The 67,348-nt window shown below is 41.0% G+C and overlaps 4 protein-coding genes across 18 annotated transcripts; 2 read left to right on the top strand and 2 right to left on the bottom strand.

The window, feature by feature from the left end:
* Nucleotides 1–7,115: 7,115 nt before the first annotated feature.
* Nucleotides 7,116–38,843, bottom strand: LOC141943025 (glycerol-3-phosphate acyltransferase 3-like). 14 transcript variants are annotated; one of them, XM_074867462.1, is made up of 16 exons: nt 38,801–38,843; nt 38,395–38,527; nt 35,826–35,965; nt 34,710–34,886; nt 20,444–20,516; nt 18,657–18,927; nt 17,416–17,490; nt 16,607–16,696; nt 15,601–15,694; nt 15,202–15,317; nt 13,886–14,008; nt 13,741–13,796; nt 13,302–13,387; nt 12,404–12,532; nt 11,114–11,193; nt 9,809–10,675 (listed from the first exon to the last, which is right to left on the bottom strand). In XM_074867462.1, the coding sequence occupies exons 6-16, from the start codon at nt 18,899–18,901 to the stop codon at nt 10,561–10,563; spliced, it is 1,209 nt and encodes a 402-aa protein (XP_074723563.1). In that variant the 5' UTR covers nt 18,902–18,927; nt 20,444–20,516; nt 34,710–34,886; nt 35,826–35,965; nt 38,395–38,527; nt 38,801–38,843; the 3' UTR covers nt 9,809–10,560. The 14 variants fall into 14 exon arrangements, with proteins under 14 accessions (XP_074723555.1, XP_074723563.1, XP_074723562.1 ...); XM_074867461.1 differs by lacking the exons at nt 38,395–38,527; nt 38,801–38,843 and adding an exon at nt 36,168–36,681; XM_074867463.1 differs by lacking the exons at nt 38,395–38,527; nt 38,801–38,843 and adding an exon at nt 36,297–36,681.
* Nucleotides 36,582–43,601, top strand: ABRAXAS1 (abraxas 1, BRCA1 A complex subunit). Its single transcript, XM_074867467.1, has 9 exons — nt 36,582–36,690; nt 37,395–37,485; nt 38,813–38,849; nt 39,708–39,774; nt 40,430–40,623; nt 41,299–41,418; nt 41,721–41,805; nt 42,225–42,333; nt 42,481–43,601. The coding sequence occupies exons 1-9, from the start codon at nt 36,604–36,606 to the stop codon at nt 42,906–42,908; spliced, it is 1,218 nt and encodes a 405-aa protein (XP_074723568.1). The 5' UTR covers nt 36,582–36,603; the 3' UTR covers nt 42,909–43,601.
* On the bottom strand, nt 38,801–45,979 carry MRPS18C (mitochondrial ribosomal protein S18C). Of its 2 annotated transcripts, none has more exons than XM_074867471.1 (6): nt 45,906–45,979; nt 45,737–45,798; nt 44,678–44,761; nt 44,179–44,236; nt 43,791–43,850; nt 38,801–38,857 (listed from the first exon to the last, which is right to left on the bottom strand). In XM_074867471.1, exons 1-6 carry the CDS (start codon nt 45,955–45,957, stop codon nt 38,835–38,837), a joined length of 339 nt encoding a protein of 112 aa, XP_074723572.1. In that variant the 5' UTR covers nt 45,958–45,979; the 3' UTR covers nt 38,801–38,834. The 2 variants fall into 2 exon arrangements, with proteins under 2 accessions (XP_074723572.1, XP_074723571.1); XM_074867470.1 differs by lacking the exon at nt 38,801–38,857 and adding an exon at nt 43,602–43,710.
* A 173-nt stretch (nt 45,980–46,152) lies between these two features.
* HELQ (helicase, POLQ like) lies at nt 46,153–62,481 on the top strand. The gene is made up of 18 exons (XM_074867438.1): nt 46,153–46,452; nt 46,846–47,578; nt 47,926–48,104; nt 48,705–48,905; nt 49,930–50,002; nt 50,486–50,583; nt 51,173–51,271; nt 51,998–52,143; nt 52,910–53,149; nt 54,052–54,193; nt 54,494–54,598; nt 55,122–55,341; nt 56,134–56,291; nt 57,179–57,277; nt 57,562–57,735; nt 58,298–58,411; nt 60,525–60,659; nt 62,294–62,481. The coding sequence occupies exons 1-18, from the start codon at nt 46,300–46,302 to the stop codon at nt 62,378–62,380; spliced, it is 3,156 nt and encodes a 1,051-aa protein (XP_074723539.1). The 5' UTR covers nt 46,153–46,299; the 3' UTR covers nt 62,381–62,481.
* Nucleotides 62,482–67,348: the final 4,867 nt, after the last annotated feature.

Raw genomic sequence — 67,348 nt, 5'->3', positions numbered from 1 at the left:
CCCATCAAAGAATAGCTGGCTGTTAACTGCAAAAACTGTTGACTTATTTTAAAAAAAGAAACAAACAGTTTGCTCTCTTTGCCAAGTGGCTTTGTCTTTCAAAAAGTTGTAGCTGTTACAAACCACTGATTGCCTATCTACTGATAAATTTGTTTCAGATTAATTCCATCATTACATTTCCTGTTTGCTCTGTAGCCTGTGAGAACATACAATTTCTCTGCCTCACATTTACCTGTGAGCCTGTTTTCCCGAGAGGAGGACCTTTTCCTTTCAAGTACTAGGACCATATTTTCAGCATGGGTAAGAGCATGATTCCACCGAAGCCATAGAAAGAGTACTAGTTTTAACAGTTTTCACTTTTTGAAGGCCTATTTTGTGTACAAAGGCTACATGTAGTCATGCTTTCTAGTGGACTATTTTCCAGTAAAAAGTGCAAACCGTGAGAAAGAAACATTCCCTGAGAATATATGAGAGTTGGTAAACTTGGAAGAAAATGTTTTCATATATCCTTATTTTTCAATTTATTTCACAAAGTGCAGTGCATACACAAAAGCTTCGGTTGAAATTATATGCTTAAAGTTTATCTAAACCAGGTGCTCCAAACGGATCCAAAAAGTTTTGGTTTGTTTTTTAACTTTGTGAGAAGTTATCAAGATTTTGATTTTTTTTTATAAGCACTAGTAATAATGTATTTTTATGTCAGTATTAAGAATACATTTACATTTATTGCCTCATTAAGCACAGCTAGGTAATGTAATGTATGATTTTAACAGGGGGGTGGATTGAATCAAAGACTGAGAAGAAGTACGTGTACAATTCTCATCACTATTACCACGCTGCTTTTCTTAATGACTTACTTTTACATTCCTTTGGCTATACTTGCTTTATCCTGCTTAATTACCACAACCCGTCAGGTTTTGGCAGTGTGGAGCATGGCTGCAAACTTGGTTTCCAGGATGAGGGAAATCTTGTTGAACTGGCTCAGAAAGAGAGCCTGGATGGTGTCACCTCATGTGGCAGTCACTCTCCTACTTTACTAAGTTATTGCACACATTATTGGCTTCTGGTAGGTCAGATCTAATAAAAAGTAGCTTTTCATTTGTATCCTGTCACTGGAGCTGGGCAGCTTCAGAATATCAAACAGTTTCATCTCATGTAAATATCCGTATTTTATTGGAAATAAATAGGGTCAGGGTAGTTATCCTAGTACTCCCTTTTATCTTCTGCTGTTGCGGAATGGCAGGTAGCCAGCAAAGCACTCGGGGGAATTCTGCACTCTCTCATCTGTCTTCTGGCTGCAGGCAGGTCATGCTTTCTCTCCACCACTGTATTTGCTACAACTCATTGTAAAAATTGATGCCCTTTATACAAGGAGTCAGATGTTTTCAGCTTCACTTTGTACCCGAGAACCTAAGTGGAATTTTACCTTCTGCTGTCAGGGACCTCCAATTCTTATTGCAGTGGAAATAAATACAAGTAGCCTGGCTTCTATGTACCCTTTCAGCCCAGCAGCATGCACTGACAGAGCTGCAGCCTTGTGCATTGTCTCCAGCAAGAATGAGAGCTCATAAGCACCATGTGCTTCAAACTCAGTGCCCAGGAGCGCCCCACCTTAAAATTTAACTTCAATAATTTAGAAATTTAGGTTTCTAGGAGTTCAGCAATCCAGCTACTATTAACCCCTGAGCTTACTTTCATTCTCCTTACAACAAGTGGGAAACTGTGAACACCCAAGACAGACATTAACAGAAGCAAGCAGGGACAGGGAAGGGATCTTACCCCTGGACTCGGCACTGGTGGGGCACCTCAATGACTGGGTTCAGTTTTGGGCCTCTCACTCCACAAAGGCCATTGAATGACTCGAGCATGTCCAGAGAAGGGCAACGGAGCTGGTGCAGGGTCTGGAGCACAGGTCTGATGGGGAGCGGCTGATGGAACTGGGGGGGTTTAGTGTGGAGAAGAGGAGGCTGAGGGGAGACCTCATCGCCCTCTACAACTCCCTGAAAGGAGGGTGCAGAGAGGGGGGATGAGTCTCTTGACCCAAGGAACAAGCGCCAGGACAAGAGGGAATGGCCTCAAGCTGCGCCAGGGCAGGGTTAGACTGGCTCTTAGGAAGTATTTCTTTGCAGAAGGGGTTGTTGGGTGTTGGAATGGGCTGCCCAGGGCAGGGGGGGAGTCCCCATCCCTGGAGGGGTTGAAGAGTCGGGTTGATCCAGCGCTGAGGGATCTTGGTGGAGTTGAGAACAGTCAGTGTGAGGTTAATGGTTGGACTGGAAGATCTTCAAGGGCTTTTCCAACTGAGATGGTTCTGTGATTCCAGCTAGAACAGCTCACGGGAAACACTCTGCAGCAGATACGACTGCAAGTCACAGAAACTGCACACATATCCCATGCATCCTTGAGTGTCTCCGAGGTCCCTGTGCTGAGGTGACTCTGTTAGAATCTGAGTCTTTAATGCTGGAGGGGGAAGAGGGAGGAGAGGGAGCTTCTCTAATACAATGGTCATATGAATAAATCCCAGGGGCAAATGTTCCCAGGTGTTCAGCATCCAGCACTTCTCATTTGGGGACTGTAAGCGCAGACTCTGTGCTCATTTGGCGTCCCACCTACAGCAGAATTTTATCACTTGGAGAGCAACAACTGAGGCTCCCCATTAGTCTTGGAAATAGGACCCTGAGACCTTTCTAGCAAGCACATTTTTCAGTGAGATGTCTCAGATCCTTGCAGTTGCTAAATATGCTGTCCTTTATACAACAAAATATTTAAGTGCATACGTAAAGCTTGGTTCTGTAGCAGTAGAGGAGCATCAGAAATCAATTCAGCAATGGGCTTCCCTTCGTGACCATAAAAGCATCTGCGCTCAGCTGAGCAAACCACCTAGAAACCTTCACCACTGTGTTAACCTGGAAGGGGTTTTGTGATCATCTGAGCGGTTCTGCGCATCGAGCTCAGGAGGAGATGCAGACACCATCCCCAGAGCAAAAATGCTCCAGACAACCCAGCAGACATGTGAAAATCTGCAGCATCAATGCAGGGAGCACGCAACGAGTACGGCGTCTCCTTTTACTGTCCACCGTGGCTTGAGGGCTGGAGGCCTGACTTTCTGTGGCACTTGGAGAGGAGAAACAGTGAGGAAAAAATATATATGTTGTACTGCAGAACTTTGCAATCTCTTTAATCACTTAACCTTCCAATATAACAAAATTACCACTTAAAATGATACTGTACTTCTCCGTTCATGCCAGTATTTTAAGGAAGGACAAAACGTGCTGATGTCCAGTAAATTAACTTACCATCTTTTTTTTCTTAAGTGTTATTAAGGCTCGTACTCCCCAAAAGACCATTAATAAGGTTGTAGTCCTCCTCATGGCGGTGTCAGACAGGCATACAGCGCTGCCATCTCCTGGTTCCACAGCAGGAGCGACTCGTCCCCTTGGCACACGGAGCCACTCTGCGGTGCGATGTACGCGCTTGATGCGCCCACCACATCCCCGCGGGAGGGGGGGGCATACAGAGAAGAGCTTAAAAGCTCAAATGTGGAAGACAGCATCTGGGTAGAAATCAGCCTCAGCTCAAATCTAACATAAATGTATTTTTTATATACATACCTCTCCTTATAATCCCTTGTAGGTGTATTTTATAAAATGACATTAACAAGTCAGAGCAGTTATTTGCAGTATACCACACAGTTTATTTTATTAAACATGTGTACATACTTACATCTTATGTAAAGTTATAAATAATACGAGCCAAAGAGACTGCCCATAGGCATATGTGATGAGCATTTTTTAAAAATCTATTATGCAATTGGTAAACACAGTATTTAACGTACAAACGAGTGCTTATGACGTGGTTACAAAATAAGCTGTTTAACAGATGTCTGTATAAAATTAAAAGGTAGTATTTAATAGCTATCCGATATAAAAAGAAGAAATATACCTAAGTCACCTATTTCTTAGATGTCCGATACGCAAGGATGTAGTATTTTCCCCAATATCCCTCTATTTATTATCCACCACATAGATTATTAAATGTGTTTCACCACATGCATCTTCCGTCTAGTCAAATAAATACCAAGGGATATCAACTGATGTCAATAATCTGCAATTGCACACAAATCACGACTACTGATCAGTAAAGCAATTATCATATTAAAAGAGTTCAACAGGGCTCAACATACTGTAAAATTAGAAATCAGTCAATAGCACAGCCATTATATAGAACATCATTGATTGGATGTACTAAACACTAGCCTTGATGACAATTGATCACGGTGAACCCTGCTCACAAAGGAGTCTGGTACTCTAATTGAGGAGCCATCATTAAATAGAATAATAAATAGAGGAGGAGGGGAGAGGAGAAATGGCTCCAGAGCTAAGGCCCTTCCTGTCTGTACAACAACAAAAAAATAAAATCAAAGAGCCACAAAGGCCTCTGTCTCTACCATATGTCCACTAACTTCTAGGCCTACTTTTCCAAAACCAACTGTGAACCCATCTCAGGTCATCTCCACAGTCTGTGCCACAGCTGGGAAACATGCTCAGAAGAGCCTAAGCGATGGGTATTTCTCCTCAGCGCAAACATTTCCAAAAGCAAATCCTGCAAAGAGGCTGGAAAATCCAGAGGTCCCAACCATAAGGCATCTGTGACCTATCTCCACTGGCCTCAAACTGCAGACATAGTCAAAATACATTCCTTAAAGTGTCTTGAAACTAAAAAAAAAAGCACTAGGTGGAGACCTGCCCGGCCTGTTTGCTTCGCTTTCATCCAGGGCAGGCTGCACAAGAAAGAGTTTGAGCAGAGCGCCAGGTCGTCAAATTCAGCACTAGCGGCTCGCTGGTCTCACTACGGCTCAAGGAAACGCATGCCGGTAGAAAACAAGTTCAGAATATCTCCCTTATTGTTCTGAAAACATGGTTTTTCTGAAAGTCCCCAGTCCCAGATCAGGAGCAAAGAGTTTCAAGGTACTGAAGAAACTCATCACAGCAAATGCAAGGGTCACTCTGTCTTCAGGAACACCCCAGGCTTGCTGCCCCTACTGAATTTTAAAATACACATGAAAGCTCAGGGGTTAGATGCATACTTGATTTGGAAGTAATTAAAAGGACAGAAGTATTTCTGATTTTGGTTTGTCACAGGGAAGAGACAGCCTGAAGAAACCCCACAGGCTGCTGAAACTTAGGACAAGCTTTGCTGGTGAGTACACCATGACCGATAATCAGATCCAGTGTTTGGGGTATGTAGCATTATTTCGATGTTTTCATGGTTTCCTGGAATCGTAGGAGAAATAACTGGATCGTTCACCGGAATTGAGGGTAAACTCTGCATTAAATGCAGCGTTGAGAAGGCTGTGCACGGGGGAGCTTGCTACCACTGATGAGATGCCACTAGATGGCAACTTTTGCACGTTTCTTATAATACATGGCTGTGCAATTACTGAAACACCTTAAAACAACAGCGAGGCTGGAAAAAGGTGTCTCCCAACAACATAGAGCTGGTCAGCAGAAGTCAGAGAGGGAAAAGCATTTCCGATGTTCCCAAAGATAAGACACAGCTGTAGAAAAAGACATCTGGAGTCAAGAGAATAAATGACAGTCTGTCTTAACGTGCAGGTACGTTACAGTGAAAGGTTGTTAGATGTTTTAGCAAACTCCGATTCACTTCTCACACAGTACAAGAGATCACTAAGTTGCTTATCACTACGTCTTCTAATAATCTGTAATGTTTCTGTTTTTATAATTAACTCACGTTTCTCATGTCCATGCCATGCTCCCAGATGACGGGCACTCGGGCATCCCTTTATAGACACACAAAGTGTATATATTCCCCTACACACAGAGAAAGAGATATGTATATTTTTATATACAGAAAGAGACCTTGAAACTTTTGGTCCCATTTTCTATTTGAGTCACAGAAGTTCTTGGAGGCCCAGGAAATTTAGAGAACCCGTCTGAAAAACTGCCTCAAATATATTAATGCAGTGATGGTCATTCACACAGAGACTCACCTTGCGCTGCTTTCATGCTGCAGAGTTACAAGCTGTTTCAGGTTACTTTACCCTTTTAGCAGAGCAGCACAATATACTTTAAACATGAATAGTGGTAATATCCAGATAACCTCCTCATAGTCCAGAGATGAAAACCCAGAAATGAGAGCCAGACAGTGAAGTTATTTCAGTTCGCACGTTTAGTTTAAAGGAGTCAAAACTTAAATCATCTTTACAAATTCTACTCCCAGCCAAGGAAAACTTGGATAATAGCAATGTGACCACCCAGAAAGCTGCTTTCAGAGGAGTCATTCTCAAGCTCCGGGTTTGGAAGCCTGCCTGAGGAAGGAAAGGCACATTAGACACGGTGACCCAGCCTTTATGGGGTTGTAAGAGTCGCCCTTACTTATCCAAGGCTTTGGGACTCTCAACACAGGGGACACAGCTCCAGCCTCCAGCCCAGCGCAGAAGCAGGACAGTGCCCAAGTGGCTTAAGATCCCAGACAACCCACACTGTGCACAAAGACTCCACGCTGCACCTTGGACACGCCGCACGAGTTTTATTAAGGATCTAAAGGTGGAATTTATTAAATATATCTGGTTTTTCATCCACACAGCTGATCAGTGGTGTCTTCAAGAGTTAGTGTAAGCAGCTATTTTGACTCTGTCCCCAACTGGCACAGGGAGAGGGCCTGGTTTTATTCACTTATTCCAACATACGTTTAGTTTCAACTCATGGCCCACTGTCTTAGGCAGAATTTCACCAGACTGTGGGTATCTCTAGGCCGGTTTTATTAACAACTCAGAGTTGGGCCATCACCTCAGGGAGTGGCCGTGGCTAACAAAAAACGCCTTCTAGATATATGATTCTACATAACATTATGCAATACAAAAGTCTTTGATGTTTTGCCACGAACTCTTAGCTTTTAGTTCTTCATCAATTTCAGAAGTCCATTATATTCCACAGCTTCAGCTGATTCTCATCATTCTGTTCCAATTCTTGCTTCAGTTTCTGGTCATCATCTTCCTTCCACTAGTTTTCATCTCGCACAATTCTGAGAAAGACTTCAAGATGTTCTGTTAAAAGCTTAGGTAGAGCAAGCAGTTTCTATGTCCTAAATTCTCTTAATCTAGCAAAACCCCTTTGTTTAGTCAATTCATCATCCTTTTTTAAAACTGTCTCTCTAGGATTAGCTTGATGGGGTTTTAAACCAGCCTTGGGCTGGGACTATACAAGGACCAGGCTAAGAACACTTCTCAGGCCTATGGAGCAGCATTCTGGTTACCTTGGTAGTATCACAAGATAGCTCAGTCCTGAACACATTTCACTAGGCCTTAAAATCTGTTTCAAATATACCAGAGGTTGTATTTAAAATTCTTCTACAAAGTTCCAGATGGATGCACCTACAACCTTTCTGGTTTGTTCCAGTTTCATCAACACAACACGTTAGTGCCACAGCAACAGTTCGCATCACTTAGATGTTCCGTACGTAGGTATTAGCCAGCAGCACCAAGTTACAAAGCAAGGCCATGTTTTACAGTGTAGGTCTTCTCCACGCTGATGAGCTGTATCAGAAAGCCCCCATATTTGATTTGGAGAAGAGGCCACCCAGCCAGTTGAAAGTGCTAGGCACATTGGGTAAGGAGCTGAAGGGCAAACACAGTAAGTGGTGAACAGTAGAGGAAGTTTGTGCTCTTGAGGAAGACAGAGCTGCAGGCCTCTCCAAGATTATCATCTTTGTGTAGCTTGCACAGCTATCAAATTAAAAAAAAAACAAAACAAAACATATTGCTTACACTGACACATTTTTTTAAAGGGTTATTTGGGGTGGGAACTGAAATATTAGTTCTCTTCCATCTAAGCCTACCAGTGGGCACAAGACCATGCTATGTGTGATCCTGCAAAAGTACAGAATAAAAAAGGACCTCAAAGTTTAGAAGCCTGGTTCCTGCAAGACCAGTGGAAGATAAGCAAAGAGGAAGAGTAACGCAAACCTGAGTTCTTTGATTGTGAAAATTAAGCTGCAGTTTAGCAGCTTCCCACTGACATCATGACGTGTTCTTTTTAGTTACCCTGCCCTCCTGTTGGAGGAAGACAACACACCTGTGGTGTCCTTTTGGAAAACAATCCATTCCTCCACAAGCTCAGCACTCTAAGGGCAGTGTACAATTTCAGCTAAAAGCAATTGCCACGCCACTGCTGATAAATGCAAATGAAACACAGAATATCGAGAGAAAGGAAAGGGGGAGGTGGAAGGCAGGTAAAGCAAGCACCACCAAAACCCAGAAACATTCCTTCAAAACAGGGCAAGACAAAATAGAGATTCTTGAGAAAATAGAATTCTTGAGAACAATCAGTGTGAGGTTAATGGTTGGACTAGATGATCTTCAAGGTCTTTTCCAACCCAGATGATTCTGTGATAGCCTCTATTTTAAGTCAGGTTGGCACTTTTACCTGCAGCTAACAAAACACACCTCACTCTCATCATTGACAAATTCGTGGGTTGGGCTTTTGCTTTAAATTTCTCTGTTCTGTAGGTAAGCACCTACTTCACAGAGTTTTTGACTTATTTTGTCAAGACAGCCAAAAAATGGCAGATAAAGCATAGACAACTCCACTGTTCCTCCCACAGCTCAACAGGTGACACAAAATACTCGTACATTCAGAGGTTTCCACTATACTTCTACAAGACTTGGAGTCACAGCCATATGAGGATGGTGCACCCAAGAGCTCTTCTCCTTTTGGTGAGCTGGGGGAATGCTGCAGGATTGGAAAAAAGGCACGTCATCTCCTGATGTCTTACAGAAGCAGAGCCCAAATGAGAACATTTTGGTTCCAACAGTTATCTCCCCATCTTTTCCTGTCTCTGGCCCCTCTTTTTGCCTGTTCTGTCGCCCGTTTTACCTCTGAGCAGGAAGGCAGCACACAGTAGCATGGAAGGATGCTGCCCACACTCGTCTTAACCCCTTGAAGTCTCTTAGCAACTCTCAGACAGTAGTCACAGAGAAGGAAAAACTCCCAATTTGAAACTCTGGCATGCTGAAGAGATTTAAGTTATCAAGAGAGTCTGTCACATTTTTTCATATTTTTGTACCGAGAAATTAGATCAACAGCTTCAACAGAGATGGCAGCACAGCTTACTACAGTCAGGAGCAAGCAGGCCTCTTTCATAACAGGAGACCCTGAAGCCCTTTTCTTCTGTAGACATCTTGCTAGCCCCCTCCCTACCTGGGTGGCTAACAGGTCTGTAAAAGGGTAGTGTCTCCTGCTGCTTACCTGACACCAAAGTTTGGACTGACCGATCCACCAAGAGAATTCACATACCTGTAGCAACTACACCCAGGGGTTTTACGCCAGGCCACGGAATAGGAGAGCTCAGTTCTGTAGTAATTCTGTGCTACGCAGCCTCAGGGCGCTTCTCACTGCTGAATATTAATTTTCTACACTCTGCAGGGCTGGGCAGCGTTAGATCTGCGCACGTGTCTTTCTGCGGGTGTATTTCTGCTCACCACGAGAGGTTCTCCATCTCTGCTGAGACCTCAGCCAACGTAAATCTTACTAACTGTCCTTACTAACTCATCTGTCTTAAAGCAACTTAGGCCAAATAACACCCGTTCACGCATGTTTCATTAGTGACATTCAGATCATTAAAGAAGCCAGATTCTTCCACATCGGAGTTACTTAACAGCAAATATTTTACCCCAAAAAATACTGTGACAGAAATATTTCTCTCTACTGAGAGCAAATCAGTAGCCTTCACATCAAGTGGCAACACAAGCAGGTGGCTATCCAGAAGTAATTACAACAGAGGATAACAGACATCACATCACAGGTTTTCTTTAATTTGTGTAACGCATACAAACAGACACAGAAAGGGATACAGCAAAATCAGAAGACACAATATAATTTAAAAATATATTTTTCTACCACATTGTCTTTGTGACTAACTTATCCCAGCACCACAAACCCAGGCATAGGGGATGCGCTGCCCTGGACACTGTTCTGCTGTTGTCAGTGGGACCTTGGAAAACTTTCTACCATCCCGTCTCGTGACACGGAGGGGAAAGTCAGTGACTGCTTCTGGCCTCCAACACTTCCTCTCCAACTTGCAATTTGGAAAACATATTTTGGTGAACTGCTTCATGTCTTCTGCCATCAGGAGATCCATCTCTACAGCAACACAGTGACTGTGGCTCACAGGAAAACTAGTCCAAGTCATTGATAGAGGCTGGGAGTACAGAGGTGATTTATTACGAGTTAAGAAGTTGCGATTTAAGTCTTCAGGGTAACTCAAAGATTTGAAGAAAACCAGTGTTTCACTGAACTTAAGTAACTTGATTGCAAATTCCTCTCACTCAACATCGGAGAGAATTTTACTAGTCTATTGTAAGTTTTCTTATTTATAAAATGATATCCTTATTTAATACAAAATACTGTCTCTTTATGATCTCCCTGCTCTGTCATATGCAAAATATCTTACAGGGACAGAAGGAAAACTTGTCAGTTTTCATATAATAAATAGCCCATTTTCTGGTGGGGAAGTCACAGAGAAATGAGATAAAATAAATACCATTTAATAAACATTTCCATTTCCCACAGATCCATTTTCTATTACTATCTGGCAATATTTTTTCTGTTGCTCTTCCTTGAAAGACTCTTTGACCTTTTTCCTTTTCAGTCCCCCATCCCTGAAAGATACAGAAAAGAAACAGCCTCAATTCATGGTCAAAGCAGAAAAACGTTACAATATTTAGACCCTGTAGTCAAAACAGCATTCACTCTAAATGTGGGCTTTTGCAACACGATGCTAAATTATCTGTACTGCCAAGACTACCACACAACAGAAACAATGCCTTTCCTTTAATCCTGCATTTAGCAGGCAAATAATTTATTTTCACCAGATCCACCTGTCAGCTACGTTTCTCTGGTTTTATACTATATTTATTCTAGTGGAACTGTTCAAAGGATAAAGTAGTATTTTCTGACTCAAGAGTCAGTAAGGGTGATGGACTACAGCCCAAGCAAAGCAAAACTAGAAGAAGTTTTAAAAGATTCCAGGCTAACATTTCAGAAGACAGAACACCTAAATATGCTTTAAACCCAACTTCAGAGGTGTTGCTTCTTACCAAGGAAGCACAGACATTCCTCCCCGAGCAGCAATGACAGCCTTGACTCTGTTGGCAAAGTGAACGGCATCTTCTTCTTCCTGAGATTAAAATAAAAAAATAATTATTTGCTTTGCAGCTTACACATTTTCTCCATGCCTCACTTAAAGAGATCCTTTTTGTCAGACAGCAGGCACCCAGGGATGAGCCTCTTGACCCAAGGAACAAGCGCCAGGACAAGAGGGAATGGCCTCAAGCTGCGCCAGGGCAGGGTTAGACTGGCTCTTAGGGAGTATTTCTTCGCAGAAGGGGTTGTTGGGCGTTGGAATGGGCTGCCCAGGGCAGGGGGGGGAGTCCTCATCCCTGGAGGGGTTGAAGAGTCGGGTTGACCCAGCGCTGAGGGATCTGGTGGAGTTGAGAACGGTCAGTGTGAGGTTCGTGGTTAAACTGCAGGATCTTCAAGGACTTTTCTAACCGAGATGATTCTATTCTGTGATTCACAGGAGTCTGTTTGCATGAACTGCCAGGGACTGAAGATACAGCAGCTTCCCTGCCAAGACTAGGGCTGAGCAGAGACCAGGGTGGGCAGTACCAAACGGGGGCAGTGCTGCAGCAAAGGCCTTGACCGCTCTGTCAGCCTCAGGTTGGTATCTGGGAGCTGTGGGCTGAGAGATTGCGCCAAGTTGTGGGGTAAAGCTGCTGGGCAAAGGGTTAGCTGGATACTCTCCAAAAGGATTAGCTGGATATTATTCTGCAAAAGGATTAGCTGGATATTATTCTGCAAAAGGATTAGCTGGATATTATTCTGCAGGGCTGAGAAACAAGGAGGTGGGAGGAAGCTGTGCAGGTGGAGGTAGAGGGGGGACACAAAAGGCAAAAGCACCCCAGTATGGAGTGAAGAGAAGGTCTCAATCTATAGATCACTCCCGGAGTAAAAAAAGGGAGGTCTGTGCCAGGCTGAGAGGCAGGACTCCTGCAGCATAAAAGCATATTTTAACATCTCTTCTAGTCTCTGGGTGCAGAAGAAAGCAAGGCAGCTGCACACAAGTAAAGAAGCTGTTTAGAAGCAATAGGGAGCACAGTGCAGAAATGCCTGAATCTCTGCAAGAGTAGTTTTATTGGAAGATAACTAACCCACATAAATCCATGCCCACTCAATTTTAAGACTACAGTGTTGTGTTCTGGCCTTTGTCCATTCAGTTGTCAATAAAGATTCACAAACATAATGCCAACATACCGTGCAGGGTAGCGCAGACTTCTTCCCAGACAACATTTTATGAGCATTTTCAAAACATACGAAAGGATAAGTACCTCTTTGACCATTGGTGGCAGGTACCACACGTTACAGACAATAGCCCAGCTGGTCATCAAATTAAAAATGTAGGTCATCATGGAATACTTTGTGCTGTTCCAGAACGCATCTCCAAAGCGGGGGTCATACTGGAAGACAAGAGGAATAAGCAAAAGGGCGTGACCTGCTACCTTAGTTTAAATCACATAAGCTGCTCTTTTTTGGCCATGAAGACACAGTTCTTAAGTCAGCGGCAAATCTAATCACACCTCCTAAAAGCAGCAGAAAATTCAGAGTAAAGCTCCACATTTCAACGTTTATTACAAGTTTATTAACCTTTACAAACAACCCCAGACTGTGACAGAGGCATTGAAGCGCATCTCAACTCTAACCAGATAGATCTACTCAAATGGTAAAGATTTGTCACCTACAGATATGCTGACTACAGTGGTTTCCTTGAAAACGCTCACACCAGTTTTAACTATTTCTGTAAGATCAGGCAACATTATAGTTCCAGAAAAAGTAACTAACATATCTAGAGCCAGGGTGACTTGGGTAAAGCTCCTCAGAAAGCCTTGGAAGCACCAAGAAGAGTGCCTTTATCCCCAGAGCACGTAAGAGCCAGGAGCCCTAGGACTGAAAGAGCGGGCAGAATTGAACGCGCAGCACAGCAACTGCCAACTGTGCTTTTCAGGTCGCCCCTAATCAGCTGTAAAGACAATCAGTGAAAGATTTCCCATATTGCACTGAACTGTGAGGCATCGTGCACCATGAAAAACTGCATTTTCTCAGGGCTTATTCAGTACCTTATTCGCACAGAACAAGCCCCTTTTTAATGTTTACACATGAACAGCTTCTCTGGCATGAGAAGGTTCTGCAAATAATCCTTCCCCGTTTGGAAAACTACAGATACATTACCTTGATTGCTACCGGGTGGATGGTCCCTCCTACCTCAAAGCTTCCCTTCTTAAACATCATTACTGATGTGTTGTTTATGCAGGTACCTGGCCAGAATTAAAACAGATGAAGAGTTTAATCCACTCTAAGAAAAGTATCAGCAAACGAATCCTAAACTGTCTTAAGGAGACTTAAGTTGTTAAAGCAGAAAGTAAGCTTTAGTTCTGAAAGATAATTCCAGAGCCTGTTTGCTCTTCCATTATGCTATACACTGAAGCAAACAGACTGTCATAAAACTGACTGTTATAAAATATTAGAATCTGACTTTTAATATCTCACAAGAGTTAATTAATTCTACAGACTAAAACCAAACACCTCACTTGTAAAGACTGGGTATAATAAACCGCACTCGGTGGCAAGAAGTAAGAAGAGCAATAAAATCAATACGGTTGTTTCCTACCTTCCGGAAAAATTAAAATGGGTAATTTGGCCTTATCTGCAATGTGTTCTCTAATTCTGTGGAGACAAAATAAAATTTCAGTGTATACTTCATTTTCATAGAAGACTCATGTTTGTATTTGGCCAAGAATCTAAACATCCATTACCTCTTACATAGGACAAGAAAAGCCCTTTGCCAGACAGTAGCCTCAGCTGGGATGTACGCTAGTTTCAGGCCTTTATCTTGGATGTTATGTCTTGCTCGTTGCAAAAGTAGGTTTTCTACAAAACTGTATACAGTTTTATTTCACCATTTTAACCCAATTAACACAAAGCCAGAGAATGGTGGTACTTGAAGAATGTAGAAATTGCTTTCCATTTATCTTTGACTGGTTCCAGCTATGAACACAGTCAGACTTCTCTTCTGACTGAAGTATATTCCATATTTCAACTTTTCATGCCTCCTAGGTTCATAACATTAGTTCTATATGTACCTAATGATTCTCCATCTCTTAAGAGATAGGCTGCTATTTTTAAGTGATGCAGCAAATGTAGTAAAACAAATGTATTTACCACTAAGCAGATTACTGACACAAAAAAATCTGTTTTCTGAGACACCTGACTTTTCCTATGACTCAAGAGCATGCAGTTCCTCTCCAGTCTGCATTAAAGAAAACCAAAACATCGGATATCAAAAAAAAAAAAAAAAAAAAAAAAAAAAAGGAGAGAATGATCCAGTGTGGGGGGACCTTCTCCATTTTTCTAGTGACAAACACATAGACACTTAATTTAGCTGCATTGCACCCTATTTCATGAAGGCTTAGGACGACTAAGAACAGTCTCTGTAAACACCTGAGAATATCAGAACTGCTGTACTGAGTCAATCCTGTCCACATCCTTCAAGTGCAACATGCTGTCTCTGCCAGGAATCAATACTGCAGGCCTGGGGAGCAATATTTAATTAAGCAAACATATTATGACACTTCTCCAGGATGCTCTTCCAGCAGCTAGGTTGTACCTTGGTAATTATTAACTTTTTTAAAATTATTTGCTAGGATCAGCCTCCCTTTATCCTGTACTCACAGCAGATATAACCAGCTCTGATGCTCGGAGCTGATGAAAGACGTACCAGGGCAAGGCACGATCTGGGGAGTGCATGTGCTGACAGAACTCCGATTTCTGTCCTGATAGCCCCAGTCATCAGCCTGGAAACCGAATGAACAGGCTCCTGCCTGTGGCAGGTGGGACAGCTGGGGCAATGTGGAAATCCCCAGAGGTTACAGGGCAAACGATCAAAGGCTGGGTAGAGGATTGCTACACTCTGCACCTTCCCCGAGATGGAGCCGTTCCAGACCTCACACTGGTGACAACCTACAGCTGCCCACCAAAGAGAGATGCAGGCTGAGAACAGTCTCAGCTCACACTCGAGCCTCACAATTACTAGACCTGATGGGACAATTAAGCAAACACCTCACTACCTTACTTTTTCCTCACCAGATGACGGTCTTTCATTTCTGAGCGATCAAACAAAACATGCCGAGAGGTTTGCATGCAAGATTTTTGAATAAGCCCCAGAAACCCTCCGTGTGCCTGGCCAACCTGCAAGCCCAAAAGAAACTGGTTATTATGCAAACACACACAGACTTAAGTGATAAAATTCTGAACACAGATAAATGTTTCTAAGCTTGGTGACAAATGATAACCAATCCTCTTGGTCAACAGTGTGCACACACCTGCCTGTGTCTATTATTTTGCAGTCCTGAATGCCAGTTTGAATGCTATCAAATCCCACGCTTTCTACCAGTAAGTTTATCCTCTTACCCAACACTACATCTACAGGCATTTCAACATTACCAATATTTACCGACTCTCTTTTTCATACCAAAGAATAGCATCCATCAGTGGCCAGGATTAGAACGTCTAGTGGAGACGTGTGGTTGGCTACACAGATGCCTCCTTCCTGGGGTCTGTTTTCCCTGCAGTGACAACCATAAAAGTAATTACTTAATGTTTATTCTCTGGAGTACAGGCCTCATCAGGTGACCCACCCAGTGAGCATACATCCACAGCTGAGACTCTCAGTGACAATAGCATTTAAGGCACACAGCTCAGCAACAGATCAACAGAAAGTAAAACACAAAATGTTTTAAAATATTAATATTACTATGATATACATTAAAACTTCTGGCAGTACATTACAGAAGATAATTCATCTTTCCTCATACTTTCAAGAGTCCCTTCACATTCCAGTAGTTTTGGCATTTCACCAAAACCAGTTTCCTTTTAGCTGAGGATACAAGACTGGGGTATGCACTGTAGCTGTGTACATTACCACTCACAGAGGTACATATCAAAGGCTACTCGGACACACTAAAACTCTAAAAGCAAAGACACTAGAGCATGATTTTCCTTCTTTTCTAAAGCACAAACAAAAAGATACTTCAGAAGCCTCCATTATGTAAATCTCCACCACTAAGCAAGATATGACAAAAACTTACTGAGATACCATCCATAACTTACTTTAGGAGAGATAGTGAAGAATTAGTTACCAAACTGGCTAATAGAACAGTCAAACATTTTATGGCAATGTTCTTGCGTGCGATTATAACACATTCACAACAAACATTGAGAAAAATATCTGAGTGTATATTTAATCAAGAGCACAGTACTACTCCACCTTCGCATACCCTGCCAGTACCCAACAGAAAACGCAGCAGGGCATGCAAGCATCCTGATGGGGTCTGGATGATCCAAACCACTCTTGGATCAAACTGTGCCATCACGGTATCTGCGCAGTGACAAAATAAGAATCCCGCTCGGAAACTTGAGACATTGAGTCCTGCGAGAAATGAATACCAAAACGACGGGAGCAGGGCGGCACCGCTCACCTGTTATGGAAACGGATGAGACCACTCACGCATCGGACACCTAATCTGGCACATATCATCTGAACCTGGTTGCTCAGCCAGCATTTCACCCTAAAAGAAATGAAGCCATACATACATTGCCAGTTATAGGTAGTCACTCATAGAACAACGTAATATAAACTCTCCAAGTTATTCCCAATAGCTGTTATTACAGAGATCATATTAAGAAGGTTCAGTTGCACTAACAATGCCATACAGGAGGAGCTTATTGGGTATCAAAGGTATTCTCGGGCCATTCTTCTACTGTAATCTATTCTAAACCCACCAGATTCAAAGCAGAGAAGATAACAATCAGGGGTTTTTTTTATAGATTTTTGTCTGGAAGCAACTGCTATTGACTTATTCATTAATTAAATATAAAAATATTTAGCTGGTGAGTCACATTTGAAGTTTGTTGCCTTTCCCCCCCACCTCCCCCCCCCCCCCCCCGCACTGACAGGGCATAACTATCTCACAGTATTAATATGGAATTGCTCAGGACGGATTATTTACTTGCCCTGTTTGGACTCAAGCAGAGCATACTCTTTATTTCCCACTCTAAGACACGCTTCCATCAGTATCTATCCGGCTTACATTGCATGTCCACTTTCAGATGCCATTACCTTACTCTCTCTCATAGTGCTCTGAGTTTACAATAGAGAAAAAAAAAAATCCCTCCATGATAGTTCACATTAATCCTCCAGACCCAAGCAGATTTATATTCCACCACACTAATTCAAATTCTTAAAGAAATAAAAAAGAAATTAAAAAAGCCCTCAGCAAACACCCACCTGCCATTTGGAAACTGTCCTACTACTGTAGTGGCCAAGACCAGCAAGAGGATGCTGAAAACAGCCAAGCAGATACTACAAAGTAAAATAATCTTAATTAAATCCTAAAACTCAAAACTGGAAGAGCAAGCAAGAAAATCCTTTATTTAACCCTTTGATCGATTTCACAATGTTTCCCTCCACCACTAAGTGTCCAACTAGCAATACAAACCAGTGAAGGCCAACAGGATAATACGAGCATGTTTTCGCCCAATTAACCCTGCCCTGAGTACAAAACCTTGTGCTCCTGGAGCCTATCCTCCAAAAAGCACCATGCCTCAACCTGAAGCTATCACATGGTAAAGAAGCCCCCGTGTTCAAAGAGGATGGCGAGTAGTGCTAGTGTTCTTTAATACAGGTGAGATTTCTCAGTGCCAGAAAGGACCCATTATTTCATTTTTAAAAACCTATCCCAAGATTTCAGTATGTATTTCCACCCCAAGCAGTAAGCTACTATATAATCATGAAAATTAAACATCATTGGTTACTAACGGCTGAGCAAAACCAATATTGAAACCATTTCTGCATAAACATTGTCTTTTTAAGCTGCATATCTAAGTTTACAAACAGGCATACATGCTCTGCTATGTGACTGACTGGTACGAAATCCCTCTACACACTGCAGCTATGTTTTGAATGTACTGTCCTACCATCAGAGGAATAAGAAGTGTTAAAAGCTCCTGCCCTTTACAAGATCACATGAATATTTGTAACTCTTTGGTCAGCATGATAAAAGGCTGGTTTTGCTTAAAAGAGAAGTTAAAAAGTCTAAAAATTAAATACCTCCCAAGTGGATGTCTCTTTTTTTTGCATCCAGCCCTGTGCTCCCAGAACACCAGCTCTGCTTCAAAGCCCAAGTGTTCAGCACACAGTCTCCCTGTCTCTTACTCAGACAGGTAGAGCCTGATCCTTTCAGTTGAAATAGTTGTTACTTTACATAACAAAAAGATCTCCAGATAGTTTTTATAAAGTTTTGTTGAATTTTCAAAACAAATTAATTACTAATAAAACATATGGAACATGAGAAATGTACATCTTCAGCACTTTTTTTTTGTTTCGGGGATATCTGAGTTTCAATGGTATCTTGGAAAACAAAGTCATGCCAGGTTCTCCTTTCTGCAGTAGTCAATAGCAGATTATTTCACATCTTTTTCACAAAAGATATATGAAAAACAGATCCCAGCAAATTACATCTGGCTCACCGAAAAGGCATCAGGAGACAGTATCGAATTAGGATCCCAGCGACCCACACAAGGCTCAGTTGCCAGCTGACATGGTGCAAGTTGGCATTGGTTCTGCTGAGGAGATTCCAGGACACCAGCTCCTCAGAGGAGAACCGTCGGGTGACTTCATCTTCTGCAACAGCCTCACATCCCCTTTTGGAGAAGTACATAACATCAGCAAGGTTGAAGCATCCTTGGTGCCGGCCAGCAATCTCCTCTTCCATGGAGGTTTCCTCTCTCTGGATGATCCCTGCATGAAGAAATGAGTCTTCCTTCCACAGAGTGGAATGGACAATATGGATTCCAAAAAAGAGTAAAATACACGTACTTTTTAGAAATAGCTGTCCTCCTACTCATTTAAGTACTGGCTTTTAGTTCCACAAGTTACTTCTCTAATCCTGTAACATATAACACCACTAAATTGTTGAAGAAAGGAAAAAAGTATTCAGAGCAAATAAAACCTTGAGCACAACACCTCCTTCAATGTCATTTACCAAACAACATATGTACACACACCTAGAAATGTCAAAAGCCAAGACTGCAAACCCCTCCTGGTGCCTTGACTCAAATTCAGGCAGTGTTTGTATAGTTGTTGTTCTCGCTGCTGTTGATTAGTTTTACTTTTTTCCCAGCTGTAACAAACACCTTCCTCTGGTATTTTTTTTCAGAGCCTTCTCTCTTCCCTGATCCCTTCTCCTTTAAGAGTCACTTCACCACCAAGAAACTTCAAAGTGTCTAGAATTTTCCCCTGAGATATACATAGTGCAACACAGAAGCACTGCGCAGGAAGAATGACAACACATTCATGCTCCATATCTATAAAATCACACCTCATAGGATGGCACTTCAGCAAGTTGCTGAGGTCACTCTTGAGACCAGATTCTTATCTGGCTGGTGACAGTGACTAAAATTGTATTGATTCATAACACCAGCTAACACTTGACTTTGTCTGCCTTTTTTGGGGTGGTGTGGGGAGGGGGGTATTGGATGATATTCAATATGCAATATTCAAAATACATTTGTCTTAATCAACATACTACCCCCCAATCAGAATAACAAAACTTTCCTCCAGCCGCACTTCAGTCAGATCGTCAACGTTCAGGAAACGCTCAGACCTGAAATTCATTAGCTGACAAACCAAACAGTCTACCTGACTAATGACTAAAAATAGCACTACAAATAACAGGATTATTGTGAGAACTTAACCCAGTCCCCTTCAGTCAAAGAAGAAAGGAAAAACAGTTGGGAAGAGAAAAAAAAAAAATACTCTCTCACATTTTATTCCCATGCCTAGAGAAGAATGTAAATTCTAACTGTGGGATGGTATAGCTCCTTTACTTGAGAAATCTTGGCTTTTTGCATGCGAGGAGTTACAAGAAGTGAGAGAGAATCCACACAGAGCAACGTCAAGGGCAAAGACTACTCGTTCCTCCTAACCTTGTAAAGAGAGCTGATGGAGTTGGAAATACTCATGAAAACAGGGACAGCTTCCCAAATGGTATCAGCAATGTCTTTCTCTACTCACACTATGTCTAACACCACTCAATCATTCACAGGTTATCTGCTTATAACCTACTTAAGGTCCCTTTTGTAGGTTTGTAACTTCAGCAGTTATTTGCCCATCAAACTCCATTTTGGCCATTCCAGTTTTCTTGCTTATCAGATGTAACTTATGTTTCTGTTCACTCTTTTCTAGATAAGATGTTGAAAGAGTTGCCTTTTTACAAGATGGATAGTGCTGTGTCGCCTTCATTCAGAAATCTTACCAGTGGAGATTAAATTTTCAAGTGCCAGCGCCTTCTGCTTTTTTACTCCCTCCTCAGTCTGCAGGGTGGCCCACTGTTCCCAAAACAAGAAAAGTAGATGTTGATGGTTTTCATTTCGTTATTTCCAGGCATTCTGTAATCACCTAGGTGAACTGTCTGAGCCTCTCTCCTTGAAGCCAGGTCTTAGATTTTTCATTTTTCAAACTCAGCCTGAAGGCTGTCCTGCATGCCTCCCATTTCCTTTGTCACATAGATTACCTTTTGCCATTGTCAGGAAAAATAGTTTGGATCAAACTTCTTTTCAGGACACAGAAAGTTGCTTTGTTTTTGTTTGGGTTTTAAAAAACAAACAAACAAGCCCCCAAACCCCCACTGAGCTACCTAAGAGACTCTATGAGGTCCATAGGTCCAAAACTGTCTTCCCCAGTGAGCTTCAGGCAACAGAATGATCCAAAATACTATCATTGACATTAGAGACATATTGGAAAAGATAGATCTAAAATGGATTTTAAAGAACAAAAGAGATTACATCAGCTTTAGGGCATTGATGCAGTTTTTGTTAAAAGATGACAGAGGAGGGACTATTTTGTATACATAGTATTTTGGAACTTGTAGTTTCGGTAATGAGCTTTCACCCTTCCTTGTCTTTACCTTTTTGAGCTAAACCAAGTTTATGCTACTGTGCACAGGGAAGAGAAAATTCCTCCATTAGCAAAAGCAAATATACCAATACACCTAATTTTTGACATTTTCATGGTTTGGAATGTTTTCATCACACATATGTTGACATATAAATAGTAGTTCTCACGAGGACTAGGTCTTCCCATATTTACGTCAAGATATTTGCCCTAAAAAAAGGACACACAATGCTTGTGTGTAGGCTCTGCTCATTATTAAGGAATCAATGACTCGCACAACTTATATCCTCACCTGCTATTAAGGCTTCCTACCTACAACAGATAAGTATACATCCTTCTGCTTCAGGATAAGCTCTTGCAGAACAGTTTATTTCCCTCGTACTGACACACGCAGCCACGTAAGTCACCTCAAAGCTTGATCTCAAATAGTCTTCACCACATTTACAACGTGTTGCATGTGCCAACAACATCAACTAGCTTTTTGCCATCCTTAAGTTTTGCACGTTCTCTACCAGCTCCCTTTGTAGCTTTGGAAGTTTAAGTCAATAACAAAAAAGGGACACTTTATCACAGCATAATTAGGATATTTTAGTTACCCTTAGTTGACTTTTTTTACCAGCCAGAGGAGAGAGAGAGAAAAAGAAGGGGAAAGAGAGAGAGAGAGAAAAAGAAGGGGAAAGAGAGAGAGAGAGAAAAAGAAGGGGAAAGAGAGAGAGAGAGAAAAAGAAGGGGAAAGAGAGAGAGAGAGAAAAAGAAGGGGAAAGAGAGAGAGAGAGAAAAAGAAGGGGAAAGAGAGAGAGAGAGAAAAAGAAGGGGAAAGAGAGAGAGAGAGAAAAAGAAGGGGAAAGAGAGAGAGAGAGAAAAAGAAGGGGAAAGAGAGAGAGAGAGAAAAAGAAGGGGAAAGAGAGAGAGAGAGAAAAAGAAGGGGAAAGAGAGAGAGAGAGAAAAAGAAGGGGAAAGAGAGAGAGAGAGAAAAAGAAGGGGAAAGAGAGAGAGAGAGAAAAAGAAGGGGAAAGAGAGAGAGAGAGAAAAAGAAGGGGAAAGAGAGAGAGAGAGAAAAAGAAGGGGAAAGAGAGAGAGAGAGAAAAAGAAGGGGAAAGAGAGAGAGAGAGAAAAAGAAGGGGAAAGAGAGAGAGAGAGAAAAAGAAGGGGAAAGAGAGAGAGAGAGAAAAAGAAGGGGAAAGAGAGAGAGAGAGAAAAAGAAGGGGAAAGAGAGAGAGAGAGAAAAAGAAGGGGAAAGAGAGAGAGAAAAAGAAGGGGAAAGAGAGAGAGAAAAAGAAGGGGAAAGAGAGAGAAAGGAAGCAGAATGGGTAATGATGTGATATTTTAACCTCCATGCAAACCATCTGTTATAACACCATGGAAAAAATATACAGATCTTCACCTAGTCTGTACTTTCCAGCTATTCCCTAGGAAAGGTAAACTGGTACATCATCTGTCTCAATCTTTTGCAACACATGGAGAATCATTCAGAAGTGGGGAGCCAGGGGGTGTCATGAAAACGGCAGCCCACACACTGAGAAATGAAAGAATATATGGCACAGGAACAAGAATGTTGCAAAAGAGAGTAAAGGCAGACATGTTGCAAACTTAATCTCTTTATACTGTACTGCTGGTCTTCACCCCTTCCCCAATATCCTTTACGATAGTTGTATGGCATAAGGGAGGAAAAAAATAAAAGTCACCTAGCTTGGCAAATAAAGGGTTTTGCCTTGCTCTCTGCTTTATTGTCTACCATCCTTATCTTGCCCATCACGGTCCTCCTACATGAACAGGCACCTGCAAGTTGGCAAGCACTGCCAGAAATGAGCTTGCTCATACTGTCTTAAAAGATTAAATCATCCTCCTCAAGGAGGCTGGCTTTTGAATCCCAGGTAGAAAAAGGGTGATCATCACAAGCTGACTCACAAAAATATGTTAACTCATTAAATGAGCAAAACAAGTCAAAACCAAACAAAAATTTGTAAAGTTGACTAGTGAAGTATAAAGTCCTGCCAGGCTATTGCGTAGTGCCTCATGGCACAGCGGGACAAAAGTGGCAGCCTGTAATTAGTGTCAGCCAAGGCTACAAAGGCAGAAGACAAGGCAGGAAGAGCTTTCAACAGGTGGATGGTTACACAGAGCTTGTTAGCTTGGAAAAGAGCTGGCTGGGACAGCATGTGACAGGGGTCTACAGAGTCTGGACTGGCACAGAGCAGGTGCATAACAAACAGTTATCCATTTTCTCTTCTAATACAAGGAACGGGGAGCATCATATGCAAATGTTGGGCAGAGTGTATGAGCAAGAGAAAGATAATATATTTCCACAAAACACAGTTCAGTTGTGGAGTTCATTGTCCAGGACATATCACCAGAGATCAACTGAAATGGCAGCAGTTACATAAAAACATGGATGAAAATCATCACAGGACACAAAACACTCCTAACCCTTGAATCAGCATGGGAGGCTGAAGCAACAAGCAGCTGGGAGGGTATTCCTGGCAAAAAGCTCTGAGGCTTTTCATTAAGCAACTGAGTTGACACCTGTCAAATCCAGGCTATCTGTCTGGGTCAAACTCTGGACTGACCCAGCACAGCAGTTTCTATGTTGTTCTGCATTCGGCAGCATCTGTATGTTTAATTTGTTTTTAAAATATGAAATAAGGCTTTGTGATTGCCTTTGTTTTGCACAGTATTGAGACAGAGCTGTCATGCTGGTCTTTGTTGCAAAACAGTAATGAAAGGATGTTTTAAATACCTTACAAAAACACAGATGTTGCAACTAACACAGAATTTAAGTGTTAAATGAAGCAACTTCATTCCTAAACCTGCTGACCGAATGAGAACTTGGGCACTGTGCTTTCCTCCCTCCCATTTCTGAAATGAGGAGGACACAAGGAGTCCAAACATCCAGTGGGTGATCCCATCTGGAATACTGAAGACTCGACAACTTAACTCCAACAGCCCATTTCTTTGAGGCTTCCTATAGTTACATTCTGAGCAAAATAAGGGTGCCTAACACTTCATTATATTAATTACTTTCTTCATAGTACATGACATGAAAAGCTACACAATATGGAATGTTAATTTAAAAAAAAAACTCACTTCTTTCGGTTTTTCCTCTTTTTCCTTTTAAGTACAGCTTGGTGTGTTGTTTGGTACTCCATTTTTCTGTACTGTGTAATAATTTGGTTTTGCCTCTCCATCTACGTTCCCATATTTTACTACCTCTTCTCCCATGCTCTCACAAAAGCTTTTTCTAATCACTTATTACACTGGTTTTTTTCAGTGCTCTTCTTGACTTTGTTCTCATGTGTGACAAAGGCCTTGGAGCAATTACTCCATTTAAAGTCTTCCGAAATAAAGAGAAAGTCAGTAGGTTTTTAGTACAAGCTAAAATCACCATCTAAGATCAAGCACTTATTACCTTTTCATCCAACAGACCTTTCCAACCTCATTTCCCCTTTCACGTCCCAGAGGAGAACCCAGAACAAATGATCTGCATAGCATATTGCATGTCTGAGAGGATGTGCAAGCAGTGACTGTCCACAATTGGACAGTGAAAAGCACTCACAAACCTCCCGACTCCTCTAGTGAGGGCAGATGAAATAGGTCGAGAAGGGCCCCAAGCATCTGTTTGGGATAAAAGCACAAGTATCATTTCTTTGGTTTCTGATGCAGTGGCTAGCTCAGGATAACCACGTATCTGAAAGCACAGCAGTGAGCTTCATCCGCTACCTCAAGTGTCTGCAACACCTGCCCACGCTCCAGTGGGAGTTTACAGTGTATTAGCTACCTCAACGTACAAGTGAGCTGTCAATTCAAAGAATATCCACAATTATTAGCTGACTGGTGTCTTTCTTACACGTATTTCTCAAGAAACAATACTCTAATTTCATACAAAAGCTCAGATCTCATAAAATTCCAGAAGATTCTTGGCAAAGAGAGCTACAGCTGTTTAACATGTTTATTTGACTCTCCACAGGACTGTGAGAGCATGGTGTAGATTTTATTCTATCAAATGCATTTTATTTTGCTGCTGCAACACTAAAGGGCTGGAATAATGTCCCTAGCACAGCTTTGCTAGTATCATCATTTCCACAAAATCCTGTTACAGACAAGCAAATACAAAGCTTAGAGAAAACACATTATGTCACAAATAAAAGCTTACAAGCCTATATGAAAGAATAACCCTTAGGAAACCAAGCCAAATTCATCTTTATCATTTCCAGAAATATTTTAAGGATAAATTATGGTAATATTAGCAATTATGGGCTAACAGTTACGCAATTGAGAAATTACTGTCCTGGAGATCTTTTACTATTATACTATCCATATGTCCTCAAAAAGAAAAAATAAACCACAAGAAAACCCCCACAAAACCAAAAAAGGCACAAGAAAACCCAGTCACTCCCCAAATTTTCAAACCTTGAATCTTGCTTTTTTTGTTTGTTTTGTTTCTAAAGATCGAATATCTAGGTTCCTTGACGGAGAAGCAGCAAAGGGTACAAATTCTTTCCATACATAGATTATGTCTTGCCCCTTTGTTCCACTTTGTTCACACTGCTAAAACACTTCACTGAAGTCAGGAAATCAAAACGACTTATCACATGCACCTATTACTCATTGTTTAGTAATAGATCTGCAAACTTGGACTTTATCATAAAACACCTGGAGTCCCCAGCAAATTCAGTAAGGGCTATAGATATGGTTGCTTTGAACACACAACTTTGAAAAGAGTATCTTTTGTCTTTAAAGTCTTCAGTCTCTTATTTTTCTCAAATTGAGAAAACGTAGAGGAAAGTAAACCACATTTTCCCTCTGCCTCCCAATTTGCAGAGTCATTTAAAGCTGTAAGAAGTAAATATAAAGTGTTCTCAGGTGAGAAGTTTTCTATTAGTTTTGCCAGTCTACATAACAGACTAAATCAAATGCAACCGTCATTTTGAGAATCCAGTCAATAGTTTCACCAAAAATCCAACCTTGAGCACATCAAACAGTTGTTTGGTACTTCCAAGAGTGCCGATATTCCTGCAATACAGTCAGAGGTGTGCTAATACATGACTAAGCATCTGCTCTTCACATTTTCAGTGTAGCTACCCAGTAAGGCATCCTATTTCACCAGTCAGGCCAGCAACAGGAGCCGAGAATGGTCTTTGTGCATCACCCCATTAGCAAGACCTCAGGTAGGCAACATCACAGCTAGAAACACGTTGACACTTCACTAGGCTGTCGATGTCAAGTTGGTCATTTTTTGAACGAAGGGCACATATAAGCCTGCTTTAAAGCTAACTGTGTTCCAAGCAGCAATTTCAGCCATATTCAGGTGAATGAGCTCCAGTGCTCCCAGAAGAGGCCCAGCAATTGCATACACAAGCTTTCCCCAGCCCTACCCTTACTTCCAAAGAGCCAAGTGAGCCACAGCACAAGCAAAGGGAACCTAACATTCCCTCCATCCTATCCCCCTCCTATTTCAGGTCAAAGTAAGTAGTTATACTTTTGGCACGATGAGAAGCATTTGAACAATACTTCAAAGAAAACAGCTGAAATCAATCATAAGATGAAAACACAGGAAACCCCTTTTTTGCTCACAAGGCAGTTAAGAAGCAACTTTCAAGTAAATAACAAAACAAGCCAGCCTGAACTCCAGTACCTGGAGCTGCGCTCTTCTTATTATTAGCTGCTGTGGCAGTGGGAACTAGACACAAAGGGTTCTACCCGATCGCATAAAAATAAATTACTTTTTCTTGATAAATTAATCCTCCACATTGTGAACACAAAATTATCATGCTCATAACCTGTTATGAAAACTGTGGAAAGAAAAACATTTAACGTGCTTTCCCAGAAAGAAGTGCCTTCTTATATTAAGCACCCACTGAGTGGTTCAAATGTCCTTCAAAGCTGGGAAATGCACAGGGGAAAAAGCAACAGAAATTATTTTAGTGTCTGCCAACTGCAGCAGCAAAGCTGCCCACAAGCCTCCTCAGGTTTGTGTTTGATATGAGCGCGCCCGATGAAATCAATGCCACATACAAGTGCCACGAGCCTCTTACTCAGGGCACCAGTAAGAATTTAATTAGCATACCACTGGCTGATTAAAAAAAAAAAAAAAAAAATCACATCTAAAAGCCCATGTTACACATAGCCACTGCAGGCAATCATTTCCCATGGACATCAGTACGTGAAAAAACAAGCAACCCCTACAGTTTGCAGTCATGTCCACTATGCTACATTATGTTCATACAGCTGAAGACAATCCCTGCCCAAGAACTCTTAATCAGTACTAAAATAAAAAATAATAAAGAGACGGGAGAATTGCAAGACAGAAATAAGACAGAATTGACAAGGTAAGGTGGTCATGATATTAACTGCATCACATTGTTACAGACATGTTCTACTGCACAAACAGGTGGCTCTAGCAGCTTAATAATAGTAATAAGTTTTCTGCCACAAGAAGTATACTGATGAAAATCAGGTTTATGCCAGAAAGACAAAGTTAATCTACCGGAAAACAGAAATGCTTCGCTGTTCAATATGATGAATTTACAGCACCTACCCTTGGCCGCTGATGGATATGATAAGTCAGACTTGAAAAATTAAATGCAACTCTGGTTTATTAAAAGCCCCAGAAAACTTTTAGTGATATCAGCAGAATCAAGATCTTAACCATGATCTGTTCATCTCTAGAAAAATTACAGTTTGAGAAGGTCACATGGATTCCTCAAGTACAGCAGAACTTGTGACTGCTGGATCACCCAGATTTGTAAGTGGAAGCAGCAAACACACAGAGTCAGTATTCTTACCTAGAACAGCACTCATTAATACCATGTCATTAAAATAACCCAAATAAAACCACTGAAACTTATGTACATCTAAAAATACACATTCCTGTTACTTGCCAACTCCCATAAACCAACACATCTTTTTATTCATATTTGACTTGTCACAAGTATAGCATGAAGTATTCTAACCAGCTGGAACTAGAAACAATATAACATGGAATCTCTACTTCAACCCAAGAAAAACTCAAACTGGTACCAGATTATAACCCAGCACATAACTAAACATCATTAAAGATACCATTCAAAAAACCATCATGTAAGTTCACAACACACCCAAGTTAATGGAATTCTTCCTGCTGACTTTTATGGCATTTCTATCAAATGAACAGATTTTTATTTTTTTATTAAACATGTCCTGTAGTAAACACATACCTTTTAAACCCACTTCTCAACTTACCTCTAACATTTTTATTAGAATTTTCACATAGCAATGAGAAATCCCCAGTGACACTCTAAACACTGAAGGCAACAAAACTAACAGCACAAACAAAATCAAACAGATAAACAAAATCTTGCCATCTGTAAGGCCATAGCCTTCTCTGTTTTCTTCCATGCTTGCTCCTTCAAAATGCCAACCTGCTGCCTTTCTGAGAATATACTCTCATCTGTAGTGGAGAATCCAGCTAGCTTCAAGAGACAGAGGCAAATAAAAATTACACATTCTAAGAGCCAAAGCTATCTCTAGGAGAAGGCTGCTGCCCTCTGAAGCCTGACACCACAGCTGTTCTCAATGATAATGTATTTTCTACCCCTTGTCCCGCCCTAACTCCACCCACTTTCTTTTAATTGATAAGCATTTACTCACCAGATATAATACAGGGGAGAAGAAAGAAAAAACATGATGTTATATGTTAGGTAATACGATACTGCCAATAAGGAAACTTGTCAGTGTGTCAATTAGTTTTCACAAGGCATCTTACCAATAAGTTACAATACAGAACCAAGTAGGTGTGGTTTTCAGACTGCCTAAAACCTTCTAAAACTTATTTAACACACATGAAATGCTTCTCCAACTAACATTTTCTCAAATTAGTGATTTGTTTGGTCAGACTTTCTACTTCATGGTGAAATGAGAGCCTTGTTCTGATATTTGACCAAAGGAACCAAACTGAAGCTTGAGGTGCAAGTCAGGCTATTTTTTTTTTTTTTATAGTAATGCCTGTGAAATGGAGATACAAATTTCAGCAGGCAGGAATCAACAACACAATAAAACCTGCTCCCTCCACTGCTCTACAAGAAATGAGCCAAACTGTAGTACAGGGTTACAAAATGCACTGTGGTGATGTAACAAGTCACCTACCTTTGCATCTATTCAAGTACAGAATTTAAATACAATAGATAAGCAGGCTTCTCCTATCCTATCAAATGTCAATAATTTAATCCACTATTTTTTAGGAAAGACCCAGTTCAGCCCCTTACGCAGACCCCCCTCCTGCCTTTTTTTATGCATCACAGAAGAAACAAAGGTATCTCTAGAATCTAAGAGGAGCCTACTAGCTGCTCATTTATCACAGAATAAACCTTGGTGGAATAAGCATTTGGGGCATAACTTCCAAGCTAGTGATATGCTGGTCCACAAAAGACCTTTCCTTTGCACATGCTTACATTAGCATGTTTGTCTAATGCTGGGGCTGTCCTTTTAAAATACCCTCACTCCCCCATACTGTTGTTTGGTTTGTGTTGTGGAGCAGCCCCAGTACACACAAACTGGATTCCTTAGAAGTGAAAGCAGACCCAAAGATCCTCTGTAGAAAGTGCACCCAGTCCTCTCCAGTCAGTAACAGAAGCACAGATACCAGAGCAGGCTGCACCACCACCAAGTTGTCCCGTTTATACCACGCACCCAGGTACTAACAGGCAGGCTCTTGACATCTTACAAGCTCACATGATACCATAACATGCTTCTTGTGCCACATAATGAGTCAAGTAGCTTTTGTATCTTCAGATTTACTGCTGAATGCCATCCCTCAGATCCCTGTAACTATACCGCATCTTCTTCGGCAATCTAACTTTTCTTCTGCATCTTCTTTTTATTATTTACCTGCTTTAACGTCACTCCCCTTGCTGGCCTCTTTCTGAGCCTTCTGTCTTCTACAAAACCTCGCTGGTTTGGGTTTTAATTATTTCTGCCCTCCCACTGGTCTTTCAATGGCAACCTCAAGCTCCTCTCTTGCTCTCTCACTACACTGCTGCTGCCAGGCTCACCATGACCCTCTATTTCTCACCCGCCTCACCACAAGGCTCTAGTTCCAGGCTTCTCTAGGAACAACGTTTCACTGTCGGTAAAACAGCTTTGCTCACCCGTTTCTATTTAGCTACCATTCCTTACGTTCTCCCTTCTGGCCTCCTGTGGAGTGGCATACCCTGCTAGGACCCGTTCCCTAGGACGGCACATAGCAGAGAGCTGGGCTATCTGCCGGCACAATGCAGTGCCTCTCTGAATAGCCACCTTCAGCCTTGGCACAGGGGATTGGTATGCGTGTCGTCTGGGCACTCAAAACTTTGTGGGCGGGAGGGTGGAGGTAGTTTCTGGGACCTGATCTGAAGCAGGAAAGATGGGCCAAATGAAGTATTGATAGCACACCGGGAAGTAGCAGAAAGGGGTGGCAACTCTCTTGATGGGGTGCCTCAGCAATAAGCACACAAAAGAGGGATCCTTTCTTAAAAGGAGAGAGGGAAAGACAGAGTTCCCCACCCTGGGCGGAGGAAGAAGAAGTTTCCTCTCCTGAATGAGGGAGAATTGTTTCCCACCCTGCGAGATCTTATCATTTGCACTGCCTGCCTAACCCTTACAAAGTCATATTCCCCACCACACCAGCAGCACAGACAGACACTGTGATTCTTCCCTGCCACTGTCTAAATAAAACAGAGAGCAAGTGAACCCCTCTGTTGTAATGATGGGACCGTAGCCCTTTGTCAGCTATAATTTGCTCTGGCAAACCACTCAGCCCAAGACATCTGAGGTTTTCTGGGGGCTGCTGAGACAGCTGTCACAGGCATATCCCCCAAAAAAGTAGAACAGGTTTGGAGGGGGAACAAATAAAACAGAGAGGCTTTGGCAGTCAATTGCTTTTCACCCAACATGTCACATCTGCCACACAGCAAAGGACAATTACTACACCCATTCCACTCAGTCTGCTCCTGGACAAACAGCACTGCAACAACCCACTGTGGTGGAAGCATCACCTTGAATCCATTGGCCAGCCTGGGGGCCCCAGCCCCTTGCAGGAACATGAAAGGGGAAGCCCCCTTCCTGTAAGGATGGCATTCCCACATACAGTGAAAGAAGAGGAAGAGTTGCTAGTAGCCTCTCTATTGAGGTTCTCAAACTATCTAGCCCACCTTTGGGCTATAAGATCTATAAGGTCCATATGGCCAGGTCTCTTCTTATCTTTATTCTTCGCTTTATCCACTTTGCACCTCCTGAAATCATGCAAAACATTTCAGTGTTCTTACTGCTCTATTGCAAACCTTTAATGTCACATGGTTGGAGGGTTAAAAAAAACTCAAAAAAACCCCACCAAGACCACCCAAGTTGGAAACGACACCAAAATCAAGAAGACCCTCTATGTCTGCCTATTAACAGTATGGAATAAAAATTCTAATGTCATGGAAAATGGTCCCAAAAGGCACTAAAGAATGAGCTTGAGTACTGGAATTGGTCCAATCACAACCAAGGAGTTCAGTCTTCGTTAATTTTCTGCCAAAAGTGGCTGGCAAAGCTTCTAAAGCATCTTTCTGCTCTTGGGATCATGAGCATGGAAACAACTGAGACAAAACAGTGGTCAAAATAGGTTTACTTCTCAACTCCAAAGCACTCAGGGTTACTACAGAAGTAAATCTGTACTTGAATGGTATCTCTGCGCTCTATAAAGGGGATGCACTTGCTCGTCATGTGAAGAAAAAAGGAAATTCTTCATTCCTCCAGGTAATTCATAACACAGGTTCCTATTTTCCAGTCAGAAAGTTGACCTAGCTTATTACACCCCCATCACAACCACTGATTTTTTTTTATTATTTCAAAAGAACCACTGAAATTACATGTTTGGCAAATTCCAGTATGAATAGCCATGCATCCAACACCATGAGCTGAATAAATACAGTTTGTGATGGGGCTACACAAATTCTTCAGCACAATAATTTCTTAAGAATTAGCTCTACCATCCACTGACTAAGCAGAGCTTCTGCACGTCATTCCTCTGCCCTTCTAATGTTTATCCCTCTTACCAACAGCCAGCCTGCTGCAATCATGTCCATTTTGGAGCTGGTAGAGACACTTTATTCAGAAGTGTGAAGGTATTGCAAATAATTCAAATAAACGTGCAGTAACAGAATGTAGTTCCACTCATTTGCAAGGTCCATTAAATCACAGTTGATTAATTTATAGCAAAGAATTAAAAGCACTTCTTTATGGTGAAGTACCCTATATGCCAGTAAAAGTCACAGTACACAATGTGCAAACTCTGTTCATTTGAAAGAATGAAATCCAACTTAGAAGACAGGGATCCTGGTGACACGGGAGGAATTGTAGAGCAAAGCTCTCTTTAATATAACAAATCTCAAGCTGACACCTGCAAGCATAAGAAAATCACTTGAAACAATGAAAATATTCCTGTCTCCTAGGGAAATGAGAAAGAGACAGAGCAGGTGTCAGCTGCTACTCTTGGCTCTCAATCCTTGAGATCATTCTACTAATTTCTTATTATTAGGCAACGTTTTGCAATTGTCTGAGGGAACTGGAATTATGACCCATTTATTTTTTCACTGTAGGGAGAAGCAAACACAGCACTGACCTCTGCCTCTCTGTAGCGTGTTATATGGGAGGGTTAAATCAGGTATAAAGAGCCTTTTCCTGCACAGGAGTAGCTATAAAGTCATCTTTCAAGCCATGAACAGATAAAAACTGCAATAGGACATAACCACTTTCAAAGAGCGCCACTAGGGTTTTGCCTTCCCTCTGATACGTTACCTACTGCGGACATGGACACAGATTTTAAGTAATACTTAAGGAACTTTATTTCAATGTATATATGCCAGAACTAACCATTCTCCTTCTAAATCTTGCCAACAAGTTTTAGGGGAAAATAAATTGAACTGAAAAGGTTAATTTTATATGCAGCCTAAAAATACATGTGCATGGACTAGAAAGAACACTCAGTGTGGCCTCTAAAGAGAAGGAATCACAGATCGATTGTGGGAACCATTCTTTCAAACAGGACTGACCAGAGCATTCTGCACTCCAATAATTCTGATGTGTGCACTCACGCATGAAAACTACTAAGAATACCTCTTTTTCAATTAAACTTTTACCAGCTGTAACAAAAAAAGGGCCCTTTTGGTTTTTTCCTTGTATCTTCTCAATGTTTCAACCTCACATTCAGCAAACTCATCCGATTGCTACTCAAGGGTGAAATAATCTCTGGTAGTTTTGTTTCAATTTTTATCAAGACTGAGGTTCATGCTTGACTTGTGAAAAATCCTCCAAAAGGCCAGAATAACCTTAAAGGTCACCTGTTGCATGGTAAGCAATGTCAGGTGAAATATTTGTTTATGGAAACCATACTGTCTTCACCCACTGAAGTGCAAATATCCACTCCTCTGCGTTCATACTCTAACTGATCCATGTCTGCTGCTCTTTGGGTCTGCACAGACCCCATCTACGCCACTAAACAGATCTGCGTTTATATCTGACTGCAGTAAGATTGTGCTATCTATGGTTCATCTTTGGCCATCAACAGTTGAATTATGAAAACATCGAAGAAGTATGTTTAAGTACTGTATCACTCATTAGGATGACTGTAACACATTTAGCTCTGACCACACAAGCATTATTGTTTCCACACAAGATAAGTGCAACAATTACAGAACCTTATTTATCATATCCTGTAGCTTACAACAGGCTTGCATTTTTGTATCACAAAAGCAGGAAGTCCACTACATGTCCTGACTGTATTTGTTTGCCTCAGCAAGGTACAGATACCTATTGGATGTACAGGCATTACATGGCTGTCAACACGTCTCATATATTGTCAATATAAATCTTGTATACGGTTTGCCTATCATCAATGCTGAATGCAACAGAATAATTTATCAATGCCCAACATTTATTGCATTGATTAAATGCATAAAATTTTCTCACAGCTCTGGGGTAGGAGTGACTGCAATCACAGCACATGGTGCTTTGGGGCAATTTCTGAAAGGTGTCAGCATTCGTGTCTGCTTTCACCATTTTCTCCTCAAATGGCTATGGAGGCTGGTCATACCCACACCTGTTCTTGCTGCCTCCACCGTGGCAACGTGGTCCATAATGGAGTCATTTGTTGCAACGCATCACTTCAATTGTGTTGTACTTATTATCCATTTAATACCACAGGCCTGCATTGCAAGAAATGCACACCAGCTCTTTCCCATTAAGCTCATCAATCACTCTGTATCATCTGACAACTCATCACTCCCTTATTCAGAGATCTAGATAATGTATGAGTGTGTTGAGAAATAAAAGCTGGTCCCTCTCTCCACTGCGACAACAGGTAATAATCACAACAATTTCCCTCTTCTAAATGCTGGCACCATTCATGCAGATTTTAAATAATACTGAAGGAACTTTATAAATGTAAATATGCCAGAACTAACCATTCTCCTTCTAAATCTTGCCAACAAGTTTTAGGGGAAAACAAATTGCACTGAAATATGCAAAATACATGTGTGAGACCCCAAAATCGCAGCAAACCTCTTTAAAGACCACAGGAGCATACATCCTATTTCACAAGTCAGGAAATGAATGTCTAAGGCTAAGAATATGCTTACCTATGCTACTGGTGAGGGATGAAATCAAATAGTTGCTCTCCTGAAGTGAAGGGGAAAAACTCCTACGGCCTTTAGACCAGATCCCTGATCATGTTTCAAAGAATGCTGTCACTTTTAATTCTCCCTTCCTGAAATTTTTTTCTTGAGCTTTCTTCTGGGTTATATGGTCAGGAGCACCTGCCAGAGCATAAAAAAATACGTTACTACAAATATTAAAAAGTAGTAAAATGTGACTACTGAAAAAAGACAAAACATCCATTCTGAAACCTCAGTCTATATCTTAGGAAGAAGAGGTACAATTTACTGCTGACGGATCGTTGTTTAGCATTACCATTTTACGATTTCCTTATCAAGATTTATTAATTCAGAAGATTCTTGCCACGATCCCAAACAGCACAGTGCACCTCCAGACACACTCACAGCAGCATGTCCTGTTTCAAAAGGCACGACCTTGCTACAGGTCGGAGCTCAGCCAGTGCCATGCCTTTTCATATCGCAGGCTGGCACGACACAACCCTCCCACTGGGGGGCCGCGAAGCCAGCCCGCTCCACCCACACTCCCAGAGGGCTGATGTGGGCCAGGCAACTCAGTTTCAACGCGGGTTTGATACTTTGCTCTCGGTACAGATCAATAAAGCGCTTCTATAGGTACAGATCCCGACTGTTTGGCCTGGAGCTGGTGGGCAGGTGGCTGGCAGGTGAAACAAAATTGACTCAAAAGTAAAGTTTTTTCCTATTAAGCAGGAATTCTTTATTAGCAGCGCTGGGGTCACCCTGGGGATTCTCCACAATAAGGGATCCCCCAAACTAGCAAGGGACATTAGTTTCCATACACACAAATCATACATATTCGTTAGATTTCCTGAAAAGGGGTGTCTTATGATAATGAGTTCCCGGAATTCATTTACATAGTCCCAGCATGTGTAGTGGAAATAGGGTGAGGGGCTTCGGTGGTCGAGGGAAGAAGTAAGCAGTCTTCTTCATGGTGTTCGCTAGCTGACCTTCTTTCCAGAGCATGTGCTGTGCAGTAAAGTCCAGGTGCCTCCTTCCTAAATCAGCAGAATCAGCCTCCCTAGAACAGGGTCTCCGTGTCTCTCTGTTCGAGCCCCCCCTTACCTTAGTTTTCCCATTCTGGGAGTTGCCCAAGTGCCCACTGAAGGCCTCGAGTCTGCTCCCAGGGATTTCCGTCGGGAGCCTGACGCGTTTCACCCAAACGGACAAAGGGACCTCAGGCACCAGCTGAGGAGTCAGGAGTCCTTGGGAGACAAATGAAGCAAAACACAAGCAAAGCTGTGAAACAAACAGAGCAAGGCACAAGCAAAGCTTTCATCCATCACAGTTTAGTCTTACTAATTGTCAGAAACTCATCTGTTTGAGCCCTTCCATTCCCTCCCACAGGCATCCCCGAGGTCAGGGCACCTCACCCCCCCCCGCAGGAACAAGCCCTCGCCGCTGCACCTGCCAGTGCTGCGCTGCAGAAGCCGCCCGTGAGGGCGACTGAGCAGCCTAAATCGGAGCATTGTTCCACCTGAAGGGTAAAAAAACCCCGGGGATTTAGAGGTAAGGGTTACACCATTTAAGGCAAACCGAAAGGGCTGGTTTTGCAGTGAGCCTGGCCGGGCAGGAGGCGGGAAGAGGCCGGGAGAGCGAGGGAGGATTGAAGCGGGCGGGGAGGAGGTGAGGGCTGAGGGGAGCCCGCGCCCCGCCGCCGCCGGACGGGGCGGCCCGGGCCAGGCCGCTGCACGGGCCCCGCACGCCCTCTCCTCTTCCTCCTCCTCCCTCCGCAGCTGCTCCCTCACGGTCGGGATGTGCCCGCCGGGGCCCGGCCCTGTCCTCCCGCCGGCGGCCGCTGGGGGCTCCCGCCGCCGCGGAGCGGCCCGCCATTGTCGGGGGCATGGAGGGCGAGAGCACGTCGGCCCTGCTGTCGGGCTTCGTCTTCGGCGCCCTCGCCTTCCAGCACCTCAGCACCGACTCGGACACGGTGGGGGCCGCGCCGCCGGGAGAGGCGGGAGAGGGCGGGGCGGGGGGGACACCGCGGGCCGGCAGGCGGGGGGAAGCGGAGGGCGGGGCGGCCCTTGGGCCGGCGGGCCATGGCGGAGCGCGCCGCCAGGCCTCCCCCTCCCCGGTCCCCGTCCGGAGGGCGCGCTGCCTCCCGGCCCAGGCCCCGCCGGGACCCCGGTACCGGGGGAGGGTCCCCCGGACACCCCGGGCCTCCTCCCTGCGCGCTGTGCCGCAGCGCGGTTGGGCGGTGTGTTCCCTCCCCGCTGCAGCAGAGGTTGCTTTCCGTGCTAATGACGGGAAACGGCGGGGATTTTTTTTTTGTTTTGAAACGAGGAGGTGCGGGCCAGCGAGCGCCTGGTGCGGCGGCCGCAATGCTGGTCAGGCCTTCGGGCCTCAGCGCGGCGGCGGGCAGCACCCAGACGGCCGCAAACCCTTCACTTAGGAATGGCAAAATGAGGAACAGAAGCCCAGTACACAGCTCAACTTTTTTTTTTTTTTTTTTTTTTTTTTTTTATAAATACAGGCAGGTATTGACAAATGAGTGAGAACCCACCCTGTTTAAAAACACTTCGTTTTGACAGCTTTTTTCCTCTCCTGGAGACAGCATTTACTGCTCATATTGGACAAAGTCCCATTCAATGCTACTGTTGATCTGAACTTTTATTTTCTCTTCCCCCTATAAAGGAAGGTTTTCTCCTTGGAGATGTGAAAGGTGAAGCCAAGAACAGCATTACTGACTCACAGATGGATGATGTTGAAGTTGTTTATACAATCGGTGAGTCTGTCCACATTTTTACTCCCGTACTTGGCTTCAGGCACTACGTGACTGCTTCCAGTTTCGAATGAGGGCAGTCATCACCTTACAGCAAGACCAAAGCTGCTAGACCCTGGGGTCCCCAGTGATGTAAAAACACACATGGAAGGGTTATTTTGTAACAATTGCTACAAAAATAACAGTTTTACTGTAGAAAATACAATATTTTAATATAAATACTAGCTCTTAGTTCCTTGAATAGCACTTCTTTGCCAAATATCTTGTCACATTAAAGAGTCCTTTGCATTGGCCACATCACAAACTCTGCTGGACTATAGTTGCCCTGGAAAAACTTAGCTTATTTCAGTGATGTAAACTGTAATGTGTTAGCATCTACTACCTGATCTGGAGCTTATAAAATACTGTGTGTGAAGGCTGAAAACTATTTATGTATTTCATTGAGCAGATGCCAGATGTATTTTTTTTATAGTCTTCATGGGATTGGAGTAGATGTGCATTTTATACTAGCCCTTAACAAACATATGTATATGTGCATATGTACACACATTTAACTCCATTCCTTTAAAATGTAGTTGTACAAAAAGAAAGTGAACAAGGTAATGCACTATGTGCCTTCTTTCCAGTCTTCCTGAAAATACTGTAGGAAGAAATTGCATCCCATTTTCTAGTTTTACTCTAGGATACAATTAAGGTGTAACACTTCCCTCCAGAGTCTCACAGCTGAACCAAAAATGTGGGGATTTTTTTGTGGTGGCATTGATGAAGTCACCCAGAGCCTCATCATCACATTCTCACAGGCAGAGTTAGTTGCTCCAAAGCTTGGGGGTTTGTTTTAGTTAACTTGGGAAAATTAAAGTAGTGGAAAATTTAGGAAAAGAAAAAGATTTAGAATGCCATTAGATCACCTACTGTTTTTCTTCTGGTAGTGTCCTGGTTCTTATCATCTACCCTATGGGGTTCTGTTCTCCAGCCTCATCTGTCTTACTCGCATCCGTGCCTTGCTGCAGAGTAACTCAAGTGAAATCTTTCATATTGCTTACTACTGTACTCAACAGAAGGGAGGAAAAGATTTTTTCACTTGACAAAACAGAAAAATGGATAAAAAGTACCGTTTATATAAATGGTTCCCTTTACATTTGAAAAATTAATTAGAATATTTTAAAAAAGTATTTCTTAGCTTTATTTAATTAGATGTTATGCATTTGATTTTAAGAAATTAAATAGAAATCTTTCTTGGTTCTTCTACCAGTTTAATTCTGATTGTAGCGTACAGAAGAATATACATCTTGAACTGATGAACCCAGAATAATCTTACCTCTCTTTCCAGATATACAGAAGCATATTCCATGCTACCAGCTGTTCAGGTAAGAATCTTAAGTAAACAGATATAAAAAAAAAGTTAAAATTAACCCTAAACTTGAACTCTTCAAGATTAAACTTACATTACTGAGAAAGTCACCCAGCTGTAACTACATTAGCCATATCAACCCCTTGGAATTACAGACACATGATGCTTTGATGCTTTATGTTATGCCTGTTTTCGTTCTGTCCTGTTCTGGTGTTTGTCTGTGCATATAGAGATATGGCATACTGCACCTTCTGGTGAGCTATGATACCATATAAACTACAGCATACTGAAAAAAACCCCAGTGGTTTTCTAAAAACATACTTCCTAAACCCTCACCCTCAAAAAAAGAAACAAAAAAAAGAAAAGAAACGTAGCATCAGCCATGGGCTTCTAAGTGGGTCAGAAAAAGAAACACTGGTTAGCCCCATGGCAGAAGTAGTTCCAAGAACTAGTATTTAGAGGTCCATCACAGATGGGAACACAGTTGTGCAGGTTTGCACCCCTCTAAGGGGAGAAGCACAACACAATTTCCTTCTCAAATCTTTCTGAAAATTTATTGTTATTAGAAGAGCATTCTGTAACAAATTGAACATATCTTGTAGTTGAGAGAACATAGATGCTACCTTTAACTCATGTCCCAGTAGCACTGATACCAGAACACCATCTGGGCTGTAAAAGACCACCTACATAGCTATTTGAGTAATAAAATTAGCTGCATTGTCCTAGCAGAGAAGCTGTGTCAGCATATTTTTATGTTTACCAGGGGGAAGAAAAAGCACTATTAAAGTGAGATGACTGCCAGACTGCTAGGGAATAATTATTTCTACAGTTGCTTTTTTTCCCCCCTCCTCTAACTGTCCTAATTTTCTTCTAGCTTTTATAATTCTGCAGGAGAACTGAATGAACTTGCCCTGAAGAAAATACTGTCAGGCTGTAAGAAGGTATTTTATTTTCAAACTTAAACTATACCAAGGAGCTTGCTCAGATTTTGGGGGCTCTTCTGGATAACTCTTGTATCAAGCTGCTTTTTTTTCCCCTCCTCTTTTTTATATCTAGTCCCTCACACTGCTGGTCAAGGCAGCTGCATCATCTATTCCTCCTGAAAGAACAGGTTAGGTTATTTTTGATTAGGGTTTGCCTACATATATGTCACAACTTTTTTTTTCTTATCCATTTCTCAAGCAAATAGTTCAGATATCCCAAAGGAATTCTACTGATTTCAAGATCAGTTGAGGTCAGCTGAAGTGGTTAAGCACCACTTGCCCCCCCCAAAATTTAGTCTTGTCCTTACAAGGGGAAAGTAAAAGCCAGAAAAAGACAGACAGCAAGATAGCAGAACAAAGTTTGCAGAGTTTCAGCTTGAGCACAAGCTCAGAAAACAGGCCAGTTAAATGCATGGTTTTGAAGGAAAGAGAGAAGTTGTCACACTGGAATTAGGTTTAGATGTTTTAAGGGTTTCAAGTTAATTAACTTCTTGAATATGTACACATCACCAAACAATTGAGATTCATGACTTCGTATTGAATCTTCTAACTTGCTTCAATATGACACACAGGGATAATGACTCAACAGTAATTAATTTTCTTCTGCCTGCAGAGTGTGATAGGATGGTACAAATTCAGACGTAACACAGACCAGACCATGACATTCCGGGAGAGACTTCTTCATAAGAATTTACAGTCACACCTATCAAATCAGGGCCTTGTGTTCCTGTTACTAACCTCTAGCGTGATGACAGAAAGTTGTTCTACTTACAGGCTGGAACATGCCTTACATCGGCCACAAGAAGGGTAATTGGTTTGTTCTCGAGTTTTAATAAAGCAGTAGCACAGCATGTGTTATAACTTGGAACAGTTTGGTTTCTTCTTTGTTGCAACTGGATTAACTGCTTTTTTACACTTGAAACTTACACATTAAATAAGATTATTCCTTACATTGCTAGAGCCCAGTTGAAATCTTACTCTGGAGTTCTGTTCAGGGATTTGCCTTTATGACTATCTGTAGCACCAGTGTCAACAGGCAGACACTGTCAGTTCATCTATGCACATAAGCTGTTCTTGATCAGTTTGGTTTTGTGTATAGGACTTCAACTACGCATGATGTTCATTTTCACATAGCCTTCAAATATTTAAATTGGTGGTCATTTTTGGCTGTCTTCAGACATGCTGCCCATAGGCTAGGCTTAACAAGCAAGTATTGCATTATTGTGTGACTCATACCCAGAAACAGGGAAAAACTAGAGGCAGTGCTCAGAGTCTTGTTGCTCCTGCAGTTTGTCTTCAGCCATAAGCAGTCATCTGTGGGTGATGCCATCCATTTAGCAAGAACTAGCTATACTGCAGACCTCCATCCATGTGTAACCATCAAGAACCTTTAACTATCAGGGGGGTTGTTAATAAATCAGGGAGTTAAAAAAATCAGGGAGGATATTAATAAATCATGTTCTCATACTTCTGCTTTTTAAGTCTTTTCCAGAAAGTTCCTTTGGTGGTTACCAACTTGGGTATGGCAGAACAGCAAGGTTACAGAACAGTGTCTGGTTCCTGTGTATCTTCTGGTTTTGTGAGAGCAGTAAGACAACACAGGTACAGTATATGCCATATTTACTGAGAGCTGTAGCTTTCAGTTAGCTATAATTATTCCTTCTTTAATAAGTGTCCTTTTAAGTGCTTTTGCAAATGCTACAGCCATACTCTGCTCACTTGTTCCCTGCAATTATTTACCTTTCCAAGGTACCTGGGAATCAGTTAAGTCCCATACTTTGACATGAGCAGCTGTCTGTCTCAACATAGGCATTGATGAAGCTCAAAATGCTTTATTCATTATAGCTCCTACTAAGTAAGCACTGGGATTATTAATTTGCAATTATACGATTCTTGGTCCACAGGTCAGAATTCTTTTACGAGGATGGATCCTTACAAGAGGTTCAGAAGATAAACGAGATGTATGCCACCTTGCAGGGGGAACTGAAGGTAAGTCAGATACCTGCCAAGGGTGCACCATCATGAGAAACAAAGCTGTGTCTTGGAAGCCTATAGTGAAAGATCAGAGTTCCTTGCTGTTAGTAGCTGTACATTAAGTTCTCAAAGACGTCTGTTTGGTCAAAAGTCCACTGATAAATTCTCACGGGAGGATTATTTTGAAGGAGCACTACCTGTAGTTTGTCAGAGCTCCATTGCTTAGATGGGAACAAGTAAAACATCTTGCACCTCATTCCACGCAAGGCTCGAGTTCTCTCTAAAATCCACCTCCAGCTCCTTATTTAAGCTTTTTAATACTTTGTGTCCAGCTTAAAATCATGAGTATCTTTGCAACAAGGTTACTTTGCAACAAGGTTAAAGTCAGCTTCTGTGAATACCATTAATTCCACCAAATGCTCTTTTCCTTGCAGAAAATATGCTCTACAGTAGAAGTCAGTGAACGATCTGTAGAGAAACTCTTAGTAGAGGTGAGCCAATTAAAAGAAGAAATAAAGAGGAAAAAGCAACAGAGTTGTTCAGGTAAGTTAAATAAATGCAATGCCAGTCTTAGTAAGATTTCCAGAGTTGATTCAATGGGCAGAAGCAGAAAACACTTCTGAACTTGAGGGCAGCCAAAACAGTAGCATGCAAGAGGGACTGCAACTCTAGCTTGTTGTTTTTTTTCAGGAGAAGACAGAGACTACCCAGGAGAGCCAAAAGAGAACATTCTCCTTTGTCAAGCACTGCAGACATTTTTCCCAAATTCTGGACTTCAGACATGTATCGTTTCCTTCAAGGGCCAACAGATATCCAAGAACTCCTGTAATATTGACCATAATATTAATGTTATGGACAAACTGACTCTCATGGTAGAGGAAAGAGACTTCACTGAAGTGGAAACAAGACACTTCACCAAGCGTAAAGTCAGAGGGACCACAACAGGATCAAAGGCATTCAAGAAGTCCAGATCACTGCAGCTTCACCAAAAATTACTTCGAGACCAAGAGGACAGTGACCAGGAAAGGAAGCTTACGCTGAGTAGCACTGAAACAGATGAGGAAGTGCTGGAAAAACTCAGAGACACAAATGAATACCCACATTCTCCTACTTTCTGATCAGTTAATGATTTGTCCAGATGACTTTGCACCAAAAGCCACTGCCAATATATTCAAGTGGCATATCAGTTTATAGCCCTGCAGGGATAAAAAAATCCCTGCATTTTCCCAAGACGTAGAAGTTTGGGGTTTTTCTTCCAATGCATGAATCCTGTTTGGCATAGAGACAAGCCCAGATGACATTCCCTCATTTTGCCTTCCAGAGTTAAATCTGTGTTTGCTCTCTCAGGGTTTCAAGACTATGCTAGCAGGCTGTTAGCAGTCATGTAACCATGTCACATACTGCCTCAGAGTAACACAACTTCAAGCTGCTGGTGGAAGAAGCAGTACTACCCTTCTCTCAGCAGAAGCTGAGGCAGGGAGCATCAAAAGAATACAGATAACACGCTAAACAGAATGAGCTGTCTACATAAATTGCCACCATTTCAATATTTCAATTTCTCCTTGGCTCTCCACTCCATGTTTATTTTGTCCCTCTTCTAATCCAGCAAGGGAAAAACAGCCACCTGAACTTTAGCAAGACCTGTGAGCAGAGAAAGTGATCCATACAGTTGCTTTCATCTTTCATACTTCCTTCAGACAATTTTAGAGACTTCAAAAGAAAAAAAAAAACAACTGACATCCAGCCTTTGGTCAGTGATACATTATTCTAGCCAACTACATTTCTAGTAAACAAGTCTATAAACATGAAAAGTAGTTTTATTGTTTATTTTTTTTATAGTATATTATTCTGGATACTTGATATTACATATCTTGGGGTCTGTGAGAAATGATGGGTTCTTAAACATGACTGGCATAAATCCTGTAAAAAGACAAGATGGAGGAGTTTTTAATAGGAACATAGGCTTGACTTACAAAACTCAAAAGCATAACCATACTTACCTAACACATGAGCTCTTTTAATGGCTTTTGTAACTTCCTTCTGCTTCTTGTTGCACAAGCCTGAAGAGAGAAATCATTTTCAGTCTCTTAAATCAACAATAACCAAACCATTAAAGGGTGAAAGTGCTACTACCAACACTTCTGAAAGCGACACTACTGACAGCTTTGAGTCCTCATAGAAAAGGGCACGTGTGCTTATACTGTTAGATCCAAAAAACCACATAATTAAGGGGTATTTTCATTTCCTGATGAAGGTTACTAAGAGGAATACTATTACAAAATGTATAGAGTTGGCAGTAGTTACTTTTGGAAACCTGGCTGATATACAGTTACTTGGATGCACAAGAACACTGATATTAACTAGTAAATTATTTAATATTTCACATACCTGTTATATGCCTGCCATAAATGCAGCCAGTATGCAGAGAAACAAACTGGGAAAGAAGCTATTTAAAATTAAGAAATCCAAAGTCAGTTTAAAAACTTTTTTTTTTTAGAGAGCTTTAGTTTATTTTAATATTTGCATTCTATTTTTCATTTTTTCATCTGTTTTTACAAAACTCAGTTCTACCTGGAGACAGAAAAAAGTATAGCTTAGAGTTAGTATTTTATATGTGATAACATTTAAGCTATATGACAGTAGAATTGAAACTAAGGACTTGTATTTGGTAAATAACAAAGTTCTAACACCTGTGCATAGGATTAGTAGATTGAACACCTTATCACAATCACCCTCTTTGGTCCTTATCTGCACACATTCTTAAATTTTAAATCCCTAACACATCTGAATTAATTTTTCACTTTCTATTCTTGTGGACTCCTTACACACATATTTAAAAATAGCAGATCAGTTACCTTCATCTGAGGACAGGAATCTTCAAACTCACCTGCACATTCTTGTAGTCCACATTTATTCCACATAAGACACATTTTTTAGGAGGCTCTTTATAGGGGTTCTCCATTTGTATGGGCTGAAATTAGAGAATTATCAACATCTGTAAGCTTCACAAGAAAATAAGGAATGCTTGTTATTTTTACCCTTTAGGCAAAACATGCCTTGAAACCAAAAGAGGTATTTAGAGCATCACTGAAGTTTTTCAATAGCTTTCCCTGACACACTGATTGGTACCTACTAATCTAAAAGACTTCTCACAGCTACACAACATTTTGTACCTTAATAATAATGACAATGTAACAGGTCAATTAAAGCAATTAGTAAGATAGTGCTTACGCCCTTCACTTGGAAGGCAATAGCTACAGAAACTGGTAGTAAAGTAGTTCCGTCTAGTAAGTCAGAAGATAATTTTTCTGAAAGTAATTTAAAAGTAAGTGGCCTGAGGGAGCTCCTGTCTGCTCATACACTTTAACAGAGAAATTCCAAAATACCTCCCAAGCCCTGGAAGGCTCCTTCAGCTTCAAAACACACCCAGCACCAACTCCTTGCAAGATATGAATGAAAGGTGGAAATGCATTTTTAGTAGACATAGGTAGAATTTGGGCAGAGAAAGGATGTTTCTAAAAGCTTCTGCTGGTACCAGACAACACGTTTTTAGGACGTAACAACCACACCTTGTGCGTTCTCTTAAATCTTTTTCTCAGCTGTAGACAGGTAATCAGCACTGCCAGAGGTTTTGCTCCACCTCCAAGTTACCGAGACAGCTGGTTTAAGTGACCACAGTTAAAATACTGGACTACAGATCAACGGCGCCTTAACTTCACGCGGTGACCTCCGCTAGCGGAGGGCCCCTGCTCTGTGACACACCAAGGAAGCGAATTCAGGTTGTGGGTTGTTTTTTTCATAGGAGGCCGAGCTGCACAAACACCAAGGCAAAGCGCTTCCCGACGCCTCTGCTGCCTGACCGGAGCCACTCCCGGTGAGGGCGGCAGCGGCCCGAGACCCAACCGGCCCCGCGGAGCTCGCCGCGGGCTGCGCTGAGGGGCCTCACCTGGTCGGGCCCGCCGAGCTGCCGGTCGTGCTGCAGGCGGCGCGGCCGCTCCCACAGCGCCGCTGCAAGGGAAACACCGACAGGGTTAATGGAGGAGACCGGCCCCGGCAACGCCCCACACACCCCCACCGCCCGGAAGGCAGAAAACCAGAACGAAAAACGCGCGCACCGGGCACCAGCCGCCGCCAGGATCTCCCCGCCGCCACAGCCCGCATCGCCATGTTGCCCCCTACAGCTGCCCACCCCCAGCAGCGCCACTTCCGCCTAGAAGCCGTTGCCCCGCCCCTGTGCCTGCCCCGAGCGCGATCCGATGGCCAATGGGAGCGCGGTCTGCCTGCTCAGGGCAGGCGATTGGCTGCCGCGCCGTCACGCTCCCTTGCTGGCAGTGGCGCGGTGCGGAAGTGATGTCAGGGGAAGCGGGTAGAGGGGCCTTGCTCGCATTATGGCGGCCCTCTTCTCCGGCGGTTCGGCCGTCCCTCGCCCTGTCCTGCTGTGACAGTCTGCGCTCCGCTTCCCGGCAGCCCCGGTCGGGGGGTGACATCCAGCTCCCCGGGGCGGCGGTGATGGCCGAGCCCAGCCTCGCGGTGCGGAGAAAGAGCCGTCCCGCCTCTACCCGTAAGCGGGGCCGGGCCCCGGTGCAGCCCAGCGCCGTCTGCTCGCCGGTGGCTCCCAAGAGACCAAGCTCCGATGGCGAGGGGCCCTCGGCGGAGATCCCGGTACGGGGATGGCGGGTGCGGGGCTGCGTATCGAGGCGGGGAGACTCCGCCCGGGAGGGTGGCTTGGCCCGGACCGAGCCTGCGGGGCACTGATCGGGGAGGGCCGGCCGTTGTACGAGGAGGGGATGCGGTTTGGGTTTAGCTTTAATCATCGCCATAAAGTATCTGTGCAGGCATCCTGTCTGCTTCTAGGTTAAGTTTCACAGAGTTAAAGCATGTATTCCTTTAGAAGTCAAGCTAAATTTTTTTCAAACAACATCAGAAAAACACTTACGTGCTTGTGAAGTTGGTGAACACCTAAGTGACTTGCATCTGATGTGTGTGCTGTACAAGTTATGCCGCCTTCCTGGGTGTTACTTCGGAGCATTAATACTCACTGTTATGTTTTTACAGTGTAGTAACGATAGCGAAGAGGATATGTTTGGTGACCCTGACAGCTTTTATGGAAATAGTTCTTTCCTAGCTCAAGTTGATGATATAGAGCAGAAATACCTGCAGGATAAAAATACGGATATAAAAGCAGGAGAAATCGTCCTTGGGAATCTTCAGTCAGGAATTCACCAGAAAAAAGATAATTTTTCTACTTCAGAAAATATGGTTGGTTTTAAAGCCGATAAAGAGGAGGGTTTCCAAATGAATGAAAATGACCCAGTGGATAGCAATCAAGAACTGACTGTATCTATTTTAGATGACTTGCCATCATCACAACTTTTGTATTTTGAGGAAGTGAATGAACTTTCTTCTGATTCTCGACTATCTTCAATCTCAGAAATCAGGAATAAATTTGTGAGTTCTTCCTCGGTCAAAATCAGGAGTCCATCATCTTTTTGTCCTGATGCTGAACACGGGAACAGACCTACTGACTTTTCCTCAGACTCTAAGTGTGATTTACTTAAAGCTGAGAGTCTTAAAGATCATCTGAAAAGTGCTATGACTGGAAATGCCAAAGCCCAGACTTTGCAGGTCTCTAAGACCAAACAGCTTAAAGAAGCTGTTTTATCTGAAGAGATTTGTGTTGCTAGGAAAGCTATTGAATCATCTTCTGCTGATATAGGCCCTTTTTATGGATTACCTAGCAAAGTTAAAGATCTATTCAGACAATTTCGAGGGATTGAAACGCTTTATGGTAATGTAATTAATGGTTTGTTGGAAAAAAAATAAATTGCTATTGAAGCATTGCCTGTTTTACCCATTATGCTGTAAAAATATTTAAGTTGTAATATTTAATCTAAAACATGTTGGAAAGTGGTTGTTTTAGTTTATTAAGTTGTTATTTTGTTTTTTAGATGGGTGGGAAAGGTTGATATGGATTATAGAATACTTTGGAAGACTATCACTCAAAGTTTTTAGCAGCTTATTGAAGAAAATGTTTCAAAGACTAGGCTTTTAAAGTATTCTGTATGAAACACAGGCATTTTGATATTGATTAACATGCCTCTGGGGGTTGCTAATAATTCTTTTTTAATTTTGCAGAATGGCAGCATGCTTGCTTAATGTTAGAATCTCTACAACAAAGAAAGAATTTAATATACTCATTGCCAACCAGTGGTGGAAAAACGCTTGTAGCTGAAATAATAATTCTCCAAGAATTACTCTGTAGGCAGAAGGATGTTCTGATGATCCTGCCGTATGTTGCTATAGTCCAAGAAAAGGTCTGGATACAGTGTTTCTGATACTGCTTCTCTTTTCTGATATGCCTTGTTACTTGGCTGGTTTTAACACTAATTTTGGCAAACTCCGTGATTGTCACAACTATATGGTGTGAAGTGAGTGATTTCTCTCCTAAATGCTGCTCTGAGGGTCAGTAATTTCATAATAAAATAGGCTTAAATTATGAGGTGAAGATGCTGAATTATAAAGTTAAGTGTGCTGAATTTTGAAATAATAGCTTTTTGTAATGTTCTGTATAATTCTGCAGTCTTAAAGCTGTACTGCCCAACTTGCTAAAGAAATGGTTTTTAAGTAAAAGCTAAGATTTTTTTGATGTAAAGGAAAAGCTAACTTTGGAGAACAGATGTAACCCAAGCTTGATAATATTTGTACACGCTTCAACTTTGCAGTTGGTAGAGGTAGTCATAGCTAATATGTTTTTACGAATTCAAACAGCTGATTGTGTGTTCGTTATATGCATGTTGAGTTCTTGAGGCAGCTCTGAAATCCAAAATGAGCATAAGTTTGTTAGTTTGTTCTCTAATTTATCTCTTTTTCTTTTTTTTTTTCTTTTTTTTCTTTTTTTTTTTTTTTTTTTACAGATTAGGGGTTTATCAAGTTTTGGGGTAGAATTGGACTTCCTGGTTGAAGAATATGCAGGAAGTAAAGGAAGATTTCCACCACTCAAGAGGAGAAAAAAAAAGTCTCTTTATATTGCTACTATAGAAAAAGGACATGCTCTAGTGAATTCCTTAATTGAAACAGAAAGAATTGATGACCTTGGTCTGGTTGTAGTAGATGAGGTATGCTACAAGATTTACTCAGGTTTATAATGTACTATTTTTTATATTTATAATATACAATTATTAGCAAAGAGCAGTCTTTTCTGCTGTCTTATCATGACATTATTACTACTTAACTAAGTTTTCTCTGCCTTGGTACATAATTCTGTAATATTGAAAGGTTTTTCTTTTTCTTTAACTGAAGTCTTTGTTGCTGTATCAGGAATAGATTCTATATTGAGGTATCTACTGTGTTAGTGACTGATGGTGAATTACTTAGTAACTACTTGTCAGTTAGACATCTCTAATGGATTAGAAAAAACATAAATAATTTTAATCCTATGGAATGTATTTTATGAATCCCAGAACTGAATGCCTAAATGTGAAATCATGGGACTTTCTGTCTGGTATTAATAACGACTAAATGAAACCTTAGAAAAAAATAGCAAGTGACATTTGACTGTGAGAATTGCCCCTCCTGCTGTTTAGTGGTGTGGCTGAATTGTGCTCGGAAGGGTTGATTGTGGGGTTGTCACGTGTATAACATCTAAGAGGGATGTTTAATTCATTAAAAGCTTCAGGCTGACCTTACTTTAACACAGTAGCTTCTAAACAGAAGGCAGCTTAAGAATTAAGTTCTACTTTTTCTGGAAGTAGCTGGCTCTAGAAGATTTTTTAGATTAACTTCCCTTGTAAGTGTTGCTTAAAACATGGTTTGTTTAAAATTGCTTTAGGCAGGTGAATACCAAGATCTCCATGTTGACTGTTCACTGTCAGGAGTTAACTGTTTGTGTGGGTTATGGTCTAGTTAAATGGAAGGTAAATCTTGTTATTTACATTTGCTCTCATGTGTTTTTTTCTGTGATTCTTAAACAACGTTTCAGTGAGCCTGTACTTCTGGAAGAAGCTTAGCAGTCAGAATTTACCAGAGCGATACCAGGAAGCCCAACAAAGACATTCCTGCGATATTTGTTTAGGACTACATAATCTGTTTTTTGTAGAAGTACTCTTAACTCAGTAATATTCTTGCATTTTCTGTGCACAGCTGCATATGCTTGGTGAAGGAAGTCGTGGAGCAACTCTGGAAATTACCCTTGCAAAAATTCTTTACACTAGTAGTAAGTCCTGGCTGCAGTTAATGTTATTAAAGTGCTGTAGTGGTGGCATCTCTAGAGAGAAGTCATGCTTTTGCTTTCTGGATTTGTGGTGTTCTGTCTGCTTTTGCAAAACATGGCATGACTCATGCAGTAATGGTGTTTACTTGTTTAAATGTTGGTCACTTGACCCTGCAATGATGGGCTGGGTGTTTTTGAAGCTTTTTTGATACTACTTCTCTGGGAAATCCTGAGTGTTGTCAAACATCTTCCATTTCTTTGTAGGAGCCCCTTAACCATTCCAATTAAATGCTTCTATAGAGAAGAATTCCTTTTTTTATGTTTATGTCTCAGATAATATTTCTTAGCTATATCCCCCTTCAAACCTGCTACTTTGGCATTTTAGAAGACTGATGATATAAAAGCAAATTAATGAATTAAATACTGAGCAGAAGTGTTAAAAATTGTTAACACGGCAATAAATTAATCTCAACTTCTGTTTTACAGAAAACACGCAAATCATTGGAATGAGTGCAACTTTAAATAATGTTGGAGACCTGCAGAAGTTCCTGCAAGCGGAGTACTATACTAATAATTTTAGACCGGTCTGTACACAAGATAGCATAAACTAGTAAAGAAGATAGTTGGCTTTAAAATTATAGCAAATCTGTTTAGGATTCTGTCACAGCTTTTGTGCTTGATTTCACAGTGTAATGTAATATAATGCCTGCTACTGCTTGCAGTTGTACCAGCAGAGTAAATGGCACTATGCACTTGTAAATGCACGAATGCAACTACCTTTCTATTGTTGTGTTAAGCCGTTTGTGTCACTTTAACTAAACCAACTTCCAAATTACAGCTACTGTGATAAATCATCACAGTTCATTTGATATAACTGGAATCTGTACTACTGGTGCTTGAATGCTGTTGTGACAATGGCTTATGAGTAGTTCATGTGGTACAATTTTTGTCACATTCTTTGTTATAATTAGACACTTTGTCCAGGCAAATAATTAAAACAACTTTTAAAAGTTCTTCATGGGGTGGAGTATGGGCTTGTGTGCACGCAAGTATATATGTATATGAAATGCGATGCATAGAAAAAACAATAGGTGTACACCAGTAATAGCTTAATCTTTAGAGAAGACTTGTTAATTTAACTGAAGTTTCTGTTTACGGGTTGTATCTCCCTAGGTAGAGTTAAAGGAATACATAAAGATACGAGACACCATTTATGCAGTTGACAGCAAAACAGAGAATGGCTTTACTTTTTCACGTCTCCTTAATTTCAAGGTAAAACTGAGGTGCTTATAGTTTCTTTGAACTATAGTTATAAAATGTATTATTTTATACTGATTTGTTTATAGAGCTTTTACCAAAGCAATTACTTAAACATGATAGTTCATTTGTAATGCCTATGAGAAAGAAAATGACAGGCTTTGGGGAGGTAAAAAGTTTTTTAAAATACTGAATGCTTAACTTGACTTTCACTCCTTTACTGCTTTTTAAGGTAGAGAGGTTTCTTCATTATTTTGATACATGAAGAGCAATGGGTTTGAGTATTCCAGATACCCAGTGCTTTTTTGTTTTGGGGTAAATTTTCTCAACAGTTGATCACTCTTAGACAATACTGAAAGAAGACATCTTTTTTGGTTTTTTGTTGCTTATTACTGCTTTGTAGGTACTCCTTCAAACATTTAAAAAGAAAAATGTGTGTTTTGGTAGACTGCAGGTAGCACAAGTAACATCACTGTGGTGTTGCTAAAAGAAATTGAAGTGTTAAAGAGAAAAAACAAAGCATTAAATTCTTACATCCATGTATCCCTCAGTTCAAGCTAGATGTGTTAATAAACCGTTTCAAGTGAGGACTGGGAGCAAAGCTTATTCTACAACTTCCTGCAATTATGTAATGTTAAACCAAATGGGAGTATTCTAGCAACGGTTGAGAACAAGTATTGAATACTTAGTTTATGACTTAATTTCTAAGGTTAAGTGTTTGTCAACCTGTGTTTATGATAGTATTCTAGTAATCTGGAGAAAGCAGATCCAGACCACATCATTGCACTGGTTACTGAAGTTATTCCTGAATATTCCTGCCTAATCTTCTGTCCCACTAAAAAGAACTGTGAAAATGTGGCTTCAATGGTGTGCAAGTACCTCAAGAAGTAAGTTTGTCATGATTTTTTTAATTATATATGGAACAATTGGTCAGAATTTTAGGATTTATCTTCACTAGCTTGCAAGTGATCTCTGGTGATCAGAAGTAAATACTTGGAATATGGAATTGTGAAGTTGCTAACTGCCTAACTGATAGCAAACTGCTCAAGGCTCATTAAAAAAATGTTTTATCAAGAAAAAAAAATCTTATTTTTTAAACAAACTAGTTGGAAAAAGTGGTTATTAGAGGACAAATAAAGAAAAAAGGAAAAGCATGCTAAATTCATCTCTGTTCCATGCCTGCTTTGTGAATGTAAGTTGTAAAATCTAAACCAGGCTTTGTTAATAAAGCAGACTTACATTTGGTTCCATTTAAATGTAGTTTGATCAACTCATAATGGACTAGCAAAGTTAAAATTTATGTAGGAAGAAATTACACTGAAACTAACTAAACCTGTCCCTTGCGATCCAAATTGAAACCGGTTTTGATGTACCTTTAATCCTCAGTGCAAGTTGATACTGGCCCCGTTTCCTTTCTTCAGTGCACTGGATACCCAGACCTAGTCAGTATTTGATTGCTTCTGTGCCTACAAACAAGAAAAGATCAGTCTCCTGTATTGCTATTTTAAAGTTACTGGAAATAACTGTTTCTCCAACCTAGTTGTTGGAGGAATGGATAATGAACAGGAACAGACAGTAAGCATGTCTCTTGTTTTTCTTTGTAAGTAGTTAATGATTGAGCAAAGCCTAAAGAAATGCTTTTCCTCCCTGAAGAGAATTTAGACTTCACAGGGAGAAAGAGAAACAAGATCTCATCCAGAACCTAAAGAATATTGGAAATGGCAGCATCTGTCCTGTTCTGAAGCAAACAATCCCTTTTGGTATTGCCTATCACCATAGTGGACTCACAAATGATGAAAGAAAAAGTATAGAAGAAGCATATTCTACAGGTGTCCTGTGTCTACTTGCTTGCACAGCTACTTTAGCTGCTGGAGTCAACCTGCCAGCTAGAAGGTTAGTACCTGAAACATTTCATTGTTGCATTGATTTTTGCTTTGTAAAAACATTGCTTTAATACGTTGGAAGTATTGGAGCTATTGAAAGTATGGTTCTGCTTTTACTTTTTACTAGCAAATTGGAAGCGTTAAGATTTTTGTGTTCAACTCAGGAGACACAAGACTGTAAAATTCTTACATAGGAAATGTGAATCAGTAGCAAGTCCCTCAGAATGCTGAAGAGCACTTACCTAAATGGATTAAGGAAATTTTAATAAATTGAGGAAATGCTTCAGTAATTTAGTAAAGTTACTCAGAAGAATAATGAATTTGTGATGTTTTCTTTAGGTATTACCCAAGAACAGTGTTTAAATTGTCAAATCTTAGTTCTAAGGAGACACAGTTTGAATATGTTTTAACACAAAAATGTGTTATCTTTTCTTATACAAGTGCTGATGATATGGCTGCTGTACTCTGTATGACCACAGAGTGTTTGCAAAGAATCCAGTTTTGTGTGCATCTATGTTGGAATAATGCATCTGAGGGGGGAAAAAAAAATACATACAGACAAGTGTTGTCTTTCTAGCATAACTGATGTATAGTCAGTGTTGCTTATGTCTTTTAGCAGGGTTTATTTTATGTCTTAGTGATTTTTTTTCCACTCTTAAACTGAGGCCTTTGAGTAGATGTAAAGGCTAGTTCCAGAGGTTCTGCAAAACATGATCAACACGGCTTATCATTCAGTTAACCTTAAATTGTTAAATGTTTTCGTGGTTGATTTACACATCTGTTCAAACAGGTGCATTTGGTTTTTCTTAGTTACTCAGCAAGGGCCATATATGAACAATGCATTTGTAAAATTCTATTGCTGCATTTAGTACTTTTAATATAAAGCATAACTTACTAAAGACTTCTTTACAGGGTTATTCTTAGAGCTCCTTACGTTGCTAATGACTTCCTGAAGAAGAGCCAATATAAGCAAATGATTGGCAGAGCTGGTCGAGCTGGTATTGACAGTGCGGGAGAAAGTATTCTCATAGTGCAAGAAAAAGACAAACACTTGGTAATTTTTACAAAGCTGTTGGTAATTTAAATTGTTGGATTGAGTGGGTGGGGTAAACAGGAGGACCTGAGCTGCCTAGCTTCATTTTTATTCACTTGTTAATGTTGCAAGTATTTGACTTATGTAATAATACCTATAAACTTAACTTTATGTGTTTTGTTTTCAGATGTGAAGTGTAAACTTTAGATGTCTACACTTATTGTCCTTATAAGCTGAATCATGTGTATCAGTATTCTTAAAAGTGTAAAACTAATGCATAAATTTTCCCTGAACTAGGATATTTCTTGCTTTTTTTTTTAGGTTCAAGATTTAGTTAACAGTCCTTTGGAGAATTGTTACAGCAATCTTCTGGTGGAGTTGACCAAGGGAATACAGAGCCTGTTGTTATCTTTGGTTGGGCTGAAGGTATCAGTTAACTCTTCTCTGTGAGTAACTTAAGTGCTTGGGAATGCTAAGTAAATCTAATCTGTTGATTCTATAGAAAAAAACAGACTTTTTAAACAGATTGGCTTACAAGTTCCAGAACAGTTTCTAATCAGATAAGAAGGACAAAGATTTGATTAGTCTCTTGATTTAACTCAGTTGTCAAGTAATCACGTAACATGACAATTTCCTACTGTGTAAAAGTCAATTATATCTACCATGTGATTCATTACAGTATTAATATTTCAATTTCTGATACTTGATTCAAAATAAAAATAAAGTGGAAACACATTAACGTGATGCAGTAGCTAGAATAATAGAACAGATGGAGAGCAGTCCCATCAGATCCATCGTAGACTATCATTCTATTCGTTGTGAATTTCTGTAGAAACACATTAACAGGATCTCAGACTGCTCTATTCAGTAAATTTTTTCATATAGCTTATGGAATGTATTATGTGAAATGACATCTTTAAATATGCTAATCACTTGCAAACTGATGCAGATAGCAGTTACCCATGAGGAAGTCGACAGTTTTATGTGCAGTACGTTGCTGGGTGTTCAGCAGCAGCTGCTGTCTAACGAGAAGAGCCTTTCTGAGATAACTAAAGATGGGCTAGAAAATCTAATAGAAAAAGGACTCCTAAAAGAAAGAACATCTGCGAAGGACCACAATTCCAAATGTACGCTGACAATCACACTGTTGGGTAAAGCTACATACAAAGGTAAGACTTTTTTGCTCTTATTACAATCTTTATTTCAACAAACCATTTCATCTCCATTATCTCAATTTGATACATTTTCCCATATGAAACTGCAATGAAAAAAGTTGTAGAGAAACAGTTTTGATTACTAAATGATGTGCTGGACTGAAAGTAGGAATGGAGAAGTTGTACATGACTGAGCATGATGGGAATGAAGTATAATAACACTGGTCACAATGGCAGTAAAACCAGAACTTTACTCCAGAAAAATTATTTAAAGATTTGATGTAGTGATTGTAATAAAAATGGCTCATGACCTTGTTTTTTAATTCATTGTATGAACAGGTATTGTGAACAGGCGGATTTCTTGACCTAGAGGGAAACTTAAGAGGGAAAGGAAGCCTATGACACGTAGAACCAATTGTGATAGAGGAGAGCGTATCAGGAAGTTCTGTTTTCCTGTCATAGCATAAAGATATGGGGTATGGAAAGCAATTGGAGTAGGATGAATCTCTGAAAGATTCCTTCAATCTGCAAGACTGTTTCAGGACTTCATGAAAGCCCAGGCAATTCACAAACACTCCAAAACCACACACAGAATAGACAGACGTGGAAATAGGTGACTGCCTTTCTTCAGTTCTGTTTCACTGCTGCTGTTAGGTTAGAGCAATTCTTCAAGTTAATGATTTACCTGGAGTTCAGATGGCATAACAAGCTGTTGTGGAAGACAAAGAAATACTAACTCTATGTTAAAATCTATTACACTTAACTCTGTGTGCCTGCTTAAAATTGCAATATGTTGTGTGCTTATAGGGGCTATAGACTTGGCATACTGCAATCTTCTTTACAGAGAATTGAAGAAAGGTTTGGAAGGGCTGGTTCTTGAGAGCAATCTTCATCTTCTATATCTGGCAACTCCGTATGATATGACTTTTAATTGTAGCCCAGATTGGATGATATACTTGAGACAGGTGAGAATTTACTAGCAAACATGCATTGGGACATATAGTAATCCTGCTTATTAATTCTTAAGTTTATGCACATTGGAAATGTAGGTAGTGGGTCAACAGTTTGATAAAAAGTTAAGATATGCTATTTTATTTTCAGTCATAGGGCAGAAGTGCTTTCCTGTACTGCATGAAAACCTAAGTTCTCTTTTGCATGTATATTTGACCCTGTTTGCGGGAAACAGTGGTGTGAAACATCTCTTTGAGTTGCCAGTACTCCAAATCCTGACGCTAACCTTGGTGCTAACCTTGCCATCACCAGAGTCTGGTTAATCTTAAACAAGGCTTTCCTATCAACTAGGTATATGTAACCACATCATTGTAGTCTTGCAAGAAAACCACTATTAAATTAATCAGGAGCCATATTTACCTTCTGATGCTCGCTCATTTAATCTGTAGTTTAGGGAGCAAAAGCCACTAAAGAATGTTAAGTCTTAATCTTTGTTTGATACCTGAGTCTGATGCTTAACTCCAGTCATGACTGCCACTGTTACTCTGACCAATACCTTCCTACAGACTAGGCTTAGTCAGCCTTAGCCCAGCCCTTGTCCTAGTCTTGCACGCTCTGTAAGATCACCCATAATTCAACTTCGCCCTTTACTGTAAAGTGTTACATACTAGGGGTAGCACTAAAATCTATTTAATTTTGTTGAAATGTGGCATTCGGAGATGGACAGCTACAGATAATTCAAACAAGTAGGCAAAGAAGCTGCAGATCTGACTGTGTCTAGTGACTAAGTACTATATAGAGATATTGAAAAACATTGTTTCACTTTGAGTAATAGACTTGTGTTTTCTATAATAATAAGAGAACTAAATATTTGAAAATTCTTTATAAAATCTTATTTTAGTTCAACCAGCTAAGTGCAGCAGAGCAAAAAGTAGTGGATGTTGTGGGAGTACCTGAAAGCTTTATTACAAAAAAGGCTTCTGGTCAAGCCATCAGAAAGGTAGGCTGGAGATTTCTCTTACCTAAGATGACAGTTTAGTCATTTCACTTGATTATTTACAAATTCTAGATGATTTTTCTGCTAGCATTCTTTATTACTGTTCTACTTATTAAGATTCTTTTAACCTCGTTGGTTGGTTTTCTTGATGTTGTTTAATGTCTTCGGTTATAACATAGACATGTTTTAGAGATGTGAAGGAGTAGAGATTAAAAATTTCCTTGTAGCCCTAACAGGATATCTTGAATGTGATACTGGCTCTGAACTCGAACTTGCTTTATTCCTAGAACGTGGACAGTGCTGTGGTAAACAGGCTCTACCTGTCATTTGTCCTTTATGCCCTACTGAAAGAGACCAATATATGGAGCGTTTCAGAGAAATTTAATATGTCCCGAGGATATGTACAAAATCTCCTTAATTCTGCTGCCTCGTTCGCCTCCTGTGTTCTACATTTCTGTGAGGTAGTTTGTTAATTCCGATAAATTCTTTGGGGTTGGCTTTGCAAAATCTGGAGTTTTGTTCTTACATTAGAACTGAACACAGATACTGTATTTCCCCTTTCCTGTTTAAAATTATGTTTCCTGTTCAGAAAAGCACGCTCGTACAGTGATATTTCTTACATTAAAAGTAACCTTTATGCACTGAAAATGTGAAAAATATACAGACTGCAGGGCGTTGATCAGTGTCAGCACTGTTGGTGAAATAATGAACAGTTTTACCCTTCTCCTGGAAATAAGGCCATCTGGTTGTGAAATGTCATCTCAGGAAAACAGTTGACTTGGCTTGTTCTCTTGATTTTCTTCCTCTATTGAAATAATGTATTGCTTAACCTTCAGAACTGCCCCAACTTTGGGATGTTCAGCTGAAGAGTGCTGAACACAACTCTGCAACTAGCTGAAAGGATAACTTTCTTCTGTCTAAAAGTCAAATATATGCTGGTTGCCATAGCTGACCTCTTATCAATCATACCCCCCAAATACAGAACCTAAGATCTGATTTTTTTAGTGATCTTTGTCTCTGCAGGAATTGGAAGAATTCTGGGTTTATAAAGCCTTGCTGACAGAACTTACCAAGCAGTTGACGTACTGTGTTAAGACAGAACTCATCCCTCTGATGGAGGTAGCAGGGGTTCTGGAGGTTAGTAAATCTGGCTTTGTGAGATTTTTCAATATAAACTTGTATTTTAAATGTTACTGTGTCTTTCAAGTATGTCTGGAAGACCAAGTTAGTTTTTTGTTGAGAATTTGGCATAGTGCAGATGCACCACCACAGTCCTGGAGGTTGGGGAAGAAGTGGTCTGTTGAGGAAATGTGAGCTGGAGCCAATAATGTTTTTCTTCTGGCTGCTACCACAGCAACAGTGAAAATGCTGTATTTGGACAATAATTTAGCTGTATACTCGATTGGAAAACAGAGTGCAGGTTTCTTTTGTGGTAAGGATTCTTCAGTTCATGGGAGTAAAGAGGAATAAGAATTTACATATTTGTTTAGAAGATCCTCACAGAAATATGTGAAGTCCTATTGGGATCTTAGGCTAAAGATTGTAAAAAGCACTTGCAGTGCTACATGTATTTTAAGCAAGAAAGTTAACCAGTCTCTGAATTGAAGACTGCTATTAAAGTAGAAAATTTTTTGGGTTTCAGTGCAAGGTTGTGAGTAATCACTGGACCTCTTTGCAAAGTGATCTAACTTGCTTGTCCAGCCTATTGTAGAATTCAGTTTGTCAGCAAACCATTGAGTTTAGTGGCAGCAAGGTTTTATTCTGAGAAGCTAAACAACAATGGAGACTTAGAGCTTAATGTTTTTTGTTTGTATATATCAAACTTTCTTAATCAGATGTGAAAGCTAAGTAGTCTTTTTTCATGGCTCACTCCATATGGGAGCATTTCTATGTAAAGGCAAAAATAGCTTGGACAGCATGAAGTTGTATTTTGAAGATAACTCTTCAAAATTATTGCTATAACCAAGGTACTTCTGCACTGGAGTTAAAACTATACCAAGAGCTGATATTTGTAGCAGGTAGACTGTCATCTTGAACAGATGTGATTTGCTTAGCTTTCTGTGCAAAAAATGGTAAAATCAGTCTTAAGGTTGTTGTAGTGAAAGAGAAAATTTTCTGCACATTTACACAGTTTTCAAAGAGAAAACCTTGTAATGAGATTAAGTCATTAGTGGGGAAAGATTCTGTGTCATCAGTCATACTGTGATCTAACAGCCAGATAAAGTACAGAAAATAGTTGCTGGCAATTTGTGGTTATTTCTGATGAAATTAATGACACCTACTTCACATCAATGAACATTCACAGCTCTCAGTTACCATAGAGGAAGATAATGTATTGTAAGCTGTTATGTGTTGGATGCTAAAAACCCCTACATACACCATCAAATAAATGTCTTTCTATTCTTTGTCTTTAAGGGGGGGGGGGGGGGGGGGGAAGCAAAAGATAATTAACCAAGTATTTGGAGGTGTAACACTTGTGCATCAAGTGGGTATTATTTCATAACTCAGGATACTAAAGCCTTGGGTATACTAAGTTACTCCCCTACTAGTATAGAAATGTATTTTAATTTAAACTTTTTTAAAGTTCTAGTAGTATTTGTTTTGCAAAAAACATTTGCCTGGAGCCCCTCTGTTAAGCAAATACTGCTTGGCTGCCTTACACAGCAACAGGATCAAGTGAAGAGAAGCAGATAATGCACACCCCCTTCCACTGGCGGGGATCAGATTCCAGAGAATCTCTCCCTTGCTATCTCCTGTATATCTGAGCTCACAGCTATGACTTTGCACAAAACTAGAGAAATAAAAAGCTATTGTGTTACTGAAGGGAAAATTACTTATAAGCTTGAAACAGGAAAGTATAGTATCTTCTGGAATTTTGTGAAAGCTCTGTTCTGTGAAAACTGTGGAAAAATTCGGATAAAATCAGCCCTCCTTTCACTTAAACACCTTCAAAGAATGTGAGAGTTGTTCCCAACAGTGGCAGTGAATGCAGAAAATGTAACAAAAGAGGAAAATCACAAATGGGTTCCTAATTGCTGGGTGGGATTGCATGGGGAGGTAAATCTTAGCAATAAAGCTGTATTCTGGGGGAGTAAAGATCCTCTGTGAGTATTCATGTTCTTAGAAAGATAAATCAAAGAGAATTGAATTGATAACAAACACAAAATGCTTGAGGTTGGTGCAGAGATTGGCACTCAATGGTAGTTTGTATTGCTTGTTTTAATAATCCAACACGCTTTTGGACTTGCAGGCACGAGCGAAACAGCTTTATAATGCAGGGTACAAAACTTTGGCACACTTGGCCAATGCAAATCCAGAAACTCTGGTCAAGACGATTGAGCACTTGTCACGACGTCAAGCCAAACAAATTGTTTCATCTGCCAAGGTAAGTTAGAAATAAAGTTGCAGAGACCTGCTTCAGAACTTCAATATGTCAAATTACATATGACACTAAAAGTGAAGGATTCAGTTTGCTAGTAAAGGCATTAGTGGATATTTGTGATCCAAGTACTGATCTGTATTGAGAATATATTGAAATATCTTCTTGACAACATCATTTGTTGAAGAGGGTCAAGAGTAATGAATTGAGAATTGCTGACCTTCATGCTCCTGAATGGTAGGCAAGCTTAAACTTTTCTTAAAACAGTTTGTTAGGATAGAGGAAAGTTGTGCTCTTTTTCAGAGGGGAAGCAAAGGGCAAAAAAGTTTGGCAGCTTGTCTGATGAAATTTAGGAATCGAATGACTACCTTCATCTCTGTGCTGAGTCATCGTAACTGAAAACACTCAGTTCTGCCAATGCCTCAGGACTTACAGAAATTCTAGTGGTACTTGTGATAAAAACAGGATTTTCAGAATTGTGGAAATGGAAACCAACAAGCTATAGGATTAACCTTGCCCATGCCTTGTTGTTCTTCCCTTTCTAATTGTTTTCCATTTTGAATATGCATCATGAGAAGGGCCTTCACCTAATATCTGCCTCTTAGGCACACATAAGTAATCCAAGGGAAAGGAGCTGTAAGAAACATCGCGTTGTGCCTAAACAAAAATTACAGGAGGTATTTTATTTACCAGGTGGTAGTATTTTCTCTCCTAGATCTCCTTTAAACACCTGCTGTTGCACTGGCATCAGTTTCATGTTTGATTCTGCGAAAACAGCAAACTTTCAGTAAAGTAAGAGAATGCCTAGAATAAATGAATGGGTAGTTGGTGTAAAAACGATGCAGCTAGTAACAAAGTCTTGGTTTGTATATTCTCACAGAATAAAAGGACTAACTTTGGCGTTTATGCGCTTAAAAGGTCATGGCCATTTAACGTTGTAGGCTCCTTACTGCCTTTTTGCTGCTGTGTGAGCCAAAAGGAGGGATATATGCAGATTTCTCATCTACATCAGTGCCAAATCCAGCTGTCTAGCTCACTCTCATGCTCAGATATTAAACTGATGGAGTTTTCTCTGACTGGGAGGTTAAAGCGTTTGCGTGTGTTGTGCTACACGTGCTGCTTGGGGGAACTGTTACCCTCCAACTGCCAGCAACAAACAGTTCAGGGCGCTAGATTAAACAGTTGCTAGTATCAGGGGTCCTATATGTCTGATGTAAAATGCTGTAGTAAGAAACTTTGTATAAAGCAAAAATTGGCAACTTGGCAGATGCAACCTCCAAATGTTTATTCCAATGTGGAAAACAAATGTTTAAAGATGCTCTTGTTAACAGGTTTTGTCTAGAAGTGTTATGTTCTGTTAAATTTTGTGTGTTACGTGATGGCAGAACTGAAAAAAACAGCTGTGTACTTTATGAATTTTTGTGTTACTGTTTTTCATATGGGTATACACTAAAGAGTAAAAAACGTTTGGTGGTAGTACTTGTGAAAACGTTAGTCCTCTGAGGTAAAGGTACCGTGGTCCTGTGAGCAGCAGCAGCAGTTCTAACAAACCAGATGCAAGTTTGGAAAGAAACAGTGGTGTAATCTTTGTATTTGTCTTCTAATGGGGTTTTTTGTGGTTTGTTTTTTTTTAATTATAGATGCTGCTGAGTGAAAAAGCTGAGGCTTTACAAGAAGAAGTTGAAGAACTCTTAAAGGTGCCTACAGATATCCCAGGGACCTGCTGACCGTGAAAAATCATTAATCCAAAAATTGGGATATTTTTTTAATTTTTAACTTTCCTGTGTAAAACTGCTGTAATTATAATAAATATTTAATGCCTTTTGTATACCTCGATTTTGTGTGAGTTCTGAGTTCAGAATGTTTCTTGGAAAGTTGACTTAACTTGGAGATTTTGATTTGAACCTCTTGAGCAATAGGCTAGAATCAAAAGATGTTCATTCCTGCTTTCAGCTGTAGCCTAAGGAGCTTTGGGGACTGGATTAACTGCCTGATGGGTACTTCTGAGGGCTTAGATTCACAGCTGACTCAAATCATGTCTTTACACTGCATATTCCCTTTAGGACACTTACTTGAGTGAGCTACTCCAAAGTTCCTACTTGCAGGAATCTCTGTACTCTTGGTGTAGCTAATGGAAGGAGAGAAATAGAGCAGCAATTCATAATGAAAGTTGTCCCAGAGTTGTGTAAGAAATTGTAAACAATGCCTAGTTGAAGCCTTGTTAAAATACGTGAATATCAAATTCGTGTTGAGCCTCTGGCAGTTCCCCAAGAGAGAATTCTTTCAGGATGTTTCTGTAGCAGTCTTCCAAACCAAAGGTTTACATTTTTCTAATGTTTTTAAATTTCTTGCTTAAATGTGAAGACTAATAAAGTTGAGGGCTTGAAGAACTGATTTGTGGCAAGCCATGTCAAGTTCTGAGACTCTATGGGCATGTGTCAGTCACTAGTTAAGATATTTAAAGGTATCTGAGCCAGATGTGCTCCAGCAAAAAGTTAGGCTTCGTGAAAGTACTTTTGAAGATGCCTAAAACTTCTTCATTTGTGACACAGTGAACTTTTCAAAGGCAGTGTGCAGTACATGCAGGGTTAAAGCACTGCATGTTAAGAAAGACTTGAAAGCTGTGACAGGCTGCTGGGTTAACTCATGGTAGCCAGTACACTGGCACACTGAAATAGGACCTTTCTATGTAATATAGTGTGTGTATAAGTACGTATTTATACCTGTAAAATCAGGTGTCCCTTCTCAGTAAAGGAAAAGTAAGAGAAACCTCAGTTAAACTGTGGTTTTTATTCAACTTTGGTTAATTGTGTTGGGATTCTAGACATAAATAGGAATGTTTTTAGAGCCAGTGAGGTCGTTAGAGGTTGAACGCTTGACTGAAAGGGGTAGTGGTGAAAAACTGATGAAAAGGCTAGTATTTTACTGCTCGCTTTGTTGCATTAGAGAAATCATAGGTAGCAATTGAATAAATTCTTTATAAGCCTTCACTTAGCAGAAACGTGCCTCTAAGACCACCAAGTTTGGATAAGTGAGATGTTTGAGTGCATCCAGTATTAAACCAGGTCAAGAATTTAAAAATAGCACTTTTCAGAGGCAGCATGATTCATTTCCACTGCTAGATTCAGTGCCCACAGGGGAACCCTGTTACTGTACTTCAGTGCCTAAGGCACACATGTTTTTGGAAACATGAGAACGTGTGAAGTTGGCTCTAACAATAAGGTGTAATTTGCCCTCAAGTGCAGAAGCAATATTTGCCGGATTGTATAAGTGTCTCTTAATGCCTTGCCCTTTTAATTGAGAAAGACTTTTTTTTTTTTTGACCAAATGATAGATAATATGAAATTCTTTGCTGGTTTATTTGTGGTGTTTTCAAAAGACATGATGCTCACCCCAGCATAAATGTGAGTACATACCTAAGTGGTTGATGTAACATGCGTGTAGGAAAATTTTAGTGATGCCTGTAAGTTGCTCTCAAGGTTAATTCATGCTTGATGGTGTTCTTCCAAAGTTTGAAACAGTCTTGCATGGATTGTTGGGGGAAAAAAAGAGCAAATTACTGTAAAATTATTCACTCTGAATATTGAGTTATTGTAATAACTGATGTTACAGAAATAATTGATTAATTGCTACATTAAGTACAGGAGTAGTTAATGAGCCATTAACCTCTGTTACAATACTTTCCATGATACTTGTATGCTGATTTTTAAAAAGTGTATGTTTTTATTTTTAGATTGTGAAGGGGAGCAGCAGGAAAAAATTATTTCTGGCAACTGTTGTTGGGTCCCTCACTGCCCATCCTCAGGCTTGTACATCACTGTAACAGCCAGCACTGTTGCAAGGCCAGGTTTTGAGGAGCTGTGTGCCAGGTGTTCCCCACAAACCCCGCAGCCCCTTTGAAAATGGTGGCAAAAGCCGATTTGAAACAAGCAGGTGTTTTCAGGTTTGTGTGAAGCTGGTCTGGAAAGCAGAAGGAGTTGACATTTGTTGTTTCTACTGCTGTGTTTATACAGGCTGTGCTTTGCAAGATGGATGAGTGCAGCTCCCCCAAGGCTTTCTCTGTGACCTTTGAAAACGTTAGAAGTGAAATGAAAGAAACTGCAGTGATTTGCACTAAAGCTTTGCTGTATGTAGCTTGTCTTATTTTTCTGAAATCCAACTTACCAAGCAAGGCAGTACACATCTTTCACATTGCTTTTTCTTTATACAGTGTGTATTAATGTATGATTAAATGGTTTTCACAGAAAGCTTTCTTACCTGGGCTTTTCCCCTGGGTGGAGATGAGAGAGGGGGAAAGAAGTATACAACAGATGCTGGTTGCAGTATTTTTATGCTGCTGGATGGTGCTGAGGTGTGAAAGGGAATGGAAGGGCTCAAACAGATGAGTTTCTGACAATTATTAAGACTAAACTGTGATGGATGAAAGCTTTGCTTGTGCCTTGCTCTGTTTGTTTCACAGCTTTGCTTGTGTTTTGCTTCATTTGTCTCCCAAGGACTCCTGACTCCTCAGCTGGTGCCTGAGGTCCCTTTGTCCGTTTGGGTGAAACGTGTCAGGCTCCCAACGGAAATCCCTGGGAGCAGACTCGAGGCCTTCAGTGGGCACTTGGGCAACTCCCAGAATGGGAAAACCAAGGTAAGAGCAGGCTCGAACAGAGAGATGCAGAGACCCTGTTCTAGGGAGGATGATTCTGCTGATTTAGGAAGGAGGCACCTGGACTTTACTGCACAGCACATGCTCTGGAAAGAAGGTCAGCTAGCGAACACCATGAAGAAGACTGCTTACTTCTTCCCTCGACCACCGAAGCCCCTCACCCTATTTCCACTACACATGCTGGGACTATGTAAATGAATTCCGGGAACTCATTATCATAAGACACCCCTTTCCAGGATATCTAATGAATATGTATGATTTGTGTGTATGGAAACTAATGTCCCTTGCTAGTTCGGGGGAGCCTGTATGGTGGAGAATCCCCAGGGCGACGCTAACGCTGCTAATAAAGAATTCCTGCTTAACAGGAAAAAACTTCACTGTTGAGGCAATGTCTTTGTTTCAGTTGCTTCAGGGTCAAGTGCAGTCCTGGCTCATAGAATGCAGTGTAATGTGCAGGTGTCAAAACGGGTGAATGTCTTGTGGGTGGTTGTGCTAGGGGAAGTCTTGTGCTAAGGATGGGTTCAGGGTGTTGTGGAAGGCAAAGATTTCTCACTTCAATGCGATGTTTATATCCTAAAGCCTGTGTTAAAGGGAAAGAAGCGACCATGAGTCTATCGTTACATCACATAAAGCTAAGGTACGTTGTAAAAATACGTTCTGTAGGATGTTCCTGCCAATTCATAACCCACACTAAATTGGATCAGGGCTGTGGTGTGTGAAATCTCTGCAGGCTGCAATAGTGCGGAGTAAGTCAGAGCATATTTCTCAGTCTTTGTGCCTATTCCCACCACTTTTCAACTACCAGTTCTTGTGTTTGTGCGATTCCCTTCCTTCCCCCGAGTCCTAATTCTGTGCTTTCGGGAATCCCTGTACTGAAAACTGTCTGGTGGAAGGACTGGGAAGAGGGTCAGGCTTAGGTTAACGTTTAGCTGTCAGTTCTCCCTGTGTGCATGAGACCCATTGTGTTCCTGTGTTCTGGAAAGCTGCTTCCGCGTGAGCTAGTCCTGCCTAGGCAGCTCTCGCTTTGTCCCTCCTTTTAAAGCTTCATTTCATCTCTTTCAGCGTGGTGGTCCAGCACTGAGTATTGGCTGTAATGGGAGCCAAATATTATCGTTTAAAAGCTTTGTTTTGATTAGAAGGGAGGCTGATTTTGCGGTGCTCCTGTGGCACCTCAATTTGTCAGCTGCAGACTCAGTGGAAACAGTCTTTTAACACTATAAGGCTGTGTGTACTTCAAAGAGAACTGCTGAAAACTGAGACCCAAAGTGTCATTTCCATCTCTGAATAAACAGTGGTGCCATCTGAGAGTCTCATAACCAGCTGCATTCAGAAATAAAACCATATGGGAGTGCTGGGAGCTGTGTGCTGTGTCAGGACAAGGTCTGCCTGGGAGTTTGGCAGCAGGGGGTAAGGACAGCTTACAAAAACACCTTCACGGGCATCTGTCTGTGTTTTTACAGTTTCTAGGCTTTCTTGGCATCAGCTTAGTCTTAGTTTCATCTTCCTGGGGCTTCTTATGTAGAAACAAAGAGTAAGTGCTACTCTGACATGGGTCAGTTCTGTTCATCCACCCAAACACTGCTATGTCACAAGAATTGTTTGCCTTTTGTACAGACAACTCTTCCCTTCTGAATTCCCCTAATATGCACAAGTAGAGCACTGAGATACATATATATATATAAATAGAGATATATATAGAGATATATATGGGTTCTTGCCCAGGAATGCAGTGGGGTCACTGTTAGCAATAACATGGTGCTGCTGCTGTTGGACTGTTGAAATTCCTGGAAAGTTTTATTTTTAGTTCTTCCTAGTTGTAAAAACCTAGTCAGCACAGTGTGTCTGCTAACGGCATCGCTGGCCTGAGAGAAGCAGAACTGCCTGCGAGGAGCTGCCTGACCACAAGTCAGGGGTGAGACTCCGGAGGGAGGAAGCTGGATGGGGTGCTGCTACGGAGCCGCCTTCAAACAACACGCAAGTGGGTTTAAGCCTAGTCCTGGTTCTTATGCCCTCGTCTTGTAGCTCACAGGGCATCACTCAAATT

Source organism: Strix uralensis, chromosome 4 (assembly GCF_047716275.1).
Source record: "Strix uralensis isolate ZFMK-TIS-50842 chromosome 4, bStrUra1, whole genome shotgun sequence".
NCBI lineage: Eukaryota > Metazoa > Chordata > Aves > Strigiformes > Strigidae > Strix > Strix uralensis.
This window is presented reverse-complemented; position numbering and strand designations above follow the sequence as displayed.

Coding starts and splice junctions, on each gene's coding strand:
- LOC141943025 (XM_074867454.1), bottom strand. CDS start 28,455: ATGGAAGAAAACAGAGAAGGCTATGGCCTTACAGATGGCAAGATTTTG. Junction 14,009..15,201: donor CGTCATCTGGTGAGGAAAAA/GTAAGGTAGTGA, acceptor AACTGTATACAG/TTTTGTAGAAAACCTACTTT. Junction 11,194..12,403: donor TGCCACCAATGGTCAAAGAG/GTACTTATCCTT, acceptor TTTTAATCTCAG/GAAGAAGAAGATGCCGTTCA.
- ABRAXAS1 (XM_074867467.1), top strand. CDS start 36,604: ATGGAGGGCGAGAGCACGTCGGCCCTGCTGTCGGGCTTCGTCTTCGGC. Junction 38,850..39,707: donor CCATGCTACCAGCTGTTCAG/GTAAGAATCTTA, acceptor ATTTTCTTCTAG/CTTTTATAATTCTGCAGGAG. Junction 41,419..41,720: donor AGAGCAGTAAGACAACACAG/GTACAGTATATG, acceptor CTTGGTCCACAG/GTCAGAATTCTTTTACGAGG.
- MRPS18C (XM_074867470.1), bottom strand. CDS start 45,957: ATGGCGATGCGGGCTGTGGCGGCGGGGAGATCCTGGCGGCGGCTGGTG. Junction 45,799..45,905: donor CTGGCGGCGGCTGGTGCCCG/GTGCGCGCGTTT, acceptor TTTCCCTTGCAG/CGGCGCTGTGGGAGCGGCCG. Junction 43,711..43,790: donor TAAAAGAGCTCATGTGTTAG/GTAAGTATGGTT, acceptor GTCTTTTTACAG/GATTTATGCCAGTCATGTTT.
- HELQ (XM_074867438.1), top strand. CDS start 46,300: ATGGCCGAGCCCAGCCTCGCGGTGCGGAGAAAGAGCCGTCCCGCCTCT. Junction 50,003..50,485: donor AAAAATTCTTTACACTAGTA/GTAAGTCCTGGC, acceptor TCTGTTTTACAG/AAAACACGCAAATCATTGGA. Junction 51,272..51,997: donor CACGTCTCCTTAATTTCAAG/GTAAAACTGAGG, acceptor TGTTTATGATAG/TATTCTAGTAATCTGGAGAA.